The sequence below is a fragment of the Silurus aristotelis genome (genome assembly GCF_946808225.1).
Source record: "Silurus aristotelis genome assembly, chromosome: 21".
Classification (NCBI taxonomy): domain Eukaryota; kingdom Metazoa; phylum Chordata; class Actinopteri; order Siluriformes; family Siluridae; genus Silurus; species Silurus aristotelis.
This window is the reverse complement of record NC_139594.1, coordinates 20,620,060-20,681,007: the sequence shown is the minus strand read 5'-3', so window position 1 is coordinate 20,681,007 and position 60,948 is coordinate 20,620,060. Positions and strand designations below refer to the sequence as shown.

Below are 60,948 nucleotides of genomic sequence, written 5' to 3'. Positions count from 1 at the left end.
ATTAAGTTGGAATATTTCCAAACAGGCTATTGTCATGTAACATTTCTATGTTTGTAGCAGTGGTTCCCTGAGGGAACTCAAGCTGCATCAACAACGTTTTGGGAAAGCTTCCGCGTTGTCCACGCTCTAAATCACGTGTATAATCAGTCCACAGGAAAGACCATCTTCTCATCTTCTTTTCCTTTGCTTTCACCACATCCATCTTTACCTGCTGCCGCATAACTTTGTACTCCTGCCTACTTTTCTCATCTCTCTGTCTATCCCAATTCTGTTTCTCAAACCTCTTTCTCCTTATGCTCCTGCACTTCCTCATTACAACCCTAACCCTTACCCATTCTCTTTATCTTCCATTCTATTTCCAGATGTCACAGCAAGTACCTTTCTAACTGCCTCCCTCATCACTCCTGCAGTATGTACCCAATCATCCAGCACCTCTTCACCACCACCGAGCTCCTGTCTGACCTCTTCCCCGAACCTAACACTACACTCTTCTTCAGGCTGCATTTCCTACATAGAACATAGTCCACCTGTGTGCACCTTCCTCCTCTTATACGTCACCCTATAAACCTCCTTCATCTTAAAATACATATTCACCACTGCCATTTCCATCCTTTTAGCAAAATCAACCACCATCTGCCCTTCCACATTCCTCTCCTGAAAGGCATACCTACCATCACCTCCTCATCACCAATGTTCCCTTCACCTACATGCCTAGGTATACCTTCTACCACTTCATCTAATTCACTCCAGAATGTTTCCTTCTCCTCCATCTGACAACCCAACAACCTAAAAACAATCAGTTAAATAATATTCATTCATTCATTCATTTTCTCCCGCTTATCCGTATTTCAGGTCACGGGGGCAGCAGTCTAAGCAGACCCCCGCCTTTGACTGCTGCCCAATCCTCACAGCACCGTCCCTTACGGTCCCTCCTGCAGGTGGTGAGCCCACGGGAAGAGTTAAATAATATTTCATTTAATAATCAAACATTATTTATATTGTCTACATTTAATGCTACAGAAGCTGACCCAAAGTGTTTTACAATAAGTAAAATCAAGTCAAATATACTTTATTGTGGTTCCGATCATGCACAGTTGTAACAGTTCCTGCTACTATTTTCCTGCTTTGCCACCAGGGGGAACTGTCACCTGAATATTTAGCTCTTCCAGTTCAAGAAACACATTCTGTTTTTAGCCTACTTAACCAATGCTCATGCTACTATCGTTTTGCGAAGTATTGTGTTTGTTTTACATTACAAAGCATTTCATAATCTACATTTTCCCATGTTAATTATGTTTATCAACCACACGCTTTCTCTTTTGTGTTTATTGGAATTGTTTACCTCCTGGATTGTCTTTTACGAACTTTGTTTGTTTATTGACCCTGTTTATGGATTTTGTATATGGACTTAGTTTTTTTTTTTTTAGTTCTCTAATCCATGCATGAATTTCACACTGTCTGTCTTTGCTTCAGCGTCACAGAATAATTTACCTTTATGGAAATCCAGCAGATTTACCGCAGTTACAATCTGTCATCGCCTATCAGGGAGAAATGCTATGAGCAGCTCAAGGCTCAGCAAGTGGCTAACACACTCTTCCTGCAAACCCTATGCAAGCCGGCTGACCCAAATAACCTAAAATGACTCTACCTGACAAATTTGATGGTTCTGCAGGCTGCTGTTGTAGATTTCTTAGACAATGAAAGGTCTACGTCTCCCATCAACCTGAAGCCTTTGGCAAGAAAACTGCTAAATGCAAACACATGCTAACCTTGTTAACCGGAAAGGATGCTAGATGGCAGTATGTAATTTACAGTGCAGAACACCTTATCACAGTACATGGATTTATGGAACCAGGGCCATCCATGAGAACTTGAAGTGAGCCCTAACCCTGGTCTTTCCAGTCTCTTATTACTGGCACAAGTGAATGGTGCTAATAGAACCCAGGTCTTCTCAGCTCTCATAGACTCTGGGTCCACCAAGGGTCCACCATCTGTCATGTGAAGAACTCAAGATCCCCACAGTCCCTTGCATTGTGCTCTAGAGGATCACAGCGGTGGATTACGAAGGCTACATAACTAAACAAACCTCCCTAGTGACTATTGGTGTGAGACTATTTCATATAAAAAAAACTAATGTCATCTCCTCACCAACCAAATCCATCATCCTAGGGTTTTCCTGGTTTCAATCCCATAATCCAGTGATCTCCTGACATCAAAAGAAATTAAATTAACTGTCCCCAACCTGCTTGAACACTATAAAGACAACTACTCTGTCGTTTGACATCTGTAGAAGTCCAATGCCCACCGTGCCCACCAACATGTATAAAGAATAACATGTTTAAGAGTTTTATTAGGTACAGAGCCACCATTCTACCTTTTCATCAACCTTGGGACTGTTTCATTAAGTTACATACAACATGACCCCACCCCAGTGCTGGGTATTCCCCTTTTCATGCCTGAAACCACGGCAATAAAATAATACATAGAGGAAGAACTCGCAGTTGGTTTTATTTGTCCCTCTACATCCCCAGCAGCTGCAGAAAAGAATGGCAGTCTAAGACCATGCATTGATTACCGTGGTCCCTTACCCACTCTCTCTGGTGCTGTCCGCCCTCGCACAGCTCAGAAGGAACACTTCCTCAAGCTAGACCTCTGCAGCGTCTATAATCAGATCTGAATCAAGGAGGTATGAAAAACTGCACACCACCAGGGGGCACCAGGAATACAGGTTAATGCCATATGGCCTTACTAATCAGCAATCTTCCAGGCCTTCATTAATGAAATTTTTCGGAATGTGTTAACACAATAGCCTTCTGCACAGCTGTGGCGACCCCTAATGGTAGAAGTCGAAAAAAGGATGATGATTATGATGCTTCATGTAAAAGTGTAACAACCGTTTTTAACAGTTTTTGTGACCTTTCTTCACAATGTTGAGCTTTTCTTTAAAAATAAATCTTGTGGATGCCATTGTAAGTGCATTTGTTGCCAAATCAACTGCTTCTCTTCTATCTGTCATTGTGGAACAAAAAATCAGCTATTATATCCACACCAATATTTTTGAGCTTGTTGAGTGATTTGCAAGCTCTGATTAGTGAGCAACTCGCTATCTGATCCATTTAAATAACAGCTTCAAGCCTCATGAATTGTAAGCCACAAGTCGTTCTCAGTACCGACTGTAATTGGGAAGAATTTAATAAAGATTTATGAACAAAAATGTACCCATATATAAGTCAGTGATTTTGAAATTACAAGTTAGAGATTATTTATTGATTTATTCAGCAACACAAACATGAAAATAATTTTCTAAATCACAATAGAATCATTTGATGGGCTGAAGAATATATTTCACATTATTTAAACACACAACATTGATTTACAGTCTAATTTCATTACATTCTATTCATTACAGCCAGTCAGTATAATCTGTACTGTTCCTCAGGGTACATGCGTTCTAATTTCATTCACACCCTTAACCCCCTCATCGTTAATATAATTAATAATTAATAATAAGTCAAGATGTTTGTGTTTATGGAGTAATAAAATTGCTTTATGATTTATTAAAATACTTTGCATTCAGAGAATTATCTAGATGCCCAAGAAATCAATTAAAGGCCTTTTCGTTTCCTCGTGGGCTTGCACGCCTCTAAACAGCAAAAGAAAAAAAAAAGATTTTGCTTCATTATTATTATTAATGTCAGTAATATGACAGTCTATACTTTTATTCTAAAGTTTGGATTATTATTTTATTCTTGTATAGTTGAAATGCCAGCTGTGTCCAGTGGTGTTCATAGAGTTCTACAAACAGTCATGTGAAATAGAAAGTACACTTAAAACTATAGAATGAAATATGTATCATAAATATGTAAAAATCATCTGGTCCTTTTCAGTTCTTAGATTGAACTAAATACAGGCTTGGAAGAATTGCAACACCACATGCTCAACCATGCATATTTAACAAAAAATAAAGTAAAAATGGAAAAGGTAGGTGTGAAATACCTATATGTACAGTTTGTAGCTTCACCACATATTGATTAATTAAATTATGACTTGTGTAATTTTGTAATGCAACTGTTGCCATCGATTGTATTACTGTCTTGCATCCTCCCAATCAACCTGATCTGACTCACAGTATCACAATATATTCTGGGATTTCATGTGAATTATCACATTTGGATTAACTGAACCTGTATGTGGATATACATCGATCAGGCACAACATTATAACCACTGACAGGTGAAATTAATAACACTGATTATCTTATCTCATCATGGCAGCTGTTAGTGGGTGGGATATATTTATTAGGCAGCAAGTGGACATTTTGCATTCAAGGTTGGTGTGTTAAAAGCAGGAAAAAAGAGCAAGTGTAAGGATTTGAGCGAGTTTGACGAGGGTCAAATTGTGATGTCTAGACCAGTCCCCAAACCTTTTTGCGCCATGGACCGGATAAACGTCAGACAATATTTTCACGAACCAGCCTTTAAGGTGTGGTGGATAAATACGTGAAAATAAATAGGTAAATTCCACTGTGTTTTTTGTTCATTTTGCTAACTTATGGGTTTCAATTTAGCGGGTAATGTATTATGTGTTACCAGTCGGAGCAGCCCCTTTGAGAAGGTAGCAGATGTAGGTAAGACATGTGACTGAGGCCTCTTTACATGCATCAAGAGTTAGTGTAGACAGATGTGTCGGAGAGAATCCGGTAATTTTCCAAAATAAAACATTGTTCAGAATCAGATAATAAATAAAACGGAAATAATGTAAGTTATGTATTCTTTCTGTGCAACCAAATGACCCACAGACCGGTGCCAGCCAGCGGCTCGGGGGTGGGGAACCACCGGTCTAGATGACTGGGTCAGAGAGCATCTCCAAAACTGCAGCTCTTCTTCATTTTGGCTTGATTTTTGTAAATGACAAATACAGTATGTCATGTGTTGCTCATCTGAGGTTGTCTTATCCTATTTTTAAGATATTATAAGTGCTATGTCCTGATATGTAAACCATAGAGTTCAAAGAGCGTATCATTTTCTTTTGCATGATTGTCAATAAATTGTGATCTTGTCTTTATGGTGAATTGTTACTTCCGTTCACTACAATCTAATGAATGGTAAAATAGAAAAAACAGTAAAATGTGAAACAACAAGGCATCACTCCCAGGTTAGCTTTATTTTTTTACCTTAGCGTTTAGTGGACCAGATAAAAGGCCCCATGGAAATTAAGGCCCTATCATGGACGTCCACAGATCTGCTTGAACGATGGTGATGTCCACTGAAACAGCGCTGCAGACAACACACAGAAAAGTATTTATTATTTTCTGTCATTTTCAGTGGTTCAGCAAGCAGGTTTATTTATTTTAAATAGTTTCAGTTTCTGTCTGCACTATTAAATGGTGCATGTTAAACATACTTCCTCAAGTTCAGAAGTGTATTCACTCACCACTGTACAGTTGTTGTTTCTCAGAAGGCAAAGGTGAATGCTGCAGTGAAGGAAAACCTTGGATTCATCATGATGAAACGAAAACATCTTGAAGGAGAATCGTCCAGTTGTGGAGACACCGTTCTCAATCATCATCACTGTGCCATCATTTGCATTAGGACACCTAAAAATATAGAGCTGTCTTTAAATGGTGGTCCAAATATTTTAATCAACATGGTATAGCTTGTGATATTGCTGTGCACTTACTGTACTGGGCTATGAAAAGGTAAGTTTAAATGAGTATTGTTTGGGACAGATGAGCATCATATTGTTGTTCACTTACATAAATTAAAAGTCTTTTCTCACATAATTAAAATGAAAAATTATCCTTTTTTTTTAATTATTTTCTAAGTCCCCAGATGGTACCAGAAATAGGATTATTTAAATGCTTAATTCTGGCAAAACAAATAAGTTTTTTCCAAGGGAAAGACACTGTGCCAACAACACTTTGGGAACACTTCTGCATTGTCCATGCTCTGAATCACGTGTAATCAGTCCAATGAAAAGCACAGCATCACCGGCAGGGTAAAGTCATGACAAGCAAGCTATAAAAGCACATGGAGTAAAACCGTCGACAGCTTCGGAAAAGGGAAGGAAGTGCTGCAGGGATGCTGGCAGATAGGCATGGAAACGCAGCGTCTCGTTCCCTTCGGGGAACCATGGTTACATAAGTAACCTGGAGACGTTCCCCTTTATGAAATCGAGTTGCTTCAACAATGCTTTGGGAACAAGAGTCCAATAATGACAGACTGACCAATCCCTGCCTAGTGTGGATGGGCACAGGGACAGAGGGATCAGGAGTGGCACAAAGGTCAGTAGGTTGGACCAACCCACAGCTTTGCAGATGTCTTGGAGGGAAGCTCCAGAGGACAAAGCCTTAGAGGCTGCAACACTGAGTCGAACTCAAACTGGGTACAGTCGGTTAAGCTGTTCCTGGTCTGGGGCCTGAAAGGGAGAACTGAAGAATGACTGGAGCATAACAGGTCATGGGACAACCGAGGGTACCTTGGGAATGTACCCTGATTTAGAGTAGAAGAAGGCACTTGCTATGCCTGGAGTAAATTTCAGGAAAGTAGGGGCCACAGAGAAGGCCCAAAAGATCCGCTACTCTAGTTATAGGAGATGGCCAAGAGGATCACAGTCTTAACTGTGAGGAACCTTAAAGGCACCTTGGTCAATGGCTCAAAGAGAAATTAAGACTGGGCCTCCAAGACAATAGCCAAGTCCCACACAGGCACTTGCCATGTGACCTTGATCATGCGGAGTGGATTGCCTTTCCAAGGGAATCGCCGGGTCCTGAGCCACCACTAAAGGGATTTCATGTGCAGAAGGCTAAGTGGAACTACATTGAATGCTACTGCCATTAGAACCAGCAGTCTCTGGAACTGCTTTACAGTAAAAGACGTCAGTTCCTGTTTCCTGTTGTTGAACTGTTCACCGGGAATTTTGTTTGTATCAGCGTATAAAACTTTTTTACAGTTAGTTTTTTCGCGCTTTCATCGCTTTAAAATATCAAAATATCGTGTTGATCTCCTGCATCCTTCACTTTCCGTTGGCTCCGTCTCGACTATTTTTGCTTTCGGAAGAGCGCTTTTTTTCCTGTTTGAGGGTTTGAAAGCAGTGAGTGGAGGACATTCACCAGAACTACGAACACACACTACAGTAAAAACATTAAAGTACGTAATTTCTCTACTATGGCGAACATCCAGTTCACTCAGTGTGTGAAGTTGTTAGCGATAATTTTATATGTGAGAAGTGCAAGCTAGTTTGCTCTTTGACGGAGAAGATCTTAGCATTAGAGTAGCGCATCCAGAGTCTAGAGAGAAGTAGTGAGTGTGAGAGCAGTCCAGGTTCTGCAGGGGAAAGTCTGGATGCCCTAGGTGAAGGTAATATTCCCCCGACTCCGGCATTAGAGCCCTCGCAGCGGGGCGAATGGGTGACGACTCGGCGGCATACTCGCAAAGCCAAAGCTAATGCTAAGGCTCGCCCACGGGAGCACCATTCCCCTGTGTCCAACAGGTTTGCTCTCCTCAGTGAAGCACCCGCTGAGAAACCTGAAAGAGCTCTGGTTTTAGGAGACTCCATTCTGAGGCACGTGAAATTAGCTAGACCTTTAGGGGCACCAGCAGCACAGGTCATGTGTATACCGGGAGCCAGGGCACCGGACATAGCAGGTCAGCTTAGGTTCTTAGAAAAGCACAGGTTCTCTAAGATAGTTTTTCACACAGCAGCTAATGATATACGCCTTCGACAGTCAGAGGTTACTAAGAGTAATATTATAGAGGTGTGTAAATTAGCGAAAGCAATGTCCAATGCTGTAATATGCTCTGGCCCCATCCCAATGCGACGTGGCGATGTAGCCTACAGCAGGTTATGGTCGCTGAACTGTTGGATGTCCGAGTGGTGCTCCAAAAATAATGTGGGCTTCATTAATAATTGGAGCATTTTTGAGGGCAAGGCTGACCTGTTAGGGCGGGACGGTATCCATCCCACCCGGGAAGGTGCTGCTCTCATTTCTTGTAGTATAGGTAATAGTCTCAGAACAGCACTAGTTAACAAGCGACTGTCTAGAGCCAAGGCCAGGGAGCAGACAGACAGGCTAAACTGACCGTCTGCTGGCTGCACAGAGTCGTCACTCAGGATCCACCATATTGAGACTGTGTCTGTCCAAGATATAAAACCAAGATATAGGAATTATCAGAAAGTCTGTTTAAGTAACCTGATTAACATTAAATCAAATAGGACTGAACGCACAGCCAGCACCTCTGATCTAAAAATTGGATTGTTGAATATTAGATCTCTCACATCAAAAGCGCTTACTATAAACAAAATTATTACCGACCAGGAGTTTAATATAATGTGTTTGACAGAAACATGGATTAAATAGAATAAATATGTAGCATTAAATGAGGCGTATCCTCCTGGGTATAGTTACATACACCAACCCCGTTTAAATGGCAGAGGAGGCGGAGTCACAGCTATTTATAATAATAATCTAAGCGTCATACAAAAGACGAAACAAGTTCTTTACACCAAAATAAAATATTCAGTGTTCGAAAGCAGGTCAAGCCAGTTAATTCCACTAATTATTATTTATAGACCCCCAGGGCCCTACTCTGATTTTCTGATAGAATTTGCAGATTTCATTACAAATTTAGTTACTTTTTTAGACAAAGCATTAATTGTTGGTGACTTTAATATTCATTTTTATAATCAGGAAGACTCCTTAAGAGCAGCAGTTGTGTCCATTCTAGAGTCAGTTGGAATTAATCAGAATGTTATATATCAGAATGGTGGACACACTCTCGATTTGTTGTTAACATTTGGATTAAAAATAAAAAACGTCCACAGTCTGAAGCTATTTCAGACCATTATCTCATCTCTTTTAAAATCTGCCTCAGTCATTGCATTTCTAGCTCACCACGTTACCGTGTTAAGCGTACTTTCACTTCAGCTACAGCAGCGCATTTTATTAATAATCTTCTTATTAAGATTAATAATCTTAATAATTATGATATTAGATAGATCTCCGTCCGACACCGCAGAGCTCGACTGGGCCACTGAACATCTAGAAACAACGTTACGTTACACTCTAGATGATGTAGCTCCCCGTAAGACCAAAATGATCAGGGAGAAAAAATTTGCACAGTGGTATAATGATCATACACGCACCTTAAAACAGACCACTCGAAAATTAGAACGTAAATGGCGTCAAACTAAATTACCAGTATTTCAAATAGCATGGAACCACCCTCATAGAAAATAACAAGCATAATCCTAGATTTTTATTCAGCACGGTAGCAAAATAACAGGGAATAAAAGCACTGCGCTAACATGCACACCATTAATAGGTAGTAATGATTTTATGAACTTTTTTAATAATAAAACTGAAAACATCAGGCAAGAAATCCAGACGGTTAATATAAAGCCAAATTATTTTACAAGTAACCCTGTAGACAGCAGTGTCATTATAGCAGACAATCAACTACAAAGCTTAACTCCTATTCATGAGAATGACTTAATTTTATTAATCTCATCAAAATCATCAACCTGCATTCTCGATCCCTTGCCTACAAGTTTCTTTAAACAGATCATTCCAGAGGTAATTGAGCCTGTTTAAAAAATAATGAACTTCCATTAGCACTGGTTTTGTACCAAAATCCTTCAAACTGGCAGTAATCCACCCCCTAATTAAGAAACCTGACCTTGACCCATGTCAGCTGTCCAACTACAGACCAATATCAAATCTCCCCTTCATAGCCAAAATTTTGGAAAAGGTTGTAGCACAGCAGTTATGCTCACACCTACTTATGAATAACATTTTTAAAATGTATCAGTCAGGATTTCGGCCTCATCATAGCACAGAGACGGCGCTAGTTAAGGTGGTAAATGACCTGCTATTGGCCTCTGATCAGGGTTTTGTCTCTTTACTTGTTTTGCTCGACCTTAGTGCAGCTTTTGACACCATTGATCACACTATACTGCTTGCTAGACTTGAGAACGTTGTTGGAATAAAGGGAACGGCTCTCTCTTGGCTCAGGTCTTATTTGACTGATCGCTATCAATTTGTTGATGTAAATGGTGAGTTCTCCACACTCTATGAGGTAAAGTTTGGTGTTCCTCAAGAATCTGTCTTAGGCCCACTGCTTTTCTCATATATATATATATATATATATATATATATATATATATATATATATATATATGGTGAAATCATTCATAAGCATGAGATTCGCTTCCATTGCTATGCTGATGATACACAGCTGTATAGTTCAGCAAAACCAGATGATCGAGATTAGCTTAACAATGTTGAGCAGTGTGTAAAGGACATTAGACAGTGGATGCTCGATAACTTTCTTCTGCTAAACTCAGATAAGACAGAAGTACTTTTACTAGGACCACATGCAGCTAGAAGTAAACTTTCCGATTACGTAGCATCTCTGGATGGTGTTTTTGTTTTAGCGTGTATGACTGTCAAAGACCTCGGTGTGATTATTGACTCGAGTTTTTCCTTTGAGTCTCACGTGAATAATATTACCAGGATCGCCTTCTTTCACCTTAGAAATATTGCTAAAATTAGAAATATGATGTCGTTACAGGATGCAGAAAAACTAGTTCATGCTTTTGTAACATCTAGATTAGACTACTGTAACGCTTTACTGTCTGGGTGTGCGAGTAGGTGCATAAATAAGCTTCAGTTAGTTCAGAATGCAGCAGCAAGAGTCCTCACTAGATCTAGGAAATATGACCACATCACCCCTGTTTTAATCATCTACACTGCTCCCAATCAAATCTCGCATTGATTATAAAATATTACTACTGACGTATAAAGCACTTAACGGTCTCACGCCACAGTATCTGAGTAAACTTCTGTACCAATATGATCCTCCACGCCTACTTAGATCAAAAGGTGCTGGCTATCTGTTGGTTCCTACAGCAGGGGGCAGATCTTTCTCTTATAAAGCCCCACAGTTATGGAACAGCCTTCCAACCAGTGTTCGGGACTCAGACACAGTCTCAGTGTTCAAGTCGAGGTTGAAAACGTATTTATTTAGTTAAGCCTTTTATCAGTAGATATTTTTCTTAGGTAAATGAGCAGATCTGGAGGGAGCATGGATATAGAGTGTTTGGTGAACTGGTATATTTGTATGCTGTCGTCCCCTCGGGTTTGTTGACGGTGGTGTGGTGGGTCGTCTCTTATCCCAGAGATCCCTCATGTCTGTGTTACCTTCTGGTTCTCCCTTTTAGTTATGCTGCCATAGCGAGTCTTGCCAGAGTCCAAACTGCACAGTGACAAACTTTCATACACCAATAGGGACACTATAATATAATCCATATCCTTCTCTTCCTGTCTCTCTCTCTCTCTCTCTTTCTCTCTCTCTCTCTCTCTCTCTGTCGAGTTAAACATGCTCCTGAGGCTCCAGTGACCACTGTTCCTGCCTTTCTCCCCTCCGTTGATCTTCACACTTCTGTGCAGCTTGGGACGGTCTCTTATCAACACCTTGGGTGGTTCCATGTAATTCCGGAGTAGAACGGGTGCTTTGAGGATGGATTGGACTGTAGTTGGTGTCGGCGGTCTGCTGCACTGACTCGGGAGTGCAGTTTGCTTCTGATCGTCATCACTGTACCCCGCAGCATTGTATTTCTGCTTCAAATGGACATTTGGTGCAACCCAGATGAGGATGGGTTCCCTCTTGAGTCTGGTTCCTCTCAAGGTTTCTTCCTTATGCCATCTCGGGGAGTTTTTCCTTGCCACAGTTGCTCATCAGGGACAAACATACTTACAAAGAACATATTTACGTTTAATCACCACATTATCTGTGTAAAGCTGTTTTGAGACAATGTTCATTGTTAAAAGTGCTATACAAATAAACATGAATTGAAAAGACTGGCCTTCTTTCACTCTCCTGGTGGCCGTTAGGATGGACAAGATTTGAGCAGGAGATAACTGCGCCCGCATGAGGGTCGAATCTCACACTAAGCCTAAGTAAGTGGTTCTCTGTAACCGAGACAGCGCACGCTTTTTGGCATTCAGCTGTAGCTCCAACTCCTTCATATGAGCGAGAACGACCTCTTGATGCCGGACTGTTAACTGCTCCAAATGAGCCAATAATGACCAATTGTCTATATAATTTAGAATTCGGACACCCTGAAGTCTCAGAGGGACGAGGGCCGCAACCACACACTTTGTGAAGACATGGCCTGACCGGTTCCCACCAGGGTGGGGCACACCCCGTTAAACAGAGGCGCACGAGACCTGAACTGAATCGTATAGCCTTTGTCTACAGTGCACAGGACCCTGCAAGACATTGCTGGGAGATCTTTCCAGGCTTCCATATAGTCTCTTAAGGGAATTAGTTTCTTAAGACTGAGCTCTAGTGCACTTAGAGCCTGAGCTACTCCATGGTGCAGCTCAGGCCATTCTCCTCTGACCTCTGGCATCAACAAGGCATTTGCGCCCACAGAACTGCCGCTCACTGGATATTTTCTCTTTTTCGGACCATTCTCTGTAAACCCTAGAGATGGTTGTGCGTGAAAATCCCAGTAGATCAGCAGTTTCTGAAATACTCAGACCAGCCTGTCTGGCACCAACACTAATGCCACATTCAAAGTCACTTAAATTACCTTTCTTCCCTTATTCTGATGCTCGGTTTGAACTGCAGCAGATCGTCTTGACCATGTCTACATGCCTAAATGCATTTGAGTTGCTGATAGACTTTTAGACTGATAGACTGATTACAAATTTGCATTAACGAGCAGTTGGACAGGTGTACCTAATAAAGTGGCCGGTGAGTGTATATATACACACACACACACACACACACACACACACACACACACCAGGTATTACATCATAACATTATGAGCAGTGACGTGAATAGCACTAATTATCTAATTGTGGCACCTGTTAATGGGTGGATTATATTTATTATGGAGAGATATTATATATATATATATATATATATATATATATATATATATATATATATATATATATATATATATATATATATATATATATAAAACTGCAACTCTTGTGGGATGTTCCCGGTCTGCAGTGGTCAGTATCTATCAAAAGTGCTCCAAGAAAGGAACAGTTCTGAATTGGCAACAATGTCGTGGGCACCCGAGGCTCATTGATGTGGCATGTGGGGAGCAAAGGCTGGTCCGTGTGGTCCAATCCAACAGATGAGCTCCTGTAGCTCAAATTTCTAAAGAACATTATGCTTTTAATGATCTACAGGTCATGACTGTTTTATCAGCGAAAATAATAGGCAGGTGGTCATAGAGTTATGCCTGGTCAATGTTTATGTCCAGAGAAAAAGAAAGTTACTTACTTGTGATTAATCAGGTCCCAGCGGAGAGTGTAGTTTGCTTCATTTACAGGTGTGGCCCAACATGAATCTATCACTGTGGCAATCTGATGGCTGTCCACTCCTTGAACAAAGACTCCTATGTAGATTTGTTGGCCCACCTCTATATTCACCCTGCCAGTGTACTGGTGTGAAAAGCCAGCATCCTCAAAGGGAATCATCCTGACCTGGTACATGCCCTTTCCATCTGGAAGAGCCTTGTGCACAATGCTTTGAGATAGTACAATATTATTACTAATTAGAATAGGCACCATGATTATGAGTGTGTAAATGTATCCCTTTCAAAAAGTTTTATTAGTGAACTGCAAGCCTTCCTACCTCTGAACAGAATTTAGCTCAGTATCCATGCTAGATGTCTGAGTGAGCTGGTACATGCAGGAGAAATAAAGTTCCAGTCTTTTCTCCCTGTGAATAGGACCTTCTGGAGAGTCTACTTCCCCTTGGATTCGGTTCTCATAAATAAAATGGGTTCCATTGGCCTGAGAGTATTATTGCAATAAAACAAAATTTAATTTAGACTTTATAACCAACAAGTAATACGGATTATAAATTAATTATTTCAGATTAAACCAATCACAATAGAGAGATACAGTGCATCCGTAAAGGTTTCACAGCGCTTCACTTTTTCCACATTTAGTCAAGTTACAGTTTAATTACAAAATTGATTAAATTCATTATTTTTCTTAAAATTCTAGAAACAATACCCCATAATAACAATGTGAAGAAGTGTTCTTAAAAGCTTTGCAAATGTATTAAAATAGAATAATAAATAAATAAACAAACACATGTACATACTCTAAGCTTTAAAAGTTTTGCCATGACACTCAAAATTTAGCTCAGGTGCATCCAGTTTTCATTAATCAACCTTGAGATGTTTCTAAAGCTTGATTGGAGTTAATCTGTGGTAAATTTAGTTGTTTGGACATGATTTGGAAAGGCACACACCTGTCTATAAAAGGCCCCACAGTTAACAGTGCATGTTAGAGCACAAACCAAGCCATGAAGACCAAGGAATTGTCTGTAGACCTCTGAGACAGGATTGTATCGAGGCACAGATCTGGGGAAGGGGACAGGACATTTCTGCAGCATTATAGATTCCAATAAGCACAGTGGCCTCCATCATCTGTAAATGGAAGAAGTTTGCAATCACTAGGACTCTGTCTAGAGTGGGCTGCCCGGCCAAACCGAGTGATCAGTGAGAATCACCTTAGTCATTAGGTTATGGTCAAGAACCTGATGGTCTCTTAGAAAGAGCTCCAGCGTTTCTTGGTGGAGAGGGGAGAACCTTCCAAAAGAACAACCATCTCTGCAGCACTGCCTGGAGTTTGCCAAAAGGCTCCAAAAGGACTCTCAGACCAAACAAAAATTTTACTCTTTTCTGCCAGTTGTCATGTCTGAAGGAAACCAGGCACTGCTCATCACCTGTCAAATGACATCAGTCTATAGGGATGTTTTTCAGCAGCAGGAACTGAGATAATAGTCAGGATCAAGTGAAACAGTAATGCAGAAATGTACAGAGACGTCCTTGATGAAAACCTGCTTCAGAGCTTTCTGAGACTGGGGTGACTGTTTATCTTCCAAGAGGACGATGACTCTAAGCACACAGTTAAGATAACAAAGGAGTGGCTCTGTAAATGTCCTTAAGTGGCCCAGCCAGAGCCCAGACTTTAACCTGATTGAACATCTCTGGAGGGATCTGAAAATGTCTGTTCGCTGAAGCTGACCAATCAACCTGATAGAGCTTAAGAGGTTCTGAAAAGAGGAAACTGCCCAAAAACTGGTGTGGCAAGCTTGAAGCATCAAAAAGGTGTTTTAACAATGTAATGAGCAAATGCTGTGAATACTTATGTACATGTAATTTTTTTTATATTGTTTTATTTTTTATAAATTTGCAAAGATTTCAAACAAACGTCATGTCATTAGAGGGGATTGTTTGTAGAATTCTGAGAAAAATAATGAATTTAATCAATTTTGGAATGAAGCTGTAACATGTGGGAATGTGGAAAAAGTGTAGCGCTGTGAATACTTTCCTAATGCACTGTAGGTGTACCGTAAGATTTGTGCCACAGATATGTTCATCATTGTCAAAGTGGAACATGAGTCTGCCATCATAAACTGTTCCTTTGCAGCTCGGGTCATTTAAGTGGAGGTTATTTGCAGGAAAACCAGCTTCAAACAGCTGACAGCGGGACAGAGACATGGTGCCAGAGCTGCTTTCACATATTTCAGTAGCATCTAATGAAAAAAGCAGTAATTCACAGTAGAGTTTGTGTAAATAAACTAATTGGAGAATGTTTCCATGACAATAATATTTTAGAAATGTATACCATAATGATCAGGGTTTGGTCTGGGATCATTTTCATTACAGAAGCAGCCATAGATGCCATCTTTCTCCCCACACCACTCATCTGCAGTGCAGTTCAGATTCTCACAGGGATCCATTCTTGCTAATTAGAGGAAGAATAGATAGTAGTTCAGTCAAAATAGTTTTATATAATTGACTATAGCATTTCCCTTAGAGTATTATTACTCTAATCCTATATTATCTAAAAGACTCTTTCGTTTTTTAAATACTGTATCAGTGAACATAAATTTAGTAATCTTACAGCAAGATAGATCAAAGCGCCAGTCTGGGATCTGGAGCTCCAGTGTGGTGCAAGCAGCATCATAGGCCTCCACAGCTGAACAGAGTATGTCTTGTCCCCATGCCTCTGGGTAAGCACACATGTCATACACACAGGAACTGAAGTAGGATTCAGGGTTAATACGGAACTGGCAGTGCTGAAATGGTCCACTGGTGTTGGTGATGATGCTGCAAAGTCTAGAGTACTCCTCTCTGAAGGGGCAGTCATTAGGATCAACAGGCTGGTCGATAACACCACATCTAGACAGGGAACAGGAATATAATAGAAGTGTGAAAATGGTTTTAAATACAAAAAAACAAAAAACAAAAATTATGTAAAATGTTATGTAAATTACAGCTCTACATTTATCTTAAAAAATGTTTTTATGGTTTTAAATTTGTACTGCCTTGCACTACTGATGTTTGATTTCCAGCTGTTGCCAAAAACAACATCATTGGGTGCAAGTTCTCCATTTGGCAGGGTCTTGTCATCTGTAGGATCTCCATTATTGTTCCCACACATTCCACACACAGATCCATGGAAGCTTGGGCCCAGCCTGACCAAAAGTGTATAACTGCCATCGTAGTAGACCATGAGCTCATGTGAAGCATTTACAACTATAAAATTCTGCTCCTGATATATTTCTGCAAGATGATTGATGTGATAAGCAGATGAATCCACTTCAACTCCATTAACCTAAAAAAGAAAAACAAAAGTAAAATCATGTGTGTAACACACATTTTTTCTCTGGCAGCAGGAATATAACATTTTAGTACCTTTACTCTCTTGTTTTGTCCAATTGTAATTTGTGTTTGTGTTCCTTGTTTATTTAGCCACATGTCCACTGCGGATACAAAGGAAACTGCTCTGCTTCCACGATGCATGTTGGTTGCCACCAGACGGAATTGTAGACCATCATGATGGACATTTCCACATGTCTGAGAAATTTCATATGAACAAGTGCCCTACAGAATATTTGATTAAATAATTCATCATAAATTGGGTATAATAACTTTAGGTAAGAATACATTTTAAAGTAAATTGTCAGTTGTTACTTATTATTATCATCGCTACTATATCTCACTCAGTCACTCTCAGTAACTGCTTTTTACTGCCCAGAATTACATTGATCTGTAGCTTTAGGTCACATACTGTACATTTAAATGCACAATGATAACTGGGATACTTATGAACTCCATTCTTATGGAATGGAGTGTATGGCAGAGGGGGTGTGGCTGACTGCCAGTTTGTAAAGTGTGGGATGGACCCCGGAGCAGGATAGACAGTGTTTATGCTCCCTGACACTCCCGGCCGGCTGTTTGCTCAGCAGCCTAGCGACGCATGCCAAAAGTGGCTGCTGGATGAGGACCGGTAGGTTCGCCGCACAGAGTGGGTCCAGTGCTAGCGTCCGGTGGCGGTGGATAAGGTGGTCCAGCTGGCTGAAGACCACCTAGCTGAGTACACAGGGGCTTGCGATTCCTTTACTTCTTTCTCTAACTCTTTCTCTCATTCTTCCCCTGTCTCTCCCCACTCTCCTTTCATTTCCCTCCCACTGAGAAAGGGGAAAATCCTCCCAAAGTTGATCCCTCATCCTCGAACTCCTCACCCTCCCACTCCTACTTCTCATTTTCCGATGTCGGTGTCTCTTATCACACAGGTGGACAATTCGGACCACACAGGTGGGAGTGGTAAGCCTGGGCCAGTCTGTTGGCTTTGCAAGGAGCTGGGACATTGGGACATAACATCAATGCCCCCTAATGGAGTTGGGGGTGATGGTCCAGATCCCCAAGGCACCACAGGCCAAACCAATCAAGCTAGAACATACAGCATACTGGTGAGTATCCAAGGTGGTTACACTTCCATTTGGATTGTTTGGAGCCCCAGAGACAATTCAACACCTCAAGGACCAAATTCTCCGACCCACCTACATCGATTACAATCATCTATAGTAATGATTGACAGCAGCATTTACAACACTTTAGAGCGTTCCTGAGAACCATGAGGGTGAGCAAGACTCACAGCAAACCCAAAGAAGTGTACAATTGGGCTGGTGAATGTATGGGGTTTTCACTTGGGTCATGGGCAAGTGCGTCCCCAAATTGATAAGACCACAGCGATTGCAGCCTGCCCAAGACTAAAAAGTCCCATGATCAAAAAGGAGGTGAGATGGTTCCTGGGTTTGGCTGGCTATTATAGAAGGTTTGTCTATATGTATTTGGACGTCACCAGCCTGCTGACCAAGCTCACTAACAAGGGGAGTGCCAGATCTGGTTCAGTAGATGAAGTGCCAGCAGGCTTTTTCTCGAGTATAAGCTGCACTCTGCAGTGGTCTGCTTTTACATGCTCCTGACTTCCCTATTCCCTTTGCATTGCAGACAGACGTGCTGTACATTGGCTGCAAATTGTCAGTGCATGAAAGCTGGTACAGCATTATAGGAAAGGAGTGTCTGGCCATCAATTGGGCAGTCCTCATCCTCCATCTGTTGGAACAGGCCTTCACTCTCTGTTCAGACCATGCCCTGCTCCAGTGGCTCAATCTAATGAAAGATACCAACGGCGGATTACTTTGTGGTATCTGGCACTTCAGCAATACAAATTCGAGGTGGTCCACCGACTGGGGGCACATATGGCTGTAGCCGATATCCTCTCATGCCAGGGGAGAGTTGGTGAGCGAGGGAAAAAGATAAGAGGAGAGACTCTGAAGGATACGTGTGCACATGTATGCACATGTATGTGTGTGAAAGAGAATTTCCCAATTTAAAAACCCTGTGTTGATCCCAACTGGTCGCTGTTCTCCCCTAAACCATTTGCTCTCCTACAGAGTGAAATGAGATCCCGGAGGAAACTCATATGTATAAGGAGAGTATTTAATAAAACTCCACACAAACAGTAACCTCTTATTACTTAAAGTTAATTAGTAAAGATGGGGCCCTGGAACTGTGTGGTAATGAGATTACCTGTTGCACCACCATGCAGCCACGTCATACAATATTTAATTCTATAAAATCTCAAAGTTAAGGTTAGGTTTTAGAAAGTAAACAATCAGTTCTAACCTGAAAGTGAGCCACAGCTCCATCAAAGGTATAATAATGGGGATCTCCCGAGACCATGCATGTTGACATTTGGCTGTAGCAGCCGAGTCTACCATTCTTGACCACACACTCCTCAGTGGGAGTGCAGGAGGCAGAGATGCAGTGCAGATCATTGAGACCAAAGCATTTACAGTGTTGAAAACATCGTTCAGTCCAGAACTCATCATCGATCTGCAAGAACAAAAGACTATGGGTTTACTATAAAAACAGCTTAGATTATAGATATTATTATTTAATAGCCATTTTAGAAGATTTGTACAGAGTGTAGAAGAGAAAAACCGAATTTAACCAAAATGCATGAGCATATCACTATATACAGAAATATAATAAAACAGTCAACATAGCAGATAATTCAATTATGGAAAATATTCCACAAATGTAGACTTTTTAACCAATAACCTCCATAATAGATAACAAAAAAGCAGCTAAACATATACGGTTCCAGGTATGCAAATTATATATATATATATATATATATATATATATATATATATATATATATATATATATATATATATATATATATATATAATTATATATATATATATATATATATATATATATATATATATATATATATATATATATATATATATATATATATATAGTGAGGAAAATAAGTATTTGAACACCCTGCTATTTTGCAAGTTCTCCCACTTAGAAATCATGGAGGGGTCTGAAATTGTCATCGTAGGTGCATGTCCACTGTGAGGGACATAATCTAAAAAAAAAAATTTAGAAATTACAATATATGATTTTTAAACTATTTATTTGTATGATACAGCTGCAAATAAGTATTTGAACACCTGTCTATCAGCTAGAATTCTGACCCTCAAAGACCTGTTAGTCTGCCTTTAAAATGTCCACCTCCACTACATTTATTATCCTAAATTAGATGCACCTGTTTGAGGTCGTTAGATACATAAAGACACCTGTCCACCCCATACAATTAGTAAGAATCCAACTACTAACATGGCCAAGACCAAAGAGCTGTCCAAAGACACTAGAGACAAAATTGTACACCTCCACAAGGCTGGAAAGGGCTACGGGGAAATTGCCAAGCAGCTTGGTGAAAAAAGGTCCACTGTTGGAGCAATCATTAGAAAATGGAAAAAGCTAAACATGACTGTCAATCTCCCTCGGACTGGGGCTCCATGCAAGATCTCACCTCGTGGGGTCTCAATGATCCTAAGGAAGGTGAGAAATCAGCCCAGAACTACACGGGAGGAGCTGGTCAATGACCTGAAAAGAGCTGGGACCACCGTTTCCAAGGTTACTGTTGGTAATACACTAAGACGTCATGGTTTGAAATCATGCATGGCACGGAAGGTTCACCTGCTTAAACCAGCACGTCCAGGCACGTCTTAAGTTTGCCAATGACCATTGGATGATCCAGAGGAGTCATGGGAGAAAGTCATGTGGTCAGATGAGACCAAAATATACCTTTTGGGTCATAATTCCACTAAACGTGTTTGGAGGAAGAAGAATGATGAGTACCATCCCAAGAACACCATCCCTACTGTGAAGCATGGGGGTGGTAGCATCATGCTTTGGGGGTGTTTTTCTGCACATGGGACATGCACTGTATTAAGGAGAGGATGACCGGGGCCATGTATTGCGAGATTTTGGGGAACAACCTCCTTCCCTCAGTTAGAGCATTGAAGATGGGTCGAGGCTGGGTCTTCCAACATGACAATGACCTGAAGCACACAGCCAGGATAACCAAGGAGTGGCTCTGTAAGAAGCATATCAAGGTTCTGGCATGGCCTAGCCAGTCTCCAGACCTAAACCCAATAGAGAATCTTTGGAGGGAGCTCAAACTCCGTGTTTCAAAGCGACAGGCCGGAAACCTGACTGATCTAGAGAAGATCTGTGTGGAGGAGTGGGCCAAAATCCCTCCTGCAGTGTGTGCAAACCTGGTGAAAAACTACAGGAAACGTTTGACCTCTGTAATTGCAAACAAAGGCTCCTGTACCAAATATTAACATTGACTTTCTCAGGTGTTCAAATACTTATTTGCAGCTGTATCATACAAATAAATAGTTTAAAAATCATATATTGTGATTTCTGGATTTTTTTTTTAGATTATGTCTCTCACAGTGGACATGCACCTACGATGACAATTTCAGACCCCTTCATGATGTCTAAGTGGGAGAACTTGCAAAATAGCAGCGTGTTCAAATACTTATTTTCCTCACTGTATATATATATATATATATACACACATATTAGAGGTGGCAAAAGTACACATACTCATGTTTTAAAATACTCGTGTAAAAGTTGAAGTACTGATTATACCTTTTTACTTAGGTGAAAGTAAAGAAGTCTTTGCTCTGACATGTACTTAAGTAAAAAGTAGTTATTACTTCTACCTGTTTTAGCTGTTAACTGGACTTCACATTATGATAGATAGATAGATAGATAGATAGATAGATAGATAGATAGATAGATAGATAGATAGATAGATAGATAGATAGATAGATAGATAGATAGATGGATAGATAGATAGATAGATAGATAGATCGATAGATCGATAGATCGATAGATCGATCATTGTCATTGCATAGTACAGGTACACAGCAACAAAATGCAGTTTGGCATCTACCAGACGTGCAAAAAGTAGCAATCGTGCAAATAGTGCAGATAAATATGTATCATATGTACAGCATGTGATATATATGGAAGCATATGTACAGTGATTAAATATAAAGGCTATAACAGTGCAGAGACGTGTGGACATCATTAAGAGCCTTTGTTATGTTTCCAAACGAAAACAAAAGCTTTTATTTATATATATATATATATATATATATATATATATATATATATATATATAGACATAACATAGACATTTTACAGATTTGAATGATGTTTTGTTTTTATCTGTACGATCAATAAAAACAGTGATTTAGGTTTATTTTGCCATTATGAGGGAAAAACCCACAAAACGCCACCCAGAGGTTTAATTGTGTAAAACATGGTGGATTTGGTGTTTGATTTGAGACTTGGCGCAGAAATAAAACAAGTTTACTGATTAAAAATATTTTTCTGTGGAGTTTATTTATTTATTTTATATCTAAGTAAAGAAAGGACGTCGTCAATAAGTGTATGTTTTGCTGGAGGTTTTAATTTCGCCTCTTTTATATTTAGTTATTTATTTCCTTTTTTTTTTTATAAAATGGTAAAAACAGAAATGCGTGCTGAATTAATAGTGCGTTAATAACATATAGTGCCGTTTAAAATAATTAGTTTTAATAATAATTAATTTTGACAGCCAGATATATATATTTTATATCTGGCTGTATAATATAAATTTTGTATAATAATACAAAACGAATTAAAATGTTGTTACCTAATGAATGTGTCCAGGCTGAAGATCCACATATAGAACACAAGCAGAGAAAAGATGATGATGATCATGAATGTGTCTGTTCTCAGTCATGTTCTCATCACTGACTCCCTCTGTCTCATCCACATTAACCCCAAACTTCTTACTGCCTTCTGCCTGCTGATTCTTATCTTCGTAAAGAGTGAGGGTCAGGACTTTATACACCAGCGGAGTGAAAAAGACACGCAGTAACAGGAAATCGGCGCGCAGTGAAAAGAAAAATGTATTTCACCAAATAAATAGATTAAAAAGTAAAGTAACGAGCCGGTTTTTAAAAAGTAAAAAGTACAGATATTTGTGTAAAAATGTAATGAGTAAAAGTAAAAAGTTGTCTGAAAAATAAATAGTGGAGTAAAAAACTGATACCAGAAAAATCTACTTAAGTACAGTAACGAAGTATTTGTACTCCGTCACTTCCCTCCTCTGAGATTATATATATATATACACACACACACACACACTTTTTTTTTTTTTTTTACACACAATTGTGTTGTATTTAAATACATAAGTCAATTTCCTATTTAGAAACACGAAAATAAAATCTTTACATTCAAATACAACAATTAGCAATTTGTTAGCGTCATTTAGTGTTACAAATTCACCTGGAAGTAGAATCCATAGTGTGAGCAACCACATTGCTCTACAGGCATACAGTTTCCTCCACTCCTTACAAAGCCATCATCACAGAAACAGCCCTCTCTGCATGTCCCCTCACATGTGTTATTCATAGTGCTGGTACAGGTGTGTCCACAGTCTGAGCCACACAGCTCATAGTGACTGTTTGTAGGACAGGATATACCTGAGGAATTACACACACACACACAGTTATATGGTTACTATGTGACCTTTTATACTGCAACCTTGATATTAAGGAGAAAATACTGATTCCTTCTATATAATTTGATTTACACACAATTTCATCATTAAGGACTTAAATCAAACTGTTTTAATTCCCTTTAAAATCACTTACGACATGTTGTATTTTCTCTCCAGGGATAAATCCTGATGTTGGCAGACTGGCAGGCACTGACATACGTTTCAATGGAACGACACAGTACATCATTCGAGTGTTGAGAGAGGCACAGGTCAAAGACACAGTCATTAAAATAGACAAGTGGATCAACATATGCATGACAGAAACTCAGAGGACCCTGACTGTCCATTATGAGTGCACACAGAGACTGTGCTCTAGATGGGTTTGGACACAGTGAGCAGGCGTCTCCACATCCGTGATTACATGTTGTGTCGTTGCCCTCTTTCCAGTCAGCTCCAAACTCTGAAGCAGAAGAAGTCAGCGTACCAGAACGCAAACGGAAATCATCACTGGTGTCACCATTGAAGTTACCGCAAAGGCCACATGTGGCTCCACTGTAATTCCCTGGAACGGTGATTCGCACCACCCACGAGCCATCATAACTCACACTTAGACCAAAGTCAGTTGTAATAAATGTGTTTCTTCCACTGAAATAAACCAACACACGGCCAGAGTCGAGCAGGGCAGGAAGATTTCTGGTTTCACTGTCAATCTGGAGGAAAGAAAGTTAAATCTTACACTAATTTTTATAGTATGGGAGAATTCATTTATGTTTTAACTGTCAACGTATTTGTCATTGTTTTTGTTGCTGAAAAGTTCATTTTCACTTATCACCTATTTAGCAGACTTATTTTAGTAACGGTAGGTTTTAAGACTAAAAAAAGCTTTCCTTAGTAGTAGATTTTTTCACTCACCTCAGCTGTGCCATACATGTCGCGTGAAATGTGCACCAGGTGTCCCGACACATTGACATAAACTTCAACAGTGATTGACACTGAGCCGCCATTCCATGCTTCATTTCGTGCAGTGACATGAAAATATGGTAGCCCTCGAGTATCATTACATACAGTTGCCAGTGTATAGTGGCATGTGCCCTGAAAGTCAAATCTATGTCCATCAAACGTGCTGTAGTGGGGGTCCCCTGAAGCTGAGCATGTGGCACTGGGTTGAGCATGGCAGCCATATTCTCCGTCCATGATACGGCATATTTCCTGCTCTTGGCAAGAGGCAGGAGTACAGCGAACAATACCTGATGTCCCATCACATACACAGTGTAACAGGCACTGCTCACCTGACCAGAACTGCTCTCCACTCTGTTTGTACCGACCTTCATGAAAACAGCCACAGTCTGTAGGAGGAACACACTGATCTTCACTTAGCAGTAGCCCATTATCACACTGGCAACCTTCCTGGCAATGTTGGGTACAAGGGAATGGAAAAGACAGACTTGGACAGGCTGCAGGACAGGAAGTGCCACATAGCTCATAGTGGCTGTGGGCTGGGCATGCAGAATCTGACAAAAAAATGAAATTAAATTGTGATATATATATATATATATATATATATATATATAAAAAGTTTATCCAAACTAACTATTGCCTTATTTTAAACTATTATATAAACTACTATTTCAAGTACTCACAACAGTTGGTTATATTTCTCCATTCTCCCACACTGATACCATTTTGCTGGCAAAGTACAGCGTAGTCTCTTAGAGCCTCACACATGGCCTCTCTGGCACCATGTGTCTGTTGCAAATTGTGTCTGCAGTGTTCTAACCAAATCTGAGGGTCCAGGCTGCCGTGGCACTGAACAAACGGCCCGTTTGTAGAGGTTATGATACTACAATACTCTATGAACTCGCTGCTGTTATGTACTGGTGAGATGACATCTGATCCTATGCAGAAGGTTGAAAGAGAACCATTTCTCCAGCTATCCGCAAACTCCTGTGTATTGTTTAACAAAACTCCATCTGGGCTGTAAAACTCATCTCCTTGGTTTCTATTGTAATTTCCACACAGACCAGCAAGTGCCCCACTGTAGGTGTTGGGTGCTGTAATTCTAATTAGATGTGACCAATCGGATCTCACAGTTACCCCAAATGATGTTTCCATAATTATACTATCTACACTGCCATGGTAGATACGGATTTGACCAGCACCAACACTGTATGGTAGAGCAACCAGGTGTCCATCAACCTGAAAGGGAAAGCAATATGTTTTTCAAATTAACTCATAAATTGTCAAAGGTCTGCTGATTGATCTTATTTCTGTAAATGAATAACTAACCTGTATATTTCCACCTTCCCCAATGTCTATAGAAATCTGAAATCCCTCTGCCTCAAACTTCACGATCTTAGAAAAGCCAACGGGGCCCATGGGGACTCTCTGCAGGTTAACTGAAAAATGAGGTCTTGTGGAAGATCCCATAACTCTTGTGAGTGTGAGTTCACAGGCTCCTGGATAAGTGAAAGCCACCCCATCAAAGGTGTGATATGAGCCTAGTCGGTCAACCCAACAGGTGGAATAACTGGTAGGTCTGCAGCCTCTTACACCATTATTGATGGTACACACCTCCTGTGAACCACACTGATGATGTTGACAGGTCATAACACTGTTTCTACAGGTACATATCCTACCACAGTCATTGTCCAATACCACTGATTGACCATCAGCATAGTAAAGTCCTTCTAAAGTGCAGCCACAGTTACTTTGAGGAACACATTCACCACCGCTTAAGACATAGCCTGCATCACAGATACAGCTTTCCTGGTTTGGTAAGGTGCAGTTTAAAGGTGAAAAGGGGTTACTGCACGTTGCTGGGCAGCTTGTTCCCTGAAACTCATAGTGACTGTGCTCTGGACATGGTATTTCTGAAAGTAGATTGTAGTAAAAGAGTATTATTTTATGCTTTAACAAAACATTCTCGGAGCAAGTATGACTATTTTTTAATATTTTACTTACCACAGAATCCCATTCTTCTCCATTGACCCAGCTGTATGCCTTGCTGCTGGCATTGAGCAGCATAAACACTGATTGCTTGACAAAGAATTGGTTGGTATCCACCTCCGACACATAGATCATAGACACAGCTGTCTAGAAATGTCTGTGGTGACAGAGTGGAGTGGCAATTTGCAAATGGGCCACTGGCAGCTGCCAAGATACCACAGTGGTCTGAGTTACTGTAAAGGCTACTCTGGTATGTGGTACAACCTGCACATGCAAGACCTGAGCACTGAATATAATCGCAGCTAGGATCTGTGTCTCCCTGTACCTTCCAGGAATTTCCAAATTCCAAGTCTGAGCCCAGGACTTCTCCTGAAGGTGAAATATAGTCATCCGCTGGTTGGTGGTTAAAGTTACCACACAGTCCACATGTGGAATTTTGGTATTCATAAGGTACATTGATGGTTACATAGGAAAATGCATCATATGTAACAACCAATCCAAATGCTGTACTGATTACAATTGAAAAGCCTGACCGGTAGACTTGGATAGAGCCATTGTTCAGGCTGAATGGTGTTGCTGCAAAGGTTCCATTCACCTAATGAGACACAATGAAAAAAAAAAAAAAAAACAGCTAATAATAATAATAATACAAATTATATTAAAGAATTGTAGTGAAATCGACCTTGGCCTCATATGGATGATCTTTTACTAATTCCAGTTGCTCCTCATACACAAATACCCTGACCAGGCGTGTCCATGACACATGTGTACTACTCCGATGTTCGTTTTTTCCTTCAATGCGGTAGTATGGCAAGCCGCTGCCACAGGCCTTCAAAAAAAATAATATTTAGATATTTCCACAGCCCACATTGAATTACTCTAAAATAAAATCCCACAAAAATAAATTCTTTCAAACCTCAGACAAGATGTATGTGCAAGTTCCTTGAAAGTGGAAGATTTGATTATCAAAGGTGTAGTAATGCGGATCACCAGAAATAGTGCAGGTTCGGCGTTGTACGTTTTGGCAGCTATACTGGAAAGCAGCCGGACGGCAAGCTTGTGAAAACGTACATGGCTCTGAGACGCACCGGAGACCCGACCGAGTGCAAGTGCATTTCTGCTGGCAAGAGTTATCTGTCCAGAATACAGTACCTTGTGGCACTATATTACCTGGTTGAATAAAAAAAAGTTTATTAGGATTATTTCTGATCTGTAAACATAGATAAGAACTAAATATGACAACTAAATGTATTTTGTCCTGACATTACCATTAAACTGACAGGTTTGTGATCCATGATCTACACGAAAAGCCCATCGTCCTGGGACATTCACATTGCTGCTGTAGGAAAAACTTGTGTAGTTGTATTGAAATGACCCAGGAATTGAGAAAAAGTAGCTGGAGTCAGCTGTGTCATAACCAGCCTGATAAAAATAATTAAGAAAATGCATTTATTAACTATAATTTTGTCAACGTCACTGGTTAAAATAAATAAATGGATTATTTCTCTAAATCATTTGTACCTGCACGCTCTGGGTTGTTGGAGCAATCACACCATAGTTCATCAAAATGAAGGAAAAATGGCCATTGGAAATCAAAACTACTTGGAAAGATGTTTCCTGAAACAATCAAATATTTCTTTATGTTCTCACAAAATGTACATTGGGCAATTGACTTTGTGTGAATTTAATTCTTTTTATTTGTTAGGAAATAATGAATGGTGTTCCTTCTAATAAAGAAGCTACAAAGTTCATCTTACCATGCCAGTAGATGAAAAATATGGTACTCGATCCCATGTTGCAACAAAAACCCATGTAGCATTGAAACTCAGCTGAGGGAAATAGCGACTGATGTCTTGAGTAGCTTGAGTGAGAACATTGCCAGAAGTAAACTGATTGTATGAGATGACACCATTTAAATTGTTATTAAGGTCAGTCCAAAATGGAGCAATTAAGTCTGGTCCACCATGTGCCGGGAAACTGTAGGGAGTGAAACTGCTCAAGGCTTGATTAAAGGTTAAGTGTCCATTGTTGTTTACCTATAGGAAAAATACAATTAGCTTCTGTTTTTCACACAACTTTTTCACCTACAGTAAAATCACCGCAAAAAATAACAGGTAAAATGTGTGCAATGTCGCATTGTATAATTTTAGTTAGTTTTTACTTTTAATTTAAATAATCTCAATTGTATTTTTTGTCTTTTGTTCATGTATGTATGTGGATTTGTAATTTATGTGAATTTACATTCACAGTGTTTGGCAAATGCTCGTACACAGAGTGACGCACATTTATTGTGTTCATACAATTGAGCAGCTATGTGGTTAAGGGGCCATGCTCAGGGGGCCAGAAGTGGCAGCTTGGTGTGACTTACACTTATAACCTTTATATCCAATGCCTTAACCACTAAGCTGCCATCACTCTTGCAATGTATTTTGTAATGCAGTAGACCCTTGACAATGCCGTAGGAAGAGACTGAGCGGTCATAAATAATAATTTAATGTGTTAAATGCAAAATAATATCTGTTATAAACGGTAAGAATTCATGGTGGTGGTCCAGTGTACTTTTTAAATATACAGTTATTGGCTCTGCTACAGCACTACTGGGTCCACATGACCATTATAATTCAGAATACAGATGACATTTATTTTATATAAACTGTTCTGTAATACACTGGGATAACCTTTGATTGAAGTTTTGCTTACAAACATTTGGTTGTATGTGGTTCCAAAATATATAAATGGTTGCTGAAGAGTGATAACAGATGAACTTCCATCATCTATCCGGCTATTTACTATGTCTCCAGTTCCAAATGGGTAGAAGGGTCCTAAGACATAGCAGAACAGATATGCAGTGTATTAAAACAGCAAGAATTTACAAATACATCATTTTATTTACTTCTCCAGATAAGTGGCACAGCCTACAATATTGTGACCAGATCTATTTTATCCTCACTTAAATAATTTTCAGTAATTACATTCTGAAGTTTGCATCCAAAGTTTCTTATTCTTGAGGCTACTTAATGATTTCTACCATACTACCTTTGTACCCAAAGTATCCTTGTAATGTATTTCAAACTGGTGGAAAGATTATTGATGTCTTTGATAAAGATTTGTCAGAACACACAGTGTATCCCAACTTACTGCATAACTGCAGAGTGGACAGAGTACTTACACAGTAGTTCAGTGTTATGGCTGAGCTCTGTATAATTATTGGGAATTTTGGGCGGATGGCATATTTAACAATGGGTTGTTTGTGATTGGTTCAAGAGAAAGCACTATTTAATTGTAATCAAGCGTTGCAACTTAATATAAGAAACATTTGCATTTCAGTCACTTATGTAAAAAAAATTATTAATTGTTAAAATATAATAAAAATGTAATATAGTAATATAACTATAACAATAAAAATATACAATGCATAGTATTCAGTTTGGAAACACAGTCATATTGTTTTCAGGAGAAACATTGATGTACTTTTTGTTTTAATGCAATAATCTAGGCAATTTACGGTATGAAGATTTACCTTGACTAAACAAATTTATAAACATTCATCTGAAATACATTGCAATGCTGTCAGTGGACAGCCTGCCACGCCATCTCTCAGCTCCACACACACACACACACACACACACACACACACACACACACACACACACACACAGTCAGTCAGTCCCCATCATACTAAGTACGATATACTGCACAGTGTGGGTTTGTTAATTAAACTGGTGTCTCAGATTTAGCTTAATTTTATCCATGCACAAGTAAATCATTTAAAATGTCATAAGTGCAATAGTTTAGCTGATGTGAAAGAAAAAAAATAAACTTTAAATTGAGTTTTCAGTGTTAAATACAATTGACTACAAAATACAATAGTTCTCAAATTGGTTAATAAATAGTTCATTAAAACGGGGAAACCTTTTCCAAGCTGAAATGTATTTATCTGTTTCATCCGACAGTTGTCTAATCTCAATAAACGACATACACTGAGAATTTTATACTATTGACAAGTTTACACCATTGACACAATTTGGCACCAATAATGACAAAGCACTTAATAAAATATATCCTAAATCAATACTGAGAAATGTCTTTTATCTGTCAAAAGTAAAAAGTATTTACCTATTGTGTGGTTTGATTTTATAGCACTGACAATGCTGAATAAGTCAGACACAATTAAATATGACTGACCAGAACACATTTAAAAAGGTATAAAGGTGTAAAGGTAAATGTATATACAGGTTGTTTGGCTTGGATAATTCTGGATACTGTTTAAACAGCTGTATACTATTAACACAATTTAACAGCACTGGCCACAAAAAAAACAAAGAGAATTTTTTTAAATCAATCCTCAGAAATATGTCATATATGTCCAAATATATTCACAATCCATACTACTGACAGAATTTAACACCAATAACAAAATTTTGTATCAATATTTTATCATTGACAAAAAAAACAAAAAAAAAAAACACTATGAAATAATTAGTAAATCAATACTGACAAAAGTCTCATATCTGTCTAGATTTAAATATATTTACCTGTTGGTTGGCTCAAAGGTCGTCCTGTTGAAATAAAGATCATACATATAGACAATTTAATACCACTGACAAAACTGAATACGTCTCTAGGTTACGGACGTAACCCTAGTTCCCCGAGGGAACGAGACGCTGCATCGACACCACACCATACCTTTACACCACACCATACCGCACACGGACACTTTACGGATCTTTACACCACACCATACCGCACACGGACACTTTACGGATCTTTACACCACACCATACCGCACACGGACACTTTACGGATCTTTACACCACACCATACCGCACATGGACACTTTACGGATCTTTACACCACACCATACCGCACACGGACACTTTATGGACAACCCACCACTGAAATTGTCTACTGTTTACACTCTGTTACACATTGTTTACTGCCATTTTTTGTATATTCACATTTATAGATCTTTGTATATCTTTTATATCTTTATATTCTATATTTTATTTTATTTTATTATTTGATATACTTCTTTTATACCTCATACTTATTTATCTTTTCTTTTTCCCCCCATCCTATTCCCTCATGCCGGACCGTCGTATAAAGCATTTCACTGCATGTCATACCCTGTATGTATGTGTATGTGATGAATAAAATTTGATTTGATTTGATTGATTTGAAACCCAAGCACCTGCATGTGGGCGAGGACGGCACCTCGATGCCGAATCGCCTGGCTCTCCGAATGAGCCAGGATCAACCAATCGTCGATGTAATTCAAAATGCGGATGCCCTGGAGCCGCAGCGGGGCCAGTGCTGCATCGACGCACTTCGTGAAGGTGCGGGGCGAGAGTGCCAGACCGAACGGGAGGACCTGATATTGGTATGCTACGCCCCCGAAAGCAGACCTCAGAAACCTCCTGTGTGCAGGAAGGATGGAGATGTGAGACAATACTGGGAAAAGTGTCTTATTTTTCTAAATTTTATATGCTATACCTGTTTGGTTCATTGTTTGTCTTACTTAAAAAATATATATATATATATATATATATATATATATATATATATATATATATATATATATATATATATATATATAAATAATTAAATACTTTTCACAATACTAAATTCTATGCGTCCTTCAGATCTATAGTGACGAACCAGTCCCAGGACCTGATCTGCGTCATGACCCCCTTGAGGGTGAACATCCTGAACCTGAGCCTCTTGAGAGAGCGGTTCAAGGAGCAAAGATCTAGAATGGGACGCAACCCACCATCCTTCTTCGGAACAACGAAGTACGGGCTGTAGAAGCCCGATTCTCGAACCGAGGGGGGAACCAGGAGTGTGCGCAAATCCCGTTCCAGGACCAGAGCCTGCTCGGGACCCACCAGGGTGGGACACATCCCGTTGAAACAGGGAGGAGAGGACGTGAACTGAATCGCGTAACCGCCTTCTATCGTCCGCGGGACCCACCGGGAGACCTCTAGCAGCCCCTTCCAAGCTGCCAGAAAGTTCCTCAGGGGGAACCAGCCCCTCGGGACTGGCCTCTGACCCACTCAGATCAGCTGGGGCGGGGCCCTGCAGCTGATGACACCTCGAGAGAGAGACGGCGGGACTCCCCCATCCGTACCGAGACTTTGGTCTTCGGAGGGAGACGCCCGCTGGAGGGCGGCCGTGCTCTAAAGCACATCCTGTGGCAGAGTCAACGGCCCGGTCTCCTGGTGCGGGGGAGGGAGGGGCACCATAGCGTGATTAGTACACCGCCCCCTCGACCGAAAATCGTCATGATTTCCGCACCACAGCCCGTTTGCTGGAGGCGAGGGTGACCCTCAGGTCAGCCTGCTCCTTTTTGGGCCCAGAGCGACGCCTCGGACCCTTAGGTCCTGCCTGTTTCTGTTTCTGGGCTTCGCGGTGCGAAGTTTTGATGAGAATATATATATATATAAAATCTCATCAAAACTGAGACATGTCTCATCTGTTTAAATATACATTTATTTACCTGTTTGGTTGAAAAAAATAAATTATAAATAAACATACATATGGAAAATTGCCACTAAATACCCACAAAACATTATTTATTCATTTTTTTCTGACAGTACTGGGAAAGGGGAATTTTTTTATTGCCAACAGGAGGGCAAAAATACATTGAATAAATATTTTTTTAAACCAAAACTGAGACATGTTTCATCTGTGTAAATTTACTTTTATTTACCTGTTTGGTTGAACGTTTGCCCCACTGCAAAAAACAAAACAAAAAAAATAAACATGCATATGGAAAATTGCCACTAAATACCCACAAAACATTTCATGATTTTTTATCTATTTTTTTGACAATACTGGGAAAAGTGTCTTATTTTTCTAAATTTTATATGCTATACCTGTTTGGTTCATTGTTTGTCTTACTTAAAAAATATATATATATATATATATATATATATATATATATATATATATATATATATATATATATATAAATAATTAAATACTTTTCACAATACTAAATTCTATTGACACATATATTTGAACAATTTAATACCTTGACTACAATACAAAACATGACAAAATAGTAATTAATTAATTAATGAACTGAATACTCAAAAAAAAAAAAAACACCATAAACCCGAGAGCATCTGCATGTCATGACATTGATGGTCTGACCACACCTGGCATTTCCTCCTGTTTATATACATTTTGGCCCTTATCATGTGCCCTCCTTAACTTGTGCCCTCCTCAGTTACCGTCAGTTACTACCATTATTGGAAATCTTTGGACGTTAAACCTTCCCCCAAGTATTTTTTACTATCATTAACATTTAAATATTCCAACATTCAAAAGGTAAATTCTGATTACCATTGTCTTCAAGATTCTTCTAATGGGTTGGTCAACAAAAAGTGGGAGGTATACCACTGTTTCACTTCATTATTTTACTTCGCTTGGTGGACAGTGCTTGCTTGTGCAATTTGATAATGCGCGAGTACTTTGCTTTTTCCTTATTTCATAGATTATTCTATATTATTATTTTGTAAGCAATTTTTTTTACTTTGTATAAGCTCATTAGTATTTTTTAAATATATTCTTAACTTTATTACTTTGATGGTTTTAGTAGGTTGCTTAGGCTAAATGTCTTAGATGTCACTGAAGAGGTATCATTCCCTTTTTTGGCCTGTGCTTGGGGTGAGCTTCACAGAAGACATGTTCTCCATCCTCTTTTATGGCATTTATAATAAACTTCCTCATTAATGAATCATGCTGTTTGTGTGTGATTTTCATCTGTGTTGGGTGGGGCCCTTTTTCCATGTCTAGTGAGTGTTATGGGCACTTTTCTATGGGTTATGTTTACTTAAGCATAAATAAGCTACTTTTTAATCCTACATTACCTATGTCAATACTACAGAAATCTTTCTAAATTTAATGAAAAATTAAATATTTACCTGTTGTTTGGCTCAAAGGTTGTCCTGCTGAAATAAATATCATATATACAGACAATTTAATACCACTGACAAAGCTGGATTTCTCAGATCATGTTAGTATTCAGTTATGTCTCAGTCTTTTAGTGTATTTATTAATTTTTCTGCCAACCATCTACAGTGTATGTTATTATTATAATTATATATATATATATAGGGCAAAAAGACATTGAATAAATATTCTTTAAATCAAAACTGTCTCATCTGTGTAAATTTACTTTTATTTACCTGTTTGGTTGAACGTTTGCCCCACTGCAAAAAAATAAAAAAGAAAAGAAAAAATACATATGGAAAATTGTCACTTAATACCCACAAAACATTTGATGATTTTTTTTATTTAAACAATGCTGAATAATGTGTCTTATCTTTCCAAATGTTATCTGCTATACCTGTTTGATACATGGTTTGTCTCACTTATAAAATATGTCAGATTCAATACTTTTCACAATACTGAATACTATTGACACATACAGATGAACAATTTAATACCTTGACTACAAAACATGACAAAATAGTAATTAATTAATGAAATGAATACTCCAAAAAAACCTGTGTAAAATTAAAGTTTATTTACCTGTTGTTTGTCCTGTGGTTAGTCCCACTGTAATAGAGATCATATTTTACCAGTTTTAGACATATAAACAAAAAGTTGTCATTAGAAATAATCTTCACTAATTGCAAATTTTGTCCTTTATAACAATTCGAGTCTTTCAAAAAAGTCCCACAGGGGTCAATACATTACAGGAAATTTATGTTTAGCAAATTGTCTTTCGAAAGTTTCATAAAGTTTTTTCTTATAAAGCCTTTAAGAATACTTTTGACAAAAAACAAATGTTCATAAGTCATTCTTTGACAGGAAGTAAACTTGACTGGGTGTGAAAGGGAGGAAATCTAGAGAAAGTTTTGTAAACAATGTTATTTTTATTATGCTAAATAATGTAAATTTTTCCTGCATATGGAGCATTTTGGGACAACCTGTAGTTCAGTAGTCCAAAACTTACCATGGATGATCAGCACACACAGTGGAATCAGACGCATCATTGTGTATAACTGGTTAAAACATCAAAGCAAAACATTACAAATACATTATTTTTAAATCTTCACACTTTTCTTATGGAAATGTATTTTTCATCACTGTGATTACATTTGTGTTTTTCATTCATATAAATAGATTTTTAATATTTTGTGTACAACATGCTTAATATAATCTCTTTTTTTTTCTTCTTACCTGAGAAGCTACTGCAGAGCAACCTCAGAAAGATGTACTCTCTCTCTCTCTCTCTCTCTCTCTCTCTCTCTCTCTCTCTCTCTCTCTCTCTCTCTCTGTGTGATTACTGATCACTCCCCAAATCTACATGTACCTTCTGCAGCAATTTCCTTTTACTCAGCATCATTCTATATATGTACTTTTTTAAGTGGGTGGAACATAACTTACTTCAACTTTTAGAAATGTCCCAAACCAGTTCTTGGGCAAGTCAAATATTAATTTCCTTGTTTTTTTGCCAATTATATTTTACACAATACATTTGTGATAATTGTTCTGGGCTAACTCGATGATCAGTCACTGGTTGGACAGGATGTTGTAAAGTTACATGCAAATGTTCTCTTCAACAGGAAGCACACTGCAGTCTGGCAATATTCCATGGCTTTAACTAAAAAATTTTACAACTGTACAATTTGTTATTTTAATTCATATATTTTGTTTTTTTTGTATTTCTATTAAGATGATCTTACGATAATCAGTGATTGCAGAAGTTACTTTAAACTCTTTCCATACATTCACAGTAACTACGGATGTGTCTCGTCTCTTTTTTTTAGTTGTTTGATGGGTTTTTTTTTTTAAGATCCGTACAATCACACACACACACACACACACACACACACACACACACACACACACACACACACACACAGGTCAGGTACCTTCTATATTTCAGAGTAGTTTACAGTTTAGATTAAGAAGCATGAAAATATTTGTTTGAGATTGTAAAAGATGATTTCCAGATTTTATTAAAGTCATCATATTCATCTATAATAATTATTTTACTGTTACTGTGAAGTCGATCATCCCTGCCATGAAGTAACCGCTTATAGTTTTGCCTGCATATTTAAACACTTCTAGATTCTCTATTTAAAATCAGATAAAAAAAAATCTGGTCATGTGAATCAGAAGATTATTTTTCTCTGTTTCTCTGCAGAGGTTAATCTTTTCCATTTTCTGTGAATCAAATTGTGGTTTAAGTAGTGTTTAAATCAGTTTTAACACGTTGTGTTAGATTTACAATCTCACTACAAGATTAATTGCTGTCTAAGAAAGAAAACAAAACACATGGTTTTTGACTTCAGTTAGACTTGGAGTGACCACTACACACACACACACACACACACACACACACACACACACACACACACACACACACACACACACACACACACACACACACACACACACAGATAGAACTGCAGATACTGTATCTATGGACTATTTGTACATATGGACAATTCAATAACACTGACATATTTAAGCACAATCGACCACCAAACATGCATCACATCTGTTTAAAGTGAAGTTTATTCCCTGTTGTTTGGTCCATATTTTGACTCTCTGCAACAAAGAACAAACACTTGAGGAAGTAATTCTTAAGTTAATCCTGAGAAATAGGTCAGATTTCTCCAAACTGAAACATAGTTACCTATTGTTTGGTTTGACAGTTGACACTAGACATAATTTAAGACACAGGTAAATAAAAGAACCAAAAAGAAACATGAGAGAGGGGGAGAGAGTGTTTGAGTCTTTTCATTCATCTTCAACACCTCTGCTGTTGGATTCATAAATATCATGTCCATGGTGGTGTTGTCATCCAGGAAAGCCAGGTCTTTGACGCATGGATCAAGGGCTGAGGCATTGCCTTTACTCCCGTACATCTAATACCATGGAAATTCTATTGTACCCTTCTCCTGACAGATATCTAATTACAGTGAGATCCTTCTGATGCTTTAAAAGCTCTCTGTGGACCATGACTTTTGCTGTAAGATGTAACAAAGAAAATATAGCTTGCAAAGAAAGGAAACGCCTAGTAGAACAGCTGAACTTTATTTGCGGTTAATCAGAGGCACTTTAAATGATGGCAGGTGTGTACTGACTCCTATTCAACATGAGCTTGAATGTGATTGCTTAATTCTAAACATAGCCAAATCCCCATTTTTGAGAGCTTTTACCCCAAAAAGATTTCTGTTTGTTTTTTAACTGAGTTGTTCAAGTTATGTGTCACAATAAAGGTGAAGAAAGTTCTGAAATTTCTTCTCTGTCACATTGGAATTTTAACAGGGGTTTGTACCCTTTTTTTCTTAAATATCCACTGTATAATGAAACCAGGCATCGAGCTAATTTAAGAGTTGCTCAGGAGCTCCTGGTTTCACAACTCCAACTGACTATCGTAAGACTGTAGAAAGGACATTACTCAATCACACTACTTCTATTTCACACTCAACAAGGTTTTTTTTGAGGATTTATTTTCACACTCTTGATGACCCTTAGGTATGGATGGGTTTGCTTTAGAGTCTAGTTTCTTACAAGGTTTCTTCCTCATACTGTCAAAGGGAGTTTTTTTTCTTCACCACAGTTGCCCCAGGCTGCTCATAAGGGATAAATACACATTGAGTTAAATATAAGTGAACATTATTCTATAATCCTTACATCGTGTAAAGCTACTTTGAAACAAAGCAGTGCTATAGAAATACATTTATATTTAATTAAATTATTCTTTTTGTTTAATACATGAATACATGAAACAAACAGGAAAGATAAGTGCTAGTTTGTGTTTCAGAAAGAGGAATGTCTTCACCTTTTGAACTCACCAGTGGCTCAGCTGTTCAGACATCTAGGGGTAGTTTTTTCCACCACCTTGGTGCCAGAACAAAGAAAGGTCTCAATGATTAACACCACATCAAAACAGGACATAGGATTTTTATCATTCTTTAAAAAGAATTTGGTACCTTGAGCTACTGATATTTTATATACAAATGTTGCCAAAAACATTATCATTGGGTTCCCACACATTCCGCACACAGATCCATGAAAGCTTGGCCCCAGTCTGACTAAAAGTGTAAAACGGCCATTGTAGTAGACCCATGAGCATATAAAATTAACTATAAAATTATACAATTCTGCTTGTGATATATTTTTGTAAGATGATTAATGTGATCAGATGAGCAGATGAGTCAACTCAATTTCAAATAACTTCATTCCCATTAATTAATTGAGATGTCATTTCAAGAGGAAACCCACGTGTACAAGAAGAATGTTCACAAAAACTTAACATTAACAGTAAACCTGAGTTCAGGTTGAAGATGGGGCCCTGGAGCTATGAGGCATTGAGGTTACCTGCTACACCATTATTCTGCAGTGTTATGGAATGCTTGATTTCCAAGATTTAGGCAGAACCAGAAAATTTTACCACATCAGCCCTGTCTTATTCAGTAATTCTTGACTAACCGAAGTATATTTGTGCAATTATTAGAACATCCAGACAGTAAAGAAGTTACAGTAGTCTAATATGGATCTAACAAAAGCTGATCTCTCTCATCTGGCTTTGCTGAAATATACAGATGTGTATCAACAGCATAGCAATGGAAGCGAATATCATGTTTATGTATAATTTCACCCAGAGGCAGCAGATATAAAGAGAAAAGCAGTGGGCCTAAGACAGATCCTTGTGAAACACCAAACTTTACCTCAGAGAGTGTGGAGAACTCACCATTTACAACAACAAACTGTCAAATAAGTCAAATTCAATTCAATTCAATTCATTTTTATTTGTATAGCGCTTTTAACAATGAACATTGTCTCAAAGCAGCTTTACACAGATAATGTGGTGATTAATGTGGTTAATGTGGTTCTTTGTAAGTACGTTTGTCCCTGATGAGCAACTGTGGCAAGGAAAAACTCCCCGAGATGGCATAAGGAAGAAACCCTGAGAGAAACCAGACTCAAGAGGGAACCCATCCTCATCTGGGTTGCACCGAATGTCCATTTAAGACCTGAACCAGGAGAGAGCTGTTCCCTTTATTCCAACAACATTCTCCAGTTCAGCAAGATGGAGATTATGATCAATGGTGTCAAAAGCTGCACTGAGGTCGAGCAAAACAAGTAAAGAGACAAAACCCTGATCAGAGGCCAATAACAGGTCATTTACCACCTTAACTAGTGCCGTCTCTGTGCTATGATGAGGCCGAAATCCTGACTGATACATTTAATAAATGTTATTCCTCAGTAGATTCTCAGTGTGCTACAACCTTTTCTAGAATCTTGGGGATAAAGGGGAGGTTTGATATTGGACTGTAGTTGGACAGGGTGAAGGTCAGGTTTCTTAATTAGGGGTTTGATAACTGCAGTTTGAAGGATTTAGGTACATAACCAGTGCTAATGGAAGAGTTTATCCATTTCAAACAGGTTCAATTATCTCTGGAATTATCTGTTTGAAGAAACTTGTAGACGAGGGATTGAGAATGCAGCTTGATGATTTTAATTAGGAAATAAATGAAATGAAGTCATTCTCTCAAATAAGAGTACAATTTTGTAATTGATTGTCTGTTATAATTACACTGCTGTCTACAGGGTTATTTATAAAATTGGATTTATTTTAATCGTTTGGGTTTTTTGTTTGATGTTTTCATGTTTTATTATTGAAAAAAGTTAATTCAGTCATTACTATATATTGATGGTTTGCATGTATGAGGGTTTTCTAGAACTCAGGAGATTCTCCATCCATGCTATTTCAAAATACTGTCAATTTGTTTTGATGCCATTTACGTTCTAATTTCCGATTGTATGATCATTATACCACTGTGCTCATTTTATCTCCCTGGTCATTTTGGTTTTAAGGGGAGCTCCATTATCTAGAGTGTAACAGAACGTTGATTCAGTGGACACTGAAGTCTTATCTATTTAAAGTTAATTAAGTTACGTAAACAAAATTTCTGGGAATTCCGACATTTTTTTTTCCCCTCAGGGATCGGAATGATTTGTTTTTGTTAACATTACAGGGCCACTGAGTAGACTGTGTGCACCTGGACAATGTTGGGAATGGAAACATTTGATTCCCTTGAGAAGAAGGAACAAGGATCTGTGTAAATCCATACACCTTCTTAGCAACAGGAGGGTTGGTGAGCAACCAGTCTTCTTTAAATCTTTAGTGTAAAGAATGAGAAGATTTTTGTGAGACTCAGGGATTGAAATGAAGTTTTACTCACCCATGTTAAAAGAAGCCTTAGAAAAAAATGAAAAAGAATCAGAATTTAGGGGCAAACTATAGGCTTTCCAAGATTGTAATGAAATGCGGATGGGAGTTAAAGATAATATGAAAACAAACAAACCTAGAGGAGAAATATGTGTGTTTGGACAATATTTGTTAAGAGGAACATGCATGACATGAATATAAGTACACTTAAACCTGTGGAACCTGTTTCAGGTCATGGCATTTGTGTTCCCCGTAACAACTGGTTTGTGTTTACCGTTTTTTTTTTGGACTGTTATAAAACCAAACTCATGTGAATCCAGTAAAATTTTAAGTCTGATAAGGATTTTTGACATTTTAAAATCTTTAAGCAGGTTCGGGTCAGTGTAGAGCAAAAAATAAGAACATTTCACTTTCTGTTGTATGGTTTGATGAATTTTCTCTATTGTTGAAATCAATATGTGTTGTAGCGGGGGCGTGGACGAGTGACAGTTTGTGAATGGAGCGTGGAGTTGAAAGAATCACACACCTGTTGGGAATCTGACTAATCTGTGTTCTTTATTGCAGTGAGCAGGAACGGGATAAAATGAAGAGAGAGAAAGGAACTAGGAGGAAGAGAAACATGTAGAGACACACCTGTGTGTAAGTGTGTGTTTGGTACAGGTAATATTGTGTACAGATCACACAGTGCTTATAATAAGAATTAAATTAAAGAACAAAATTTGAATATTATGATTGAAGTTTTTATTATTATTATTGTTTGTATTTTGTTTATACATTTTAAGGCAAAATAATTCCTACAATCTTCCTACAAAAGTGTTTTATCTTCAAACATGAAAATGATAAAATAAAAGCACTCCTTTAATCTCTCAAAAGTTTAACAAATTGTTATCTATAAATAAAATCTTTTGTGTTTGTTTAATTCCCAATTAAGTTGGATTTAATTTCAAATCGTAACACTGCAATATGTAAAATAGTCTGAAGTGGTGAACAGTTATGTTGTGCGAGGCAGCATCAGTTGGTGACCGTTTCTCTTATGTAATTTCTGATACTGGTACAGGTGTGTCCACAGTCTGAGCCGCACAGCTCATAGTGATTGTTAGACAAAATAGACCTAAGGAATTCAAATTAGCATACATATAGTGATACCATATGATGTTTCACTTTGCAAACTCAGATCAAAAATCAGTGTTTTCTGATATGGCTGGACTGGTGAGCACATATTTAATGTTATTTTATTGTTATTTTCATTTTATTTATTAATTGATATTTTCTATGCTTAATTTTATTTGAAAAAAAACTTTTTTTTTTTATTACTTTTCGCATGTACATTATTTGTAACACTTCTCTTTTTCCATTAAAAGAACAAATCAAGACTCAAGACAAGTTTCAAGGGCTCAAAGGAGGTCAAATGTTCCGCAGATCTATATCTCTTTATATCAAGATTAAGGGTGAGTAGAAGTTATATTCCACTTTATGATCATTTGGTTTTAAGCATGCATATGTTTAGGGAATATAGACCCGACTCTTTACTGCAATAAATTTTAGTCTTGCTAAACCTTATTTTCCCCTTATTTTTGCATATTGCTTATTGCTGACAGATAAAACATTATCCACTGTATGAAGCGCTGCTACCTTTTAAGCACTCTCTATGGTGCCTGAAAGCATGGCCAAGAAAAGCACTGTTGCAGCAATATGGCAGCTTAATGTGTATTGAATGAGTTAATAAATGAATTAATCAGTAGGTGCATCCCAATTCATGGAGCAGCAGTGGATGCATTTGTGACTCATTATTACAATCATAATGTAAGTACTGCATTCTTTTATGCATGTTGTTGGTGTGTACTACTTACACAAATTCAGCAAAAACATTCTATATTTTTCATCGATAGCAATGTGATCTAAAATACTTTGTTATTGTTATTATTGCAGTTAAACAGTAATAACAGTGTATATTTTGGTGACTGGTTTACTGGGAGCAGCTCTAAATGTAAGGTCTAATAGCAGCAGGGAGAAAAGACCTTCTGTATCGCTCCTTCAGACACTTAGGATGTAACAGTCTGTCACTGAAGGAGCTGCACATAGATAAAACTGTTTCATACAGGGGGTGAGAGTCGTTCTACAGTAATAATGATAGTTTTGCTACCATCCTCCTTTCTCACACCTCCTGTACAGTGTCCAGGGGAATCCCAGTGACTGAGCTGAACTTCCTGATCAGCTTGTCCAGTCTCTTCCTGTATGCAGTAGAGATGCTCTGCACCAGCAGACCACACTATAGAATATGGCTGAGGCCACCACAGAGTCCAAAAAGGTCTTCAGTAGCTTTTTCTGCACTCCAAAAGACCTTAGTCTCCTCAGCAGAAACAGTCTGTTTTGCCCTTTCTTATAAATTGCCTCAGTATTATCTGTCCAGTCCAGTTTACTGTTCACATGAACACCCAGGTAAGAGTCCACTCTCACAATGTCCTTTCCCTAAATGTTCACTGGTGATTATGAAGTTTGTTTGTGCCTACAGAAATCCACCACCAGTTCTTTGGTTTCCCCGCGTTTATCTGGAGGCAGCTCCGTTGGCACCAGTCCACAAAGTTCTGGATCAGTCAGACCGACGATGGCATCAGAGAACTTTTGCAGGTGACAGGTTGCTGAGCTGATCATGAATTCTGCAGTGTAGATGGTGAAATGGAACGGGGCCTTGTTGGGTAAAGATCTCACATTCCCCATGACTGTGGACGGGAGAGTTGGTCTGTAACGTCTCCTTTTTGTCTGGCACAGAGCACTCGGTTCCCCAGTCGTCTCCTTCTTAGCTCATGGGGAATATCCGTTTTTTCCTGTAGTAGCATTGCTGTGTTGCAGGATGCTAACAGCTGATCCCTGGTGTAAACAATGGAACCGTGGCTGTGAACAGAGTTTCCAGACGCAACTGTGAACAAAGTCCAAAAAAGTAGCAAAAGTAACGCAAACTCTGTGACTTTGTTGATGTCCATTGTGCAGTTTACATTCACACACATACACTCAAAAAGAAAAAACACAAAGTGCCAGAACACTATAAAAATAAATAAAAAGAATACAAACTTCCAGGGAGTTGCTGCAACAGGCTGCAACTCGGGTGGCACCACACGTAAAAAAAAAATAAATAAAAAAAATAAAATAAAAACTCCTTACTTGTTTTGCTTGATCTTAGTGCAGCTTTTGACACCACTGATTATACTATACTGCTTGGTAGACTTGAGAACATTGTTGGAATAAAGGGAACAGCTCTCTCCTGGCTTAGGTCTTATTTGACGGATCGCAATCAGTTTGTTGATGTAAAGAGTAAGTTCTCCACACTCTCTGAGGTAAAGTTTGGTGTTCCGCAAGGATCTGTTTCAGGCCCACTGCTTTTCTCTTTATATTTGCTGCCTCTGGGCGAAATTATACATAAACATGGCATTAGCTTCCATTGCTATGCTGATGATACACAGCTGTATATTTCAGCAAAGCCAGATGAGAGAGATAACTTGATAACTTTCTTCTACTCAACACAGATAAGACGGAAGTACTTTTACTAGGACCACATGCAGCTAGAAGCAAACTTTCCGATTCTGTAGCATCTCTGGATGGTGTTTCTGTTTCAGCGTGTACGGCTGTCAAAGACCTTGGTGTGATTATTGACCCGAGTCTTTCCTTTGAGGCTTATGTGAATAATATCACCAGGATCTCCTTCTTTCACCTTAGAAATATTGCTAAAATTAGAAATATGATGTCGTTACAGGATGCAGAAAAACTAGTAGATGCTTTTGTAACATCTAGATTAGACTACTGTAACGCTTTACTGTCTGGGTGTTGGAGTAAGTGCATAAATAAACTTCAGTTAGTTCAGAATGCAGCAGCAAGAGTCCTCACTAGATCTAGGAAATATGACCACATCACCCCTGTTTTAATCAGTCTACACTGCTCCCAATCAAATCTCGCATTGATTATAAAATACTACTACTGAAGTATAAAGCACTTAAGGGTCTCGCACCGACGTATCTAAATGAACTTCTGTACCAGTATGATCCTCCATGCCTACTTGGATCAAAAGGTGCAGGCTATTTGTTGGTACCTTAAGTAATGAAGACTACAGCAGGGGCTAGATCTTTACGTATTAGTTTAGTCAAGTCTTTGGTGAACTGGGATATTTGTATGCTGTCATCCCCTCACTCTGACATGTTCACTCAGGTTTGTTGAAGGTGGTGTGGTCTCTTATCCCAGAGATCCCTCATGTCGGTGTTACCTTCTGGTTCTCCTTTTTAGCTATGCTGCCATAGCGAGTCTTGCCGGAGTCTTCCCTCTGTGGATCTTCCCACTTTGTCTAGGCCTGCCTCTGGATAGTGTTCTCTTCATTTGGAGGCCACTCTTTGCAGCTAGGGACAGTTTCTCATCAACGCCTTGGGTGGTTCCCTAAAATTTCAGAGTAAGAACAGGAGCTTTTAGGATGGATTTTGACTGTAGTTAATGTCAACAGTCTGCTACATTGACTAAGGACTACAGTTTGCTTCTGATCACCATCACTGTACCGCGCAACATTGAATATCTGCAATAAATAGACATTTGGTGCAACCCAGATGAGGATGGGTTCCCTCTTGAGTCTGGTTCCTCTCAATGTTTGAGTCAAGGTTTCTTCCTTATGCCATCTCGGGAAGTTTTTCCTTGCACAGTCGCTACCGGTTTGAGTAGAGCACACTACTCAAAGAGTTGGCAGTTGGCCTAACTTACCTAGCATGCGACACAGTGATACAAAGCATATTCGCTTCTATTTATATTTTTTTATATTTTTTTGGACATTTACCACTTACCCTTAGCATGTCCTTTTATAGATTCCCCACCAGGGAATTTTCCATTGGACTGATTTCACACGTGATTCAGAGCATAGACAGAACGGAAGCGTTCCCAAAGCGTTGTTGATGCAGCGCGAAGTTCCTAAAGGGGAACAAAAAAGTGTCCTTTAATTTCTCTCAACCGGGTTTTAGGTTGATGTTATTCTGAGTCAAAACACTTTTGTACATACGTCTAGATAAGTGCATCTGCTAAATGACGTAAATGATGTCTTTAATAGTGAACAGTTATTCATTATGCCATTATGAATAGTGGTTATTAGAGTAATTAGTCATAAACTAACTATACTTACTAAATAATTAGTAATTAACTAATTAAGTAATTAAGTTCAGTTCACTAATTCACTAATTCAGTTGTGTCCCACTCTCAGAAGATTCAGGGGTTTTTTTTAACTCCGATTTTGTTTAAGTAAATATCTATGAAAATTAAGCAGAGGGTAGAAAAAGACAAATAGGCAGATCAGTGTAACAGACTATGCAGAAAGACTTTGGTGGACCACCTTCATGTGTCAGGTATGTTTTAATGTTCTACTAAAATGATTATTTTATTTCTGACAAGTTCATTAGTGTAAATATTCTTTTTAAAAAAGGTTGTGCAAAGATCTTTACACAAAAAGGTCTTCTTCTTCTTCTTGCTCCCATTAGGGGTCGCCACAGCGGATCATCCGTCTCCATACCACCCTGTCCTCAACATCTGCCTCTTTCACTACCTGCATGTCTTCCCTCACCACATTCATGAACCTCCTCTTTGGCCTTCGTCTTTTCCTCCTACCCGGTGGCTCCATTCTCAGCATTCTTCTACCAATATAATTCATATCTTTACACAAAAAAGTTATTAAATTTAAAAAGAGGCTCACTGAACAATTGTAAAAAATGGAAAAAATATTTTGTTCAATTCAAATGAATTGTATTTATAATGATGCTTTTAACAACATTGTTATTAAAATCTCTATACAGATTCAGTTTGAGAATTTATAATAAAATATATATTAAAAAAAGTGAACAATTCCTGAATTTCTCTGAATCATGACCATGACACTCTTGTTACAGTAAATAAAAAATCTGTTTGTAAATGTTATAGGCAATTTTAGCTATGCAATACACAAGTTTCCGGACACCTGAAAATAAAAAAGCCATGACTGATTAAGACTTTTATTTGCTGCACAGTAATCTGGATATTTTTGATTTTCATTTAGTAGGAAGTATGTGAATATCTAATATCAATTCACTCTAGTGACGTAACTCTAAAATAGTGTATACATTTATATGTATTTACCTTAAATACAGCACTGTATCAACACTGTCAACACTGTACAGCACAATCAACACTGTGAGTTTCTCAGCAACATCAGTGATGGAGCAGCATCTGTTTATCCTCCTGTTTTTTATAGGTGAGAGAAAATATATAATTTTTTTTGTGTGTTACTACAATAAACATTGTCACAAAACTGCTGTGGAGAAATTCTGGTGTATATAAAGACACCTGATGAGCAAACTAAAGGCAATAAGTAAACAAAAAGTTTTCTGATCCAACATAAGGGAGAAATCTTAATCTATTCTACACTGTAGCAAAATTAACAGGAAATAAAAGCACTGTGCTAACTGTCACGCGGCAAAGATGGAGGCGGAGGCAGAAATAGAAGCCGGTGTCTTTATTGAACATAAATAGGCAGAGCCAAAACAAAACACCCGCAGCGCGGGATAAAACCGGCAATAGGCAGTTCCCTATGATTTATCCGCGGTGAGGCGTGGAGGAAGCGCAACGTGGAAGAAGCGATGGAGAGGCGTCGGGAATCCAAGGTGCGCCGGGGAAGGAAGCCGTCACCGTGGGGAAGCGAGGAGTCCGGGATCAGAAGGTGCGTAGCGGGAAATGCTGACGCGAAGAAACACCACCTGGAACCTGCACAGACTCACACGAGCATCACCACGTACATTTAATAACCGACAGCCAGTGTGTGTGTGTGCGAGGCTTTTATAGGTGGTGTAGAATTAATCCCAGGTGTTCGGGATGAGCCCGATTGCACTGAGCCTCGTGCGGGCGGGAAATCCTGGGATATGACAGCCTCCGAAGGGGGCGTGGCAGGGGGATTCCTGACACCCCCCCCCCCCCCCGAAGGGGCGGCACCGGACGCCCACAACCCATGGAATGCCCAGAGGGCCGGGGCACTCGGAGGAGGGCCTTCCCGATCGTCCAGGGCCTGAAGGGACCCGGCTGGAACCGCTCTGGAGCCGGGGAAAGCCGGGAAAGACCCTAGGTGGAGCGACCACCCCTGAGGAGAGCCGGAAGGGGAACACGGACACAGCAGGACCCAGGACCGGAGCAAAGACCAACGCGGTGACTGGGAAGGGAGTGTAGCCCTTGGCGTCGACCAAAAGTGGGGAGACGTCACCCACAGATGCCAGGAGCCCAACCGAGCCCACGACGGAAGTCAGGAGCGGGATGAAGCCCTCAGTGGAGACCGGAGGCGGAGAGACCTCCTCAATGGAGACCGGAGGCGGAGTGACACTCTCAGCAGAGACCGGAGGCGGAGAGACCTCCTCAATGGAGACCGGAGGCGGAGTGACACTCTCAGCAGAGGCCGGAGGCGGAGTGATGCCCTCCGCGGAGACCGGATGGGGGAGGACGTCCACCACGAAAACCTGAGGCGGACCGACGACATCCAGGACGGCCGGGAACGGAGCCTTGTCCACCACGGAGACCTGGACGACGACCTCGGGGAGGACCGGAGGCTGAGCAACAACCACCCTGATGTCCTGGAACGGGACAACGTTACTCCGGATGGTCTGGTTAGGCGCGCTCTCTCCCACGGAGACCTGTAAGGGAGAGACAACCCTGGTGACTGCCGGAGGTGGGGTAGAGCAGTTTGCGGGGCTTACCGGCAACGGAGCCCCATTCTTGTCGAAGGCCAGAGGCTGAGTGAAGCCCCTGGCGGACCTCCAAGGCGGAGCCACCTCCACGGCAGGGAACTGGAACTGGACGGTGCCTTCGGTGCCGACTGGAGGTTGGAGGACGTCCCCGGCGGAGTCGGGAGGCAGAGCGACGCCCTTGGAGGCCCCCTGGAGTGCCATATCCTCCTCTGAGGAATCTGAAGGCCTGACGTCACCGTCAGAGGGACCGGTAGGACCGATGTCACCTCTAGCGAGTCTGTGGGGCGAGATGTCGCCGTGGGAGGAGCTCAGGAGCGGGACGTCGCCGTGGGAGGAGCTCGGGAGCGGGACGTCGCTGTGGGAGGAGCTCGGGAGCGGGACGTCGTCCGGAGAGGGACTCGGAGGAGTCACTTCGCCTTCTGCAGGACTGTGGGGCAAGCCGTCACCTTGAGGAAGACTGTGGGGGCGAGCCATCGCCTTCGGTGGAACCCGGGGGCAGCGGTTCGACGTCCCTTTCGCAGTCCTGGAGCCTGGGTGAGTGCACAGCGAAACCCCTGGGTGAAGGGGCGCTCCGTGGGACCCTTGGGAGCAAGTCGGAGCCTGCAGGGCGGCCTGGGAGTGGAGAGAAGCCCGCCTGGAGACCCATGAGTGGGGAGCTAGCCGGGAGTCCTGGGAGTGGAGCTGAGCTCTCTTGGAGGCCTTCGAGCGGAGGGGAGCGCCCACGGAGGTCCTGGGCATCAGTGGAGCTCTCCTCGGGACACTGGAGCGGAGAGGAGCTCTCGAGGTCGCTCGGAGGCAGAGACGCGCTCTCGGGAGGAGCCTGGAGCGGAGACAAGCCCTCGTGGGGAGCCTGGAGCGAGGCTGAGCACTCTTGAGGGACCTGGAACTGGGCTGAGCACTCTTGAGGGACCTGGAACTGGGCTGAGCACTCTTGAGGGACCTGGAGCAGGGCGGAGCTCTCTGGTGGGACCTGGAGCTGGGCGGAGCTCTCCGGCAGGACCTGGGGCGGAGCCGAGTTTTCCGGAGGGTCCTGGAGCTGGGCGGAGCTCTCCGGCGGGACCTGGGGCGGAGCCGAGCTTTCCGGGGAGACCTGGGGCGGAGCCGAGCTTTCCGGAGGGTCCTGGGGCGGAGACGAGCTTTCCGGGAGGTCCTGGGACGGGACCGAGCTCTCCGGGAGGTCCTGGGACGGGACCGAGCTCTCCGGGAGGTCCTGGGACGGGACTGAGCTCTCCTGGCTGACCTGGAGTGTAGGGGAGATCCTTTGATGGACCTGGAGTGGAGTGGGGCTCTCTGGAAGGGCCTGGGGCGGAGCCGAGCTCTCCTCTGGAATCTGGAGCGGAACTGAGCCATCCTGGAGATTCTGGAGCAGGACGGAGAGCTCCTAGAGGTCCTTGGGCGGGATGGAGCCATCCTGGATGCCCTGGAGAACGGCGGAGACCACTTGGAGGACCTGAGGTGGAGCAGAGCTTTCCTGGAGTGCCTGAAGCCGGGCGGAGATCTCCAGAAGATTCAGGTGCTGAACCGGGCTTTCGGAGGCGGGGGTGAGGAGATGAAGGTCGGCCGTGACTATCCCGAGTTCTCTGGTGAGAAGCTGGAGGAACCGGGTGCACGAGCCGAACTCACCACCATTTGCGTCCCACAGCTCTACAGCGATTGAGACCGATTTCCCCGTTAGAAGAGACGTGACCCCCCTGGCTCTTTCCGTCGGAAAACGGGAAGGATTCGTCTCCATATATTTTCTCACGCTCCGTAAAAATTCGCCCCATTCATATCTGTTGCCTGAGAAGCGATTTGGGAAACCTTTCGTACTTTGAACTAGAAATCTCATTAACATTCATGGAATAAGAGTCCAAATCAGTGCTAACTTACAAACATATCACTCTAAGATGTGCAATTCCCAAGCTCTGTGGAAGCTAAACATTGTGTAGCAAAACATGTACACTGCAACTACAGTCTCATTTTCAAGCCAGAAGTTTGCTCACGCATTTCAAACCAGAACTTTGAAAAGGACAAAATGCTGATACTCCATAATGGCAGGTGCCAAAACATTAATAAAAGTGCAAACTGAACAGAGTAAAATACATTTGTACTTTGAACGTACAACAATTGAAATGTCACGACATTAGTAGGACAAAACAGTGCCAACTTACAAACATAGCACTTTCAAATGTGCAATTCTCAAGCTCTGTAGAAGATGAAGATTGTGTAACGTCTGCACTGCATACAGTTTCATTTCAAGCCTGAAGTTTGCTCTTGAGGGACTGGACTTTGTTTGAAAGCTTTGAATCATCCAGTTCCAAGAAAAGTTTTTGGAACACCGCAAAAGTGTACTTCAGCTGTCTGGGATAATCGAGATTCAGCGTGTAGGTCAAGCCAAGGAGGACCATTGCAATATCTTCAAGTCCTGTGATGACTTCCACCCTTCTATGACGATCCCAATGTTCTTTGGGCTGTTGCTTGTAGAAGCTCCAGGCTTTGGGGTCACAGTAATGGCGATTATGACTTCCTCCAAGTTCCCAGTGTCCTGCAACATGAAATTGTTCTTGTCTTAGTATAAAACTGTCAGAAATATATTGCAAGCATATCACATTACTAGAAAATACATTTATTATTGTTTTCGTAGCTTATAAATCTATTTTATTAAATTTTATTTTCTCGCAGGCCTTGGTGTCAAATTGTTCTTTGTTTTGTTTTCTTCTCTATTTTGATGTTTTTGTACAGGATTCATGCAGGTTACAATGAGTCAAAGACATTTTAAGACCATAAAGATGTAAATTTAAGACCTACACAATGCATTACCAAAAAACATTTAGATTTAAGAAATTCTGAAAAAAATCATCACCTTTTAAACTTTTAATCTATCTAAAAAAAATAAACGAAACGTGATGAAAACGCTATAAGAAACATTACACTAAAGGGAAACATAGAGTAACAGACTTCGACACAACACCAGCTCACTAAATTTCAAATATCAAACTAAACACCGCTAATCAGATATGAAACAGTATTCTGTTACTAAAATGTTTTCAGATACTTTTAGTGTACGGTTTAGCTGTAAAATAAGAGTGTTTGTGCCATTTGAATTTGAATTCCTCCCCTCCTGCTAAGGTTACGTTAGCTAACTAACTTAAGTGTTAGCTGCTAATAGACTGACTTCACGTGGATTTAGCTAAGTTAACTTCACATTTGCAAGTTACAATAAAACAGTGAAACAACAGAGAAGTTACATTACCTGTTTTGGGAAGACGATTTCCACACGCGAGAAGTAAAGCAGAAGTGCGTCAAGTGCCGTCTGAAAAATAAGATGCTTTTCCAGCGATAAGCCCAAATATTGCTCTTTATGGAACATTAAAATAAAACCCAATGTACTCATTTGAGCAATTTCATAAAAACATACTGAGGATATTATATTAACACGCAAAAGACCTAGAAACCATGATCGTGAAAATGCTAACCCACATCCTTTAAAATAAAAGTTTGACTTAGATACATAAGAATTCTTCCAAAATGTATGATGCTGTGTTCATATTATAGTGCAACAACATCACACTTTAGCCTTCTAACACAAGCTAACTTTGTGTTGCTGCTGAGTCTCTTTTTCTGTGATAACTTATTTTATATTGTAATATACCACTACATGCGTTCTTCTTACTAGCCCGGTGATAACAAAAGAAGTTTACTTACCTCCAGTCAACCCGGTAAATTTTGCAAGATGATCAATGTGGAAGAAAATGGTGGTCTAGTGGTTAAGATGCAGCGCTCTCACCGCTGCGACCCGGGTTCGATCCCCTGTCAGGGAACCATCCCCAGCCACTCTCAGTGCCGGTCCCAAGCCCGGATAAATTGGGGAGGGTTGCGTTAGGAAGGGCATCCAGCGTAAAAAAAAAAAAAAAACATGTGCCAAATCAAACGTGCGGAGGATCCGCTGTGGCGACCCCTAACGGGAGAAGCCGAAAGAAAGTTCATCAATGTGGAAGAAAATGAATATTCACTGTCTGTAGCCTACTCTCTTCAAATGTCTTGTAGGCCTGCTGCATTTTTTTTTTTTTTAAATCAAAAACACAATTATATTGAATACATTTTAACCAAAAACTTCAAATCTACATGACCACAGAATCATTTCTTACAGTGTATTCTGACATTGGATAAAGTAAATATGAATCATTAGAGTTTTGTCAGGGTCAGGGATCAAACTGGGGATGGCTGCATGAGAGCTGGGAACTCTTTTTAAGAGACATACTTCAAGGTGGAAAGTTCTATATAGTTAATGTACAAAAATATTTTAAAAAGAGAAAAACCTATAAAGATTCCACAGAACAAAAATCTTAAGGGCAAAGGGTATAAATCCACAAAATCAGAGCCAAAAAAATACAGCGCAACAGCAGAGCAAAACGTAAATGCAAAATTAAAAATAGGAACTCAATTTTTTAAGAATTCAGTATAAATCTCAAAGTCTTTCTTTGGGAATATCACAGCAAAAAAAAATAATAATAATTTAAAAACTCAAACTTACACACAGCTACTAGATCTAGGACTAAACACAGAGTGAAACCAAAATAAAAGTAAAAAAAAAAAAACAGACACCCTAATGTCAACAATCGAGTAAAGAACTGAAAAAAGGGTTAAAAATAGTCTTGGACAATAGTGGAACCAATGTTAACAAATGAGGAATACATTGACACAGAAGTTAGGGCGTCAGAGAACCACCAGCCATGCCCCCCTCCAGTGCTCAACACTCCTGCCTAGCCGCTCCCTCCTACTAATCACCTACACCTTTTTCCCCTTAATCGAGCACCCTTTAAAAGATCTCTCTTTCCTGCACTCACCGTCCGATCTACAGTATACATATTTCAGATCACTTGGACTCCCTCGAATCCGGCGTTCCCCGCTAGTTCCCGTATACCTCGCTACCCTTCTCGAGAACGTCACTTCAGCTAAGTTAATTATTTCCAGCACTCCCTTCTCTAATACTTCTTTGTTTGTTTTGTTAAGATCAATTAACTTTTCTTTGCTTTACTCCTGGTATTCCGTGACAGGCTGGGATGTTCCTTTTCATTTGGGACATAACTATTCTTTCAAAGCACTTCATAGCAATAGAGGTGAGTACGACTGGGCAGTAATTATTCAGGCAGGTCACAGTATTTTTCTTAGATCGAGAACAGCATCTTCAGCACCACCACACTGAGCACTGGGGCCTCTCAGGGCTGTGTGCTCAGCCCACTGCTGTTCTCTCTGCTGACTCAAGACTGTGTAGCAATCCACAGCTTGAACTACTTCGCCAAGTTCACCGATGACACGACCGTGGTGGGTCTAATCAGCAAGAATGACGAGTCAGCATACAGCGAGGAGGTGCACCAGCCTGGTGTTGAGCCAACAACCTGTCTATGACCGTTGACAAAACCAAAGATGGTTGTGGACTTTAGGAGAGCACAGAGCAGCCATTCTCTACTGATCATCTATGGATCCTCAGTGGAGATCGTCAAGAGCACCAAATTCCATGGTGTTCATCTGGTGGATAACCTCACCTGGTCACTCAACACCAGCTCCATCACCAAGAAAGCCCAGCAGCATCTTTAACTTCCTGAGCAGGCTGAGGAAAGGTTATCTCCCTCCCCCCATCCTGACCATGTTCTACAGAGGGACTATTGAGAGCATCCTGAGCAACTGCATCACTGCCTGGTTTGGGAACTGCACCCGCTCGAATCGCAAGTCCCTACAGAGAATAGTAAGGACAGCTGAGATGATCATCGGAGTCTCTTTTTGCCTCTATCATGGATACACCACACACTCATCCGCAAAGCCAACAGCATTGTGGACAACCCCACATACCCCTTACACACACTCTTCAGCCTCCTACCATCAGGAAAGTGGTTCCAAAGCATTCAGGCCGTCACATCCAGACTGTGTAACAGCTTTTTCCTGCAAGCCATCAGGCTCCTCAACACAGAACTAAACTGAAACTCACACACACACACACACACACAAACACACAAACACACACTTACTCAACTGTGTGTTACTGAAACTTTACAACCTGAACTCAACACACACTAATTACTCATTGCAATCCATTATTAACTATTTATTTATTAGTTATACTTAATCATATACCGTTAACATGCTGTTTTTTGCACCTCTCGACTGCTGCTTCTGCCATTTTTGCACTGCATTGTGTTTGTTTACATACACTCTCGGTTGTAGTCTTTATAGTTCTCTTTGCACAGTACTGTATATTCAGAGTATACAGTAGGTTTGTTGTAGTGTTGTGGTGTGTGTTGTAGCTCTATGTTGTTTAGTGTAGCACCACGGTTCTGGAGGAACGTTGTCTTGTTTTTACTGTGTACTGCTGTGTATAGTAGAAATGACAAAACCTCGTGACTTGAATTGACTTGATAACTCCCAAAGAAAATTTCCCCATCTTTATCTCTGCTACCTCCAGCTCCGACTCCTGTCTTTTAGTCAATGCCACTGTCTCTAAACCATAAAACATAGCAGGTCTCACTAAAGTCTTATAAACTTTTTCTTTTTCACCATTGCAGATACCCTTCTATCAAAATATTTTGTTTTCAAAATAAAAAGTCTTTTTAAACTCTCTTCCACAGGAGTTGGGTCTGTCCCTCATGAATACTATCTGATCCAACAAGAGGAAACATGGAGTGATGTAGATTTATGACCAAACTTTTGATGTCACCCATATGAGGATGGGTTCCCCTTTGAGTCTGGTTCCTCTCAAGGTTTCTTCCTCATATCATCTAAGGGAGTTTTTCCTTGCCACTGTCGCCACGGCTGCTCATCAGGGACAAACGCACACCATTCACCTTCACTGTTGTTTTCTGTAAAGCTGCTTTGAGACAATGTCTGTTGTGAAAAGCGCTATACAAATAAACTTGACTTGACTTGACTTGAGTGATGCTCAAGTTTACTGCAAGGCCAATTACATTGACCTGGCTATAATTGAGAGTAACGATAACATAATACAGATTCAAAATGAAGCACAGAGACAACAATTCAATTCCATCGCTTGGATTGGACTGTAAAATAACATCACCAGCTGGCGCTGGTCTTTTGGAAATGAGCCCCTGGGAAATATGGATGATTGGGCACATGGTGAACCTAACAATAGTGAAGGAAGGCAGGCAGGCGTGTGGAGCAATATGTATAAGGGGTTGGACAGATAGGGACTGTACAGAGGAATTTCCTTCTTTGTGCTTTGATGGTAAGATCCATATATTTAAAATGTTTTATAATTAAATCAAAGCTGTATCTGTGCTAATAAATAAAATTTTAGAATACATTAGGGGTAGAATATGGACCGTTTCTCCTTTGTTTTTAATGTTTGATTTGTTATTCTTTTTGACTAAGAAACCTTTTTTTATTTGAAACTGAAACCTATTAAGCTTTAACTTTTAAAAGGCAATACTTCAAATGTGAAAACTCAGTGTGTAATAATTGAGATTTTCTTATCTCTCAGGCAGCAACACAACAGGTTACAACTATGTATATGTTTGATCTGAAAACCTGGTATGATGCTCGAAGTTACAGGTAAATCAAAAAGACTGGTGCCATGCTGACCAAAGAGCTCCCGGTAGCAGCGGCTTAGGACGTTAATTCCCAGAACACCAGGAACCTGAGCACCCAAACCACCGGGAGGATCTCTGACCCCCAGCACTCCACACCCTAAAACCACACACCCACAAAGTTGTACATCTAGTTCTAAATAGCCAATATAAGGAATTGAGAGGCCATTCGCAGCCCGGAGCTGTAACCAATGGCACGACCTAAGCTGTTCCTGACCCCACAACCCAAAATTCGCCAAGAAACACTTCTCCGTAATGGTGGACACCATAGAACCAGTGTCCACCAGGCAAGGTACCATAACCCCACCCATACACACGTCAAGTTGTGGACAGGTTGACATAAAACGAGACATAAAATCGGCATCATTTAGAACACCCAAGCCTGTCTTTTCCCCGACCAAGCTATGGCCCTGCAGTTCAGCGGGAACTAGTTTTCTGACGGTTGCCTGGACTGTGTGCTGCGTTCGACACTATAGATCATGATCTTCTCCTCGATCGCTTACAGAATTACATCGGTATTCAGGGACAGGCATTAAGCTGGTTTAAATCCTACCTGTCCAATCGTTACCATTTCGTAGAATTAAAAGGAGCGCTTTCCAGGATAATGCTAGTAAATTATGGCGTGCCACAAGGGTCAGTTCTAGGACCCCTGCTTTTAACAATATACATGCTTCCGTTAGGAAATATTATTAGAAGGCATGGAATTAGCTTCCATTGTTATGCTGATGATACCCAGCTATATATTTCATCCAAACCAGGCGATACAGCTCAATTAGCTCGCATAACTGAGTGTGTTGAAGAAATAAGAGATTGGATGACCCATAACTTTCTGCTATTAAATTCTGATAAAACGGAGATTTTGCTCATCGGCCCAAAAAATAGTACACAGAAGCTCCAGCATCTCAGCCTGCATTTAGACGGTTGTTCTGTAACTACTAGTTCAACGGTAAAAGACCTGGGAGTTATTTTAGACAGCAACTTATCTTTTAAAAATCACATCAATCAAGTTACAAAAACAGCCTTCTTTCACCTTAGAAATATTTCTAAGCTAAGAAATATGTTATCTATATCTGATGCAGAGAAGCTCGTCCATGCGTTTATGACCTCTAGAATAGACTACTGTAATGCATTACTAGGTGGATGTCCTGCATCATTAATAAACAAGCTTCAGTTAGTTCAGAATGCCGCAGCAAGAGTTCTTACTAGGTCAAGAAAATATGATCATATAACCCCAATCTTATCGTCCCTACATTGGCTTCCTATTAAGTTTCGAATAGACTACAAACTACTGCTACTCACTTATAAAGCACTAAATGGTTTGGCTCCCATGTATCTATCCAGTCTCTTAACACGCTACAATCCGTCACGCTCCCTGAGATCTCAAAACTCTGGGCTTCTAGTAGTTCCTAGAATAGCAAAGTCCACTAAAGGCGGTAGAGCATTTTCACATTTAGCTCCTAAACTCTGGAATAGTCTTCCTGACAGTGTTCGGGGTTCAGATACACTCTCCCAGTTTAAGTGTAGATTAAAAACATATCTTTTTAGCAAAGCCTACACATAACACACATCACACACATCACATTACAACCTTGTGCTCCAGAATATATGATCACATGCACATTATCAACTTGTGCTGTTAATATCATGAACAGCAGCTACGCTAATTCCTCTCCACTGCTTCTCTTTCTCTCCCCATCCCGAGGCATCCTGAGGTTTGGCCAGCTTCAGTCACGTCCCACCTCGTGAAGATTATGGACCTATGGATGATCATGGAGAAGTAGATGCCGAGTGTTTAAAGGCCCTGGCATGGAGAAGCTGATGCTGGATCTATGATGATCACAAATTTTTCTGTATTGTTGAAAGATTTATGACCAAACTCTTGATGTCACCCATATGAGGATGGGTTCCCCTTTGAGTCTGGTTCCTCTCAAGGTTTCTTCCTCATATCATCTAAGGGAGTTTTTCCTTGCCACTGTCGCCACGGCTGCTCATCAGGGATAAACGCACACCATTCACCTTCACTGTTGTTTTCTGTAAAGCTGCTTTGAGACAATGTCTGTTGTGAAAAGCGCTATACAAATAAACTTGACTTGACTTGACTTGACTGTGACTGCCCACCTCTCGGTACCGCGGAGGCTGCGCGTGCTGGTGGAAAGCGAAAAGATCTCCGTTCCCCATCACAATCCCTAGCAAGGTGACCAGGCTGCTGACACCTTCTACAAATTATCTGATTAGATCGGTATAATTGCGAACGCTGAGGATTTTGAATTTGAGCCACACTTTGAGTAAGTAGATTCAATTGTTGTTGTTGCTTTTTTAGCATTTCTCGCAACTCGCCCAATTCGGAGGTCGCGGAGTTACTACTTCCCCTTGTGTGCTGATGTCCCTGTACTGAATACCCTGAGCGGAAGGAACTGATTGGCTTCGACCACGCGCCCCCCCAGGCATTCCCTCACGTTCCCAGCGAATAGCTTCGCCGCAAACATCCATCAACATAGCAGTGGGTTGGCGGCGGACCAACTGTTTCAACTCACGTCGAAGCGCACCATCGCTGACATGTTCAACAAATTGATCTCACAATAAAATATCCGCATTAGGCATACCATGGGGTGATTGACGTTTCACCTTTTCCAGAAGATTCAACAGGGCTAGGGAGAACTCTAACAAGGTCTCCCCACCCTGTTGTTTTCTGGAAAAAAAGGACTTTTGAAGAGCTACATACGAACTTGTGCAACCATACAATTCGCGCAACCCCTGAATAATTTTGTTTGGATCCTCCCTCTCGTCCCTTGGCCGATATCGAATTTCCTCCCTCGCCTCTCCCTCTAAATGATCAACCAAAAAAAACCTCGATCAACCGAAGAGAGGTGGCGAAGATGCATGCAGGCCGCATACCGTTAAATTTCGGACACTTACGATCCGAGGAACAAAAACGAAACGATCTGTTGCAGAGGCAACAGCACCAGTGAGTGGTGGATCTACAACGGGAGACATAGGAGCATTAAATGGGCCAGGTTGCGCAATTGGCACTTGCTCCTGTTGCAACCTTTCCTGCCCTTAATTGGGCTACCAATTCTCTCAATTCGCGTAGTTATTCGTCCATAATTGCAAATCACTTACCACTACTGAGGAAAAATACGAAGCTCAGGATCTACTCACAAAAATGGAGAAAAAAAGAACTGCTGCTGCCCAGCTTCTGCAAAAATACAAACTATACAACACACAAATAATAGACAAAAACAATACCCACGTCTTTTGCACTACACAATAGATCCTGCCGACTACGCCAGAATGTGGCGCGAGAGGGGGGAGCTGAACGGCTCGTCACACCCAAGCTCAAATATATATACTTAACCAATTCAACTATGCCACCTGGGAGGGTTATACCCAGGAAATAGAAGTAAACCCCAGAGTTTATTAGGTCACACAAGTTCGATTCCCTTATCAAAAAGTGTAGGCAGGAAACGTGGGCATCATTCAAAAATACAAAGTTTATTGAAAACTTGGATTTAAAATAGAACGAAAAGAAAATATTCTCACTGGTAAAAACGGTCCGATGACAATTACAAATAACAAAAACAAACAGACACGAAATATTAAACAACCAATTTACACAACTTCCAAATAAACAAAACAAAATAGAATCATTAAATACAGGGCTGGGGTTACCCACTGGAGTGATCAGCGCTAATTATCAAAAAGCACACTTCCACACACACACACCTCACTATGAACTCAGAGCACCCACTCATACATGTCAAAAAATGTCGCACAGCAAACGTTGAAATACCAAAGACCCTTCACCCGTGGGACCCCAGCTCCTGAAAGAAATCAAAAGCAAAATAAATCTCAGACAAAAATGAAGGAAAAAGCGAATCAAGGTCACAATTCCACCGTAATACAATGGACGGTCACCGAAGCACAATATGGTTCACCATATACACCTCTTAAAAAGAAAAACAATTAAAAACTTTATTAAAAGTTTGAGGAAAGCAAGACTCAAAAGGAGTGGCCGCGTTGTCCTTAAGCCAGCCCCGATACTTGCATGTTGCTCCACCCCAAAGTAGGCCAGAAAATACCAGTTAAAACAATCACAAAAGCAAAACAGCAGCAGCAGAAATCCCCTTTTAAATAGTTATAATAATCGTCCAGGACGAAAAAAGGAAGATCCAAACGCGGATAGATGAGTTCCTGAGAATCAATTCACCGCTCAGGATACGCATCCTTCAAATAACCTGCTGCAGGGAGGGCAGTAAACAGATCCAAAAGGAATACACATTGAAAAGACAGGCTGAAATCACTATAGCAACTGCAAAAAGGGGAGGATACGGACATGACGCATGCCAGGCTCAAACCAACCCGCTCTAAATAGTGCCTGCTCGTTACTGATTGGTGGTCAGGAGTGTCAATCACCACCTGTACCTCATTCATTCGGTCACACCTGGAAAACCTGATAACTATCAGGGGAATGAAAACTGTGGCTATTTAAATGACACCCAGGCTGTTGATGCACAGTGCTCAGATGTAATGCCTTTTTTCTGTTATTCAAGTAAGGTAAAGATTTTAATCACTCATATTTACACCATGTTAATCTGATTAGCATTAAATATCTTTTTAATTGTCTGTATAAATACTATAGAAATTAAACTTGGATATATTTTAGAGTATCAATGTGCAGCTTGTATAGCAGTGCAGATTTACTGTCCTCTGAAAAGAACTCAAAATACAGCCATTATTGTCTGAATAACTGGCAATCAAAGTGGTTCCAGTAATTCATGCTCTTGGAAAGGTTGCCTTTAGCAAACTGTTTGTGGACTTTCTTGTTAGACAGCTTCAGAAGAGACTTCCTTCTGGGACTATGATTATGCAAACCAACTTGGTGCAGTGTGCGGCGTACAGTCTGAGCACAGACAAGTGGACCTGCGGCACTCAGGCGTCTAGTTTTTTAAGCAGCTTTTGCACCTGACACATGGCACAAGGGCTCAACTTCTTTGATGGACCATTGCGAGGCCTGTTCCAAGTGGAACCCATTTTGGGAAACCCCTGTATGACCCTGTACTGTACTGTAACTCATTTTCACAGTGTTACTGATCTTCTCATCACCTTGGCATCTTTGTGGAGAGTTCAGTTTTCAAATTCATTTAGATCGCTTTTCACAAGGGACATTGTCTCAAAGCAGCTTTAGAGAACGTAAAAATTATGGAAAATATATATATATAATTTAATTATGTGTAT

At 40.2% G+C, this 60,948-nt stretch overlaps 1 protein-coding gene across 2 annotated transcripts; it reads right to left on the bottom strand.

Moving 5' to 3' along the window:
* Positions 1-3,237: 3,237 nt before the first annotated feature.
* LOC310716353 (alpha-tectorin-like) lies at positions 3,238-35,557 on the bottom strand. Of its 2 annotated transcripts, XM_083523479.1 has the most exons (31): positions 35,512-35,527; positions 35,405-35,473; positions 35,178-35,226; positions 34,751-34,777; positions 34,405-34,428; positions 34,141-34,167; positions 32,922-32,945; positions 30,748-30,771; positions 28,913-29,034; positions 27,970-28,248; positions 27,734-27,829; positions 27,481-27,634; positions 27,129-27,382; positions 26,895-27,041; positions 26,228-26,807; positions 25,553-26,136; positions 24,907-25,462; positions 24,179-24,777; positions 23,421-23,976; positions 23,053-23,249; positions 19,024-19,233; positions 16,747-16,935; positions 16,374-16,666; positions 15,953-16,230; positions 15,674-15,793; positions 15,397-15,581; positions 13,665-13,825; positions 13,311-13,556; positions 5,434-5,596; positions 5,174-5,276; positions 3,238-3,643 (listed from the first exon to the last, which is right to left on the bottom strand). In XM_083523479.1, exons 3-30 carry the CDS (start codon positions 35,215-35,217, stop codon positions 5,175-5,177), a joined length of 6,237 nt encoding a protein of 2,078 aa, XP_083379605.1. In that variant the 5' UTR covers positions 35,218-35,226; positions 35,405-35,473; positions 35,512-35,527; the 3' UTR covers positions 3,238-3,643; position 5,174. The 2 variants fall into 2 exon arrangements, with proteins under 2 accessions (XP_083379605.1, XP_083379606.1); XM_083523480.1 differs by lacking the exon at positions 32,922-32,945 and having other exon boundaries at positions 35,405-35,557.
* Between the last annotated feature and the right edge of the window lie 25,391 nt (positions 35,558-60,948).

Bases quoted from the DNA above. Each gene is read 5' to 3' on its own strand.
- LOC310716353 (XM_083523479.1), bottom strand. From the start codon at position 35,217: ATGATGCGTCTGATTCCACTGTGTGTGCTGATCATCCATG. The intron at 23,977-24,178 runs GTGAGTGAAAAA...TCTTTCCTCCAG, and splicing joins ACATGTATGGCACAGCTGAG to ATTGACAGTGAAACCAGAAA. The intron at 5,597-13,310 runs GTAAGTAACTTT...CTATATTTTTAG, and splicing joins TGGGACCTGATTAATCACAA to GTGTCCTAATGCAAATGATG.